Source organism: Rattus norvegicus, chromosome 18, assembly GCF_021556685.1.
Source record: "Rattus norvegicus strain SHRSP/BbbUtx chromosome 18, alternate assembly SHRSP_T2T, whole genome shotgun sequence".
Classification (NCBI taxonomy): domain Eukaryota; kingdom Metazoa; phylum Chordata; class Mammalia; order Rodentia; family Muridae; genus Rattus; species Rattus norvegicus.
Genome location: NC_141551.1, coordinates 31,670,151 through 31,742,239, shown reverse-complemented (window position 1 = coordinate 31,742,239; position 72,089 = coordinate 31,670,151).

Genomic DNA, 72,089 nt, shown 5'->3' with positions numbered 1-72,089 from the left:
GTTCCTGCACTGAATCCCTTTGATATATTAGACAGTGAAAGTGTAAGCCAAATAAACCCATTCATCACCATGTTGGCTATTTTTATGTCCACTCCACACAAGTTACAATAATTTTGGAGGACTTCAATAGACAACATGTTTGTATAGGTTGACCTTTGGGTAAGCCTGTAGTGCCTTTCCTTAACTGGTGATTGCTATGGATGGGAGGGCTCAGCTCATTGTCGTTGGTTCCACCCTTGAGCTGGTGGTTCCGGGTGTATCAGAATATAATCTTAATAAGTTATGAGGAGCAAGCCAGTACATAGGGCTCCTCCAGGCCTCTGCTTCAGTTCTTTCCTCCAGGTTTCTTCCATGCTTGAGTTCCTGGTCTAACTTCCTTTGATGATAGACTGAGATGTGGAACTATAAGCTAAAGTAAAGCTTTTCCTCCAAAGTCGCTCTTTTGGGCAGTGGTTTATTATCACAGTGATAACACCTCCAATTAGTGCAAATCTGGGAAAACAAATGCACTACTTAAAAGCCAGTGCCTTTCCCTTTTAGCTTATTTGCAAATAATATAACCGAAGAAAGTAAAAGCCACAAATGTCATGCATTTGTAGTTTATCTAGATGTAGTGCAAACAAGCATTGTAGCATTAAAGGAAAGGTGACAATAGACCAACTGACATATAAATCCTTCTGCTGCTTATTTAAGTTAGGGAAATACTAGCTGCAAGTGGACGATGTGTTAAAGATGTATGTTATGGTCCCTGCCAGGCACACAAACAAAAACAAACAAACAAAAATAGCCTTAACAATATAAAGAAACATGACTAAAAAAATAAAAACAATAGGTTTCTAAAAATAAACTCAAAGAATTTAAAAATACGTGAAGAAAAAAAGAAGTGAACAGAAATAGAAAACGAAAGAAGACAGAAGATTCAGACCATTCAAGCCTAATTTCATTAAGCATTAAAGGAAAGAAATTAAAAGGCAGAGTTCTTCAAAAGAGATTAAGGATACAACTCAATAACATTCTACCTTCAAGGGACATGCTTTAAATACGACTGGCATGGGCTGAAAGTGCACAGATATACAAGATTCAGTATACAAACAGTATGCATAATAAGGAACTACATTACAAAATGACAAAAGTTTAACTCAAAGAAAGACTAGAGGAACTCACTCAGAAATGGTGTAGAAGACCTTCATTGACGAAAACAAGAGAAAAAAACTAGGCTGGGAGGGTGATCCCCCAGCAGCAGCTCTGACCATATCAGAAGAGAGTTTTGACTCCTGTGTCTTTGTCCTCTCCTATACGAGCACTCTGCCTGTAGGCCTCCCATGTGACTGGAAACAAGAGGAGGCACCTGGACACTTGGGTGGACCAACCAAACTGACCAGCTCATCCCTCCCCATTTCTGTTATAGCCTGTGACCAAGCCCCCAAAGCTATACTATCAGCTATGTGGTTCCCTAATTCCTGGGATCCTCTGTTCTGTACAGGAGCTTTGGTTACCTCCCTGCCTCTCCCACCTATGAATCTATAAAAAAAAAACTCTTCTCTCTAAATCTCATCCTCTGTGCTCTGTAAATTTAATTCTTCGAATTGACAAGATAAGAATCCAAAAGTCACTGACTCAGAGCAGGTTTGGTGGCTATCAAGTTTCTGGCTCCCAAGAAAGGCTCCATACTAAAAGGTATACCAATGTTTCCATATTGTTGGGTTTCCCTAAGATAAGTATCATGGACTTTTCTACCCTACTAATGTCATCTATAGTATTTTATGGTATATACAAATTAGATAATATGGAAGCACACTGTAGCATTCCACATATCCTCACAAAATTCAAATCCTGGATTTACTCCATTTCTGGAAAGTGATATAGCTAGACAGAAAACAATGGATTATTACACAAACACATTAAGCCAAAAGCACTTCATGAAGTCATGTGCAGCCTTCAGTTGCCCAGTGACTCTCTTGCACTCTCTTTCCACTTCTCCATTGAATATTATGATGGCTTGTAAATGTTCAGCCAAAGAAATGGCACTATTAGAAAGCATGGCCCTGTTGGAGTAGGTGTGGCCCTGTTGGAATAGGTGTAGCACTGAAGGTGTGGGTTTTAAAACTCTCATCCTAGCTGCCTGGAAGCCAGTATTCTGCTAGCAGCCTTCAGATGAAGATGTAGAACTCTCACCTCCTCCAGACCCATGCCTGCCTGGATGCTGCCATGTTCCCACCTTGATGATACTGGACTAAACCTCTGAACCTGTAAGCCAGCCCCAACTAAATGTTGACCTTATAAGAATTGCCTTAGTCATGGTGTCTGTTAATAGCAGTAAAACCCTAAGACAAATATCTTCTATTGTTGACTGTATTATTTCTCAGGGAGGCTTCATTTAGGCACAGAGCAGATTGATCATAGAGAGGACATCAGGGGCAGAGCATATGAGAACCCTAAACTTAACTAATCATGTTTTATTTTATTTTTCAAGGGGAAAAATCCACTTGTTTTAATCCAGAGAAATAGAAAATAACCTGTAGGCTGGGCCCCTTTAAGTAGGGTATATTGCCCTTGCTATCAACGTAATGTGATGGAAGATGCCTGTGTCCACATTTAATACCATCTAGACCCATCTCTTCTTAGTGATCTTTGAGAAATCTTAAAGGGATTTTACCAAAAATTATTTTGCAGGGGTGGCAATGAATAAATCAGTCTATTTTATCTTATTCTTTATTATTTTAAACTCACATACAAAGAGGCTTAGAGAGTATTGTATAGAGCAATTCATCCCTAACATATTCAAAATAATAAAAGGCAAATCAATAACAATAGATATCATAGCTGAACTGACCACCCATTGATTTTGTAATTTGCTTTCATTTGCCTGGCTTAGGAAATGGAGATGGTTGCAATCAAGAAGGATGGATTATAGTTTTAAAAAATTATATTCAGATGTTTTCTTATCTGTCTGCAACACTTAAGATACTCAGCTCGCACACTGATAAAGAGAAGAAAAACTATAGAACCAGTATGGCTTGAGTTTTCCATTGACTGTGTGTAGAGGAGGGCATTCATGGTTCCAGGATCTGATGAGATCAGACATAAAGCCCTCAGCAGGAGCCCAGCACACCATCATCTAACTGGATATCTGCAATCACTTTCCATTCTTGGGTCCTAGGATTGACCCTTCATCTACTATATCCTGCTACATGCAAACTAAACAATGGCAAAGGACGTTTACACAGAAAAGAAGGTAGATGTGATTGGGGGATTTGGCTTGGTCTCATTTGGATACCAGATTTTTCTACTCAGGGCTTTCTGTTTATGAGCACACTAAATCCTCAAATCAGCCCAGAAAGACGGACAGGTGATTTTATGCCCATCTTACAGAGAATTCACCTTGTCTTCTCAACAGGCCGATAGGCAGTAAATGGGAAAATCAATAGGTAGATCCAGATATATCCTGATCACTCCCTCTCTCTTCCTCCTTCCCTCTCTTTCCTCTCTCCTCTCTGTCACCAGACTGGCTAGGTAACCCCAGCATTGGGTTACAACCACCTTGTTGATGTTGAATGTTTCTGGAGCATGTCAGAACTTCAGTCTAAGAGACAACATTGGATATGATTGGTGCCATATTGTGAATGTCAAGCATGTGAAGCACCCGTAATTGTAGATTGACCTCTAAGAGAGCACAGTGTATGCTTCAGATGGTCATGGTACAAGGTTTTTAAAGGCCCATTATGTCTAGAAAATGAAGAATCTGGAAGGCTCTCAAGAAATATTAGAGTAAATACAAGCTAAGCATTCTCTGATTTGTTGCCAGCTAAATTAAGTTTCCATTAAATTGAACACCTCTTAACAACCTTTTGTACCATAACATTTGTTGAAAATATTGCTGTCTCTGTTCTTACCTAGTCTTACAAGAAATGTCTTCTATCTGCACAAAAAGAAAAAATATTTTTGTCAAACTAGCAGTTAGATATTGTTTTCTGACAGTACTATTTGTCTCCATAGAAGATCCACTTTTATATACATTAGAAATTAGTAATAGTTACTTTACCATTCTATACAGAAAGTTGTATATAATATATCCAATTATCTAAAAACAAAATATCTTACATATAATATGAAAGAGACAAACATAATTCATAATAAAATAACACATGATTAGGAACTCAGGCAAAATACCCCTAGAATAGTCAATTCTTAAATTCACAGTATATTGCCATGAATATTGCTTCTACCAGCACTGATAGTGTCACAGTGGATGCCACAGACAGAGGGATAGGCATAGTATACTGGTCACTCAATAATCATCACCACCTCCAGTCCTCACACATTGAAGTGAGTGGGGATCTTTCTATCAAGAGTCTGACAATCTCCTAGTAAAGTTCCAAATTCATTTAATACAACCCCTCTGGTTTATATTGTAGTTACAACGCTAGAAATTCCAGTCTAGATTTATTCAGAGAAATAAATATGGATATAAGCCACATAAAGTCATTGATGTTCCTGTCTGGGGGTTGGGTTTTAGGCTCCAGGATGTCTATTGAGACATGTCTTTGTTCTATGATACAATCTGACCTTAATTCCCTTAATCTCCCTCACAAAATACCAATCACAGTGCCTCAATTAATACCATTAGTAAAAATGTCATTCAAATTCCCACAACTCTGATGAGGTGGTCTCTACTTCTGCAATGTATTGGGTTCTTAAAACACTATATACACATTTTACATTCTTATCTCAATCTGAAAGTTCAGATACTAAGTTTTCTTAAAATGACATTGTAGAAAAGAGACAACAGATTTTGACTCATGGACAAAGGTCTCCTTAATGTACTGTAAGCAATGCTCTTGGGTCATAGGGATGGGGCCGTCAGACACTATTCTCTGAAGTGATTCAAAGGTTAGCTTAAGTGTATACCAATGCAGAAAACCAAAGAGCAGGTATATCACAAACATGATTTACATGCACTGGAATGAGCACAGGTGGCTGTGTATTCAGCTGACTCCAGGACCAGGCAAGGCCCTTGGCTGTGTCACAGGTGGGTGATATCAACTCATGAAAAGGTGAGTTCAAGGGGAAAGGTAGGAGGCAGTAGTTGGTACGAGGCTAAGAAATCAGGAAGGGAAAAAAAAAGATGTACGTTAGGATACACTGTGAATGCTCACATGCAAACAAAGTGTTGACAGTCTTCCTACCATCATCCCAGGTACAGATGGCACCAAATCTCTGAGCACTTCCTGGTCTACATGAACTAGTTTCACATCAGGAGCTGGGGGAATTTCTGGTGGGTGGCACAAAACAAGATTTTTTTCATCCAATCCTGGAGTGGAAGCAATGCTTAGTTTATGAGTTTCTTCCCCCATATTCCCAAGATATCTTCTGCTACCTTCTATCCCTGGAAAGCCAGCTCACTCCGCTGGACTGCATACTGCAAACATCTGTTTCCTCCAAACTTTATTGGTTTGCCATCACAAGTATCTGTTTTTTCTGTCCCTTTGGGAAAAGGAACAGTGGAGTGACTTCACAAGAAGATTCTGGCAAGCCATGAAGACCACCTTCTAAGCTTCCCCAGGCTTCTGCCTTCCTCAAAGCAATGTACAGCTCAGGATTGTTGTAGCTTGTATGTCCCTTATGAGCTCTTTCCAAAGGGGTTTCCGAAATTCAGACCCTAACAGATTCCAGCACCTATCCATTTAAAGATCACTGGGCAATGTGACTGGTGTCATTTGAGTAAGCTGTTTGACAGCCATATACATATTTAATGGCATGGTTGCCTAGGCTTACAAATGCTATCATAAAATGTGTTATCCTTCACTCTTACACAAGCATGGTGTTTGTTGTTGTTGTTTCCTTTTATATTTCTATTTTAGTTTGATAGAAACAAATGCTGCAGGGAAATATTCAGGGATTGCTCTGTGAAGCCAGAGCGTGCTTGGGGGATCTACAGTTGTCACCATTCCTCCTGTCTAAGAATGCTTCATGACTGACAGTTGACAGAAGAAAGGCGGGCTCATCCCTAGGGAGCCTCTGAGATTCATCTGAAAAGCCATCAGGAAAAGGCCCACACACACACTGCCTCAAGCCACCTCCACCCTTGGTGACAAAAAGCTAGGAGGCCCCTTCCTATGTCCTGCAAGCATTCAGAACCCTGTGTCTTTGCATGTGTCTGTTATTAGAAACAGACATCAGCCAAGGCAGAGTGCTGTGCTCGCTGCTTCATATGGTTCAGTACAACTTCATAGACTGTAATATGATCTGATTCACACCGAGGGAGGAGATAGACAGGGCACTCTGTGTGTTCTAAAACAGAAGACTCCAAATTGGCTTTCAGAGAAACAGCTATGTATCTCTGTGACTAGTCTTTACTGTGCCCAGCAGTCAGGGAGCTTGTCTCTAACAAGGACATGTCCAAAGAAAACTGCAGGTGATGTCACAACATGGCACAGACATCCTATCAATAGATCACACACTAGGAGAAATAGCCTCACAAAATCTGGAAAGTTTTGTGTCTTCACAGCTCTGACTTGACATCTGGAGTGTCACCGGCAGGTTGCAGGAGTGAGTAAAGGCAAAAGGCATAGCCTGACTGCGTGTCCTCCTCCTGCCATCACCTTCTTCCAAAGCTCCCAGCTACTCCACCCCCACTTCCTCCAAAATGCTGGGACAAAGTCAGTGTAAAACGTGACTGGAACAGAAGCACTCGAGCATACTTGACTGGGGAAGAGAAGCAGTGTGTACACTCATCAAGAATATAACCTTAGAGTCAGAAGAAAAAATGTGAATATTTGTTTGATGCTTGGACAGTAGGTTAATATCTCTAAGCCTGTTTCCTCATTTAGACAGTTGTTATCACCTATCTCAAAGTTTCACTCAGATTATACAGTTCTTGCATACACAGCAAGGACTGAGGACTCTGCTCAAAAAATAGTGTTTAAGAAATGTTCACAGCTTCCATAGCTTTTCTGTTGGCTCATTAACACTGTGTAATAACGAACCATGCTAAATGGCCATGACCATACCTGTGTCTCCCTGAGAGAAAAATGCTACCTAGCCCATTCCTGAAGCAACTCAGCTCTTTAGAGTTATTCTCGACTCAGAATTACCCATTGGTTAGGTTGGTTGCTATGGTGATATTACCTAACCTTTTGGGCTTTGGTTTCTTAATAAACAAAGATGGATAGCCCTGTTTCTGCACAAAACTTATCACATGTGAAAATGATTAGGTCTGGTTTACACATAAAATGAGCTTCTGGCTTATGTTTTTCTCTGCCTATCTGATGACGTAGGCTCCATTAGGAAGTGGGATGGGTTATGAGTGATGTGGAGGCCAGTGTGGTGTGCATCTCCAGGTGTTTCTCCCTACCTCACTGACTCATAGGCATCAGTGGAGTAAAGGGCTTATGATTCATAGCCATTATGTTGAATGTTCTAGACATGTGCACATTAGTAGACACAGCCTCTTCAGAAAGATGTGGAAATCACATGGTCTCAGTTCTCATTCCAGTGATGTCTCATGACATTGTTTTCATGCTTACATAATTTTTACTCACTAAGACAGAAACAAAATGGAAACAAAGTAAAGGGAATTGTGGGTACATTCATCCTTTTCATACTGTGACTGTTTTAGCATACCACCAAAAACACTCTGTATAGACATTCTATATATTCATTTTCTCTCTCTCTGTCTCTCTCTGTCTCTCTCTGTCTCTCCCTGTCTCTCTCTCTCTCTCTGTCTCTCTCTCTCTCTCTCTCGTGTGTGTGTGTGTGTGTGTGTGTGTGTGTGTAGCTAGGAATCAAATTCTGAGTCTCATATATGTTAGGAAAGTTGTTCTATCACTGAGCTCTATCCTCAGCATAGCCTTGATTATTTACTGTACATTTTCTTTTGTTTCTTCATGACTGAGTAGAACTGGCCACCCCCTCTGCACTGAGAGAGGACAATGTAGAATAGCATTTAGAGTGCTGGATGACTCAGGCTGCTGTCAACCTCCTCTTGAACTGAAGAAAAGCCAAAGCATGAGCTTGAGTCAGAGAAACAGTTGGGTCTTGGACCTCTAACACTCACCTCCATAGCTAAGTCAGGATCACTCACTCCCTTATCTCCCATCCACTCCTACTTGCCTGTGATGATCTCTTGGGTCTTTCATCCATTCATTGGCTGTTCATTCTCTCTGCACCCTAAGACCAGCTACCCTTAGAAAACTGACACGAAGAATTAGCCAGGTAGGTGGGTGGGTAGCGTTAGGATGTGTGGAAGAGGAAAAGGTAACAAATGTAAGAACAAAGCCCAGGACCACATACACCTGCCAAAGGAGTATGACTGATCCTGGCTTAAGGTCAGGGATATGAAAGTCATCCTAGAAGACACAGAGTTTGATCTGGCTTTGAAAGAAAGATGAGGGATGACTCTTGGAAAAGGGCCATGCTCCCAAACAGATGAAGCCATCACCATGATTATCACAGTTTACCCAGTCCAGACATAGCGTAAGCTTCCATCCCTCTTTGGTATCTTGAGGGTTACCAACAACTCAACCATTATTAACTGGCACAGGGTTGAATCTCCTCCTAGCCTCACATAGCCATTTTAGTAATCCCAAAGGCAGCAACGTTAAGCCAGGTAATAGGGGAATGAGGGCAACCAGCTATATGTAAATAGCTGGCAAATTGGGCTGAGTCTTCTTAAAAGAAAGTACATGATACAAACACACACAACTATATATAGAAGTTGGGATGTAGTTTGGTGGTAGAACATTTACCTCACATGTATGAAAGCCTTGTTTTGACTAATCCCAAGCAACACACACACAGACATATAGATACACACCCAGACATATAGATATACACACAAACATATAGATACACACACACACACACACACACACACACACAAACATCCCATGGGGCTATAGAAAGCTGCACTTACAAATATTCCCTGGAGACTCTTATCTCACTTCTTCTACAACTCTAGTGATGCTGCATTTAACAGATATATTCATCTTTCATATGGCTTGGGTGTAGCCTTTTGCTGCATGCTATCTAGAGATGTGTAGGATAGCTTTTGTCCTCTGGAAACCATCAGCTGAGTAACAGGACCTATGACCAGAGATGTACAACATCCATAGCATCAAAACTACTATGCCATGTGTAATTAATGTGTCTCACTTGTGCCATTCTGAAGCTCTCCTCCTTCCCAGCTACTGTGAACTGGCTTGAGGAAAATACAAAGTCTGTACCACAAATGCAGAGTCTAGTCTAGTCTAGACTCTTTTTTGCCACAAAAAAAGGAAAAATTTTTTTAAAAAAAATTTAAACTTATTTAAACTAGCCTTTAATTTTGTTTCATTGTCTAAATAGTTTATAACTTCATTTTTTAATTGATATTTTCTTTACTTATATCCCAAAGGTTATCCCCTTTTCCAATTTCCCCTCCAGAAACCCCCTATGTTATCCTCCCACCCCCTGCTTCTATGAGGTGCTCCTCCACCCACCCACCTACCCACTGCCTCCCACATCCCTGCCCTGGCATTCCCTACACTGAGGCATCAAGCCTTGACAGAACCAAGGGTCTCTCCTCCTATTGATACAGGACAAGGCCATCCTCTGCTACATATGCAGCTGGAGCCATGGGTTTGTACATGTGTACTCTTTGGTTGGTGGTTTAGTCCCTAGGAGCTCAAAGACAGACACTACCTCAGTGTAAAAGGCTGGGAAAAATTTTTCCAAGCAAATGGTCCCAAGAAACAAACTGGAGTTGCTATTCTAATGTTGAATAAAATTAACTTTCCCAAAAGTTATCAAAAATAAATATGGAAGGACACTTCATACTCATCAAAAGAAAAAATCTACCAAGATGAAAATTCTGAACATCTATGCTCCAAATGCAAGTGCACCCACATTTATAAAAGAAACCATACTAAAGCTCAACGCACCCATTGTACCTCACAAGACAATAGTGGGAGACTTCAACAGTCAACTTTCATCGATGGGTAGATCATGGAAACAGAAACTAAACAGAGACACAGTGAAACTGGTAGAAGTGATGAGCCAAATGGATTTAACAGATATCTATAGAACATTTCATCTTAAAAGAAAAGAATATACCTTCTTCTCAGGACCTCATGGTACCTTCTCCAAAATTGACAATATAATCAACCAGGAATTTTTATTCTTAAGCTCTCTCTACTCTTTTCCTATCTATATGAGCCAGTATTCAAATTAGAGCTCAAAGATGCATTGGCCACCTCCTTTGGATCGCAGCATTCTATGTATCTCTCCCACACTGTTCAAGGGAAAACACATGCCAAGATTCTCTCTCTTGTACATCAGTGTTGGGAGCCAAGCAGAATGATTTTTTTTCTGTATTTCATTCTGTCCATGCAGAAGAAAAGTTCAGAATCTGTATTTTCAAATCATTTAAATAGAAGGTGAAATTAAAGCAGAAAAGCAGTCACCAACTAATTACCATATTGCAACATATATGTGTATGTACATATGTGTGCATTTGCCCTACTTCACTATCATAATCACAACAGCATCAGCGTGAAAACTAGCCAGTCTTTTTATAGTGGGAAAACTTCTGCTTCTAAAAGCCAAGGAGGTACTGCTCAAAATAGCTAGCTAGCACCCTCTGAGATGGCTTGTAGTCTGTTGGGGTCTAGTTAGCATATCAGTGACATACTCTTACTTTCTATTTCTTACCTTACGTTTATGAGTGTTTTGTCTGCATACTGGTATACATGATATGCATGTCTAGTACCAATGGAGACCAGAAAAAGGTATCACACCCTCTAGAAATAAAATCATGGATAGTTGGGAGCTGCCACATGGGCGCTAGGAACTACATCCAGTTCTTATGCCAAAGCCACAATTGCTCTTAACTACAGGCCATATCTCCAGTCCCTAACATACATTCTTTAACAAGATTTTTTTGTTTTGTTTTTTTTAATTTATTTATTTATTTTTTATTAACTTGAGTATTTCTTATATACATTTCAAGTGTTATTCCCTTTCACAAGATTTTAATAATGATAAAAGCAGTAATAATGAAAAGCATTTCAGTGTTTTGTCTGTATGCCAAGACATTTATAATTCTACTGTTTTTGAAGGGAAATTTACTTGGTTTTAATAATTTTTTTAAATGTGGAACCACAGATATCTGTATACAGGATTAAATGCAAACTGGAAAGCAAGAGGTGAATGAAAAAGGGCAATGGCTATCTTTTGCTCTCAAAGAACAACTTCTCAGATAAGTCACCTGACTGACAATATAGACGTTTCAGTCTAGTGTTACTAAGCTAGATTACTATTAATGTCACACACCGATTTGAAAATGCCCTTCTTTCCGTGTGCTGTGACTGCACTTACACATTTTTTGGAAGGACCTTAGAATGGTCTAAATTCATTGGAATGGCAAACATAAAGAAAAATGCCCCGACAGGAGGAAGTGTGCACTTAGCAATGAGAGCTTGCACGAGGGTAAACTCAGACAACAAGCACCCAGGTCCTTTCCATGGGCATGGAATGTGCCCTCACGGCATTCCAGGCCCCTTCCCAATCTGTAATTACTATACATCTCACGGATGGCATGAATCTAAAAACGTTCTGAGAGGTGAGGTACAAGCACCTCAGACCATGGCAGACACAGGGGCACAGGTCACCAGGAGAATGGGAGTGACCTAACAGGACTCTATCACTCCCTTCCTTGTTCAAAGAGTTCCTCCCAGCAGGCAGATACTAGAGGACATGAAGCTGCATTTTGCAGAGAAAAGAGAGCCCTATGTATATGGATGTATGATCAATGTTCGGGTAATATGTGCTCTAGTCTACTTAATTTGTTTCAGTTCTTGGGCATTTTACTGTAATTAATGTGTTCATTTTCCATTCATGTTTAGAGGCACATTGCAGTAGGCATAATTTTAAAAGTTGAAGAAATCCATTAAATAAATAATTAGTGTAAGGTGATAAAATACATTAATTTAAATGATTGAAAACATCTAGCTCTAGGTGAAATAATTCTTTAATAAAATATCATTCTGAAAGCTGCAGCTCCCGAGTGCTGCTCCTGTTAGTCTAAAAATACAGGCTTGGCGCCAAGCCCAGAAGATGGACGAGTGGAGCTTTGATAGACCAAGACATGCTGGGATTCCATAGCTGTCGGCCCCATTAGGTATATCCCATCTCCAGTTGCCTGAGGTCTAAATTGGGGATCCATTAGCACAGACCCACAGGAAGTTCAGCTGCCACAGTTTGTGTCTACAAATGCTATCTAGGAGAGCAACTTGGTATCTGTAGTGCTAACAGGTTGGGGTCTTAGATGAAGTTCAAGTTGAGAGGAGAAGTGAAATAAACATTCAGTAAACATGAATAATGCAAACATACCATAGTCATTTTTCAAGAACCCCCGAAGATCGAAAAGTTGACTTCTCATAGACCTGAGTCATCCATAGGATGTTGAAATAAACATATCATTTGTCTATGTGTAATCAAGTGAGCCGAACTTTTACCAACTAGCTTAACCACATAATGCTTTCATTTGAAAGTTTTCTTCACATTTAGGTCCTCTGTGCATCTCTACCCGCCCTTACTGGGGGGTTCTACATATGTTGTAATCTAAGCTCCTTATGAGCCTACACTTTTATTTTTAGCTATCTAGAAGTCTCTTCATGATGATGCATTAACCAGCTCCCGAAGAGTGGTGGGCAACAGAAGAGCACTATGGCTAACACACATAGCAATGCTTTGTGCAGGCAAATGTCATCTTGGTGACAACCCAAAACCTCATGCCTACAGATTAAAGCTAGGGGTTTCTGTGACTAAGTCAAGTTATGCGTGTCTGGAGTCGAATGCCCACAGTTACTTACAGCTAACTCAGTCTAAGGGAAGCAGGCATTTCCCTAGTCTCTTTCATTGGCTTGCTTCTCTCTCTGCATTGACTGCAAGATGGTAGACCCCTTTTAAAGGAAAAACTCTCTAGATGCCATTGAGCATTTAAAAGACGTGAGCCGTGAGCATAGTTGCCAAAGAGAGTTAGTGTTTAACTTGTCATGTGACCTTGGACTTATCCTTGAGATAAAAGTAGCAGTTTAGGCTTTCTTTTTATGAACAGTGTGAGATCTGGTCTTCTCTGGGTTCTGAAAACTCTCTTAATTATCCAAGAGGCTCCATCAGGTGTTGGCTGCACAATGTGAGATCTGGTCTTCTCTGGGTTCTGAAAACTCTCTCAATTATCCAAGAGGCTCCATCAGGTGTTGGCTGCCTACAACAGGGGACCACAGAGGGTAGTACTGGACATTGGTTACTGGAGAGTAGAAGGGGCCCTTGGTCCTTGGTCTTAAGTAAGAGGACCTGAGTTTTTCCATGCTGCTATTCAGAAAGGGGAAGAGAGAGAAAGAGAGAGAGAGAGAGAGAGAGAGAGAGAGAGAGAGAGAGAGAGAGAACAAAAACACAAGCAATGACTTTACCCAGCACTTAGGCATGATTGTTCTGCACCCAGCATGATTAACAAGGGTTGAAAGCTGGCAGTTATTCTAAGAGCACTACCTTCCTACCCAGGCCTTTCTTTAGAGCTTCAGCATTTCATACGGCCAGCTTCAAAGTGGCCCCAGTGGGCAGCTGTGATGACAAAGCCTGATGAATGCTGGGGATGTTACGGTGAAGTGGCTTAGGTGCTAGCATGTCTGTAAGAAGAGACCATTGTGAGTTAGAGGTAGAAACGTGGCTGCCTTCTTCCTTTCCACACTGGGGGAAGCAGGTGGATCTGTGGAGTGGGAGATCTTTATGCAGAAGGATTCATGCCTGAGCCTCCAGTGTGCCACTGTCTCCTTCCCCAGGGCCCAGATGAGAATCAGCAAGTGAGTTTGCCGGGACCCTAACATAGGTGTGAGTGTGCACATGCTCTGCTCCACACTTTATTTGAATCAAACAAAACCAGAGACAGGGAAGGTGAAATATGGGCTCCCAGAGAAAAGGAAGCAACTCAAACAAGTGAAAATTTGCTAATGTTTCACACCCAGAAACTTAAAGCAAATGAAAGCTTGGAGAAGACCTTACCAGTCCTCAGCTGGACCAAATGACAGGATTTGAAACATGTGTGGTGTACCTGGAGAGCCATGCTTCGCTTTGGTTACAAACACCAGGGGCAATGCTTTGTACCTCTGCAGAATGGGCTCCGCCTGCGAGATCCTTTCTCCTCTGTAAGCCACCCCTGAGAATCTGCTACAAATGGGAACAGTTGCCAGAAGCAGAATCTTCCTCTCAGGTGAGGGGCTAATCTTCAGAACTGAGGGAATGTGCCTTGGAACTTGCCAGTTTTATCCTTAGATCATAGAAAAGAAGAAAGGGCATGTGTAAGGTGGAGAGAGAGACATTCTTTCTCAAGAAAAGGACAGAAATAGCCTAAACGAATTGCATTAACCTAAAACATAAGAGAAGATTAACAAGAAATAAGAAGTCTGAACTCTGCAAATGGCCTCGCATCTGTGCTGTTGAAATCCTACACCCCTGAGTGGAACAAGTTGAGGCCAGGAGGTAACCCGCCAAAGTGAAATTCTAGAAATAGAGAATGCTTCGGGCGCCTTGAATGCAGCTAAGTCTTGCAGAATGTCCCCAAACTTCTGGATTCAGTAAAAGATGATTCGGATTTTTGCCTCAAGCCATTACTTTTGGAAAACCATATGTATTTTTGAACAAATTCAATTTGGATGTTTCTTATTTTCTTGCCCTTTAACTCATTAAAATGTTATTATGTGGGAGCCATTTGTTTGAGAAGCAATCTGAGCCTTTTGGAAAATCTTTGAAAGCCTTTGTTGTTGGGATCAGAAGCAAATTTCTGCTTATTCTTGAGTCTATACATTCAAAGTGAACTGGAAAATTATGAAAATGATATGGACCGGAGGCATAGACCCCAGGCTAGTACCCTTCACGCATGGATCCAGGACCCTTACACCAAGAAGGAACTCTTACTTTTAATACTATTTCCCTATTGAAAATTTTAATGATTGATTTTTGTAAGGGATATGAGAGAGATGCTGGGACACTGATGGACCTCAAGCAAGAAGGGATGTGAGCAGAGACGCCTGGCAGTATGTATCTACAACATGGCTGCACCCTTTGGAGTGAGCACAGGCCTCCAGTGGACCTGCCGGAGGAAGTTCAGTGAGAACTGAGAAGCAAAGCTTAAGGGTGAGTAGGCAAAAGCTGTGTGGGTGAGTAAACGCTGAAGAAGAGAAGGGCTAATGAGTGCTAACAGCCCAGAAAGGCCACATTTTGCATTTGCACAAGATTTTTCTTTGAAGGCAGGAAAAAAAAATGATTGGGATGTTCTGAGAACTATGAACCAAGAAAGATCATGATCTCCTTTCTGACGTGTGTATTAGCCATCTTCTTGTACTCTTGAAAGGACCGGGAATACAGGGCAACCCCAAGTTCATTGTCCCTTCAAAAACTCTTAATTCATCAGTAGAGAGACTTGAAAAGGTGCACAGCAAGAAGTGAAATTTCGGTTAGTTACTCTGGTGCACCAACTGCAGACTTTCAGGTAAGAATGGACTACATATGAATAGCTATATGTTGCTTATACGAAAGGCTATATACTGAGAAGTACATTGCTAGGTGGTTTTGTCTATGTTACATCTCAGCATTTGAACCAGCCTATCAAAGATCAATCTTTAGATTTGTCCTTGAGGCAACCAAGTATTAGGGGTCTAGTAGTAGTGCCAGCAGAGGGGTCTACTGCTGGCATAAAGCACTGTGACGTTTTAAAAAGACTTTGTTTTTTATATGTAGATAGCTGAGGAAAGCCTAAAATAATGTTGAAAAATATAATGCAGTAAATACATTAAGCTGATATAGCCACTTGTGTGAAGAATGTAATTGTATATTGTGCCTTTATAGAACCAGAAATACCAAAAGCTAACCTATAAGCATATGACAATGCAGTGCAATGTGACATGATGACTCATGTGATGTCCCAGACGGGAAAGTTTTAGCTTCATCACTAGATGGCTCTGACTGTTTTGAGAAACGACCTGTGTAATTTCAGCAACACACCCCAAAGGAGTTAATACTTTGTAAAACAAACGTTTCCTAGTTTATGCTGGATGATAAAATTCTTGTTGAGGGTTTGCTGCTTTAATTTTGTTTAGACTTAGTACATTGCATAGTACATTTAAACCACCATGACTAGTTCGGGGAGATGATGAAAACAAAGAGTTTTCTCTCAATGTCTTCTCTAAGGGCACCCTTCCCATGCTTCTTGAGTAAGAAGTCCTATGTTCCACTTTTCTCTGGGCCCCTCCAGTGAGTTGGTCCTGGTCTAGAAACTTGTCTAAATTTGAGTCATGGAAATCTGAGAACCATTGGCCTGAATCATTCCAGCCGGAAAATCCCCAATGCCTTTAGCCCTTCAGAAGCTTCAGGTCTAGGCCCCTTGTTTCTTATCTCCTCTAAAACTACACTAAGAAACTCTGGGTGACACAGCCTTCAGATCAGTGCCCACCACCTAGTGCTGGGGTGTCTCTGTTGTGTCACACATTTATGTGCAACTTCAAGCAGAACTCTCTAATCTTTCGTTTACATGGCCTTGGAATGGGGATGTTAATGCTGGCCTTGAAGAGACAGGCGACATGAATGAGCTAGCATGTATACATTGTTTAACATAATGCCTGGAATGCTATACATACCCAGGGAGAGGAGCCTTACAAATGGTTTATCAACAAATACCATCCTTCGTGGTTCCTTCATCCTAGACGGATCTCTAAGGTGCTATCTATGCTCGGCTCTCTCTGGAAGTTCCTTTTGCCTTTAAACAGGACCAAAAAACAGATAAAATTTGAAGCGTTGAACTGCGTCAGTAGTTGTGGGAACATGAATAGGCTGATTATCCTCTTGATTAGGCATTTTCTTATCCGAAAGTGCTGTGTTCTACCTCCTTAAATAAATTTTCTTTATAATCCTAAAGCACAGAAAGTTGAACCCTCTAATTTGGCTGGTTATTGTATTGTAGGCAGAGATTTCATGACCATAAAGAGCCTGGGGTTTCTAGCTGGACCTACCAAGGTCTTGATTGCCCATTATCTGCAGAAAGTAACCGATTGGCTCAAAAACAAAGACTTTATTTGTAGGTTTGAGGGAAGATGCGAACAAGCAATGTGTGTCCAGTTCTAGGAGACCAGTATAAGTACATTCTATGGATCACTGTGGTGATCATGAACCCAAGTTCAGGCCACTATCTTTCTCTCAAATACCTGGAGAAATAATCTCTAACTCCTTAACTCCCTCATCTCTATTAATGTGAAGATAATTTCTCCTGCCCACCCATGCTCTGTGCAAAACCAAGCAAGCTTCAGAGAACCTGAGGTGCTTTTATTGATAATGCTGTCCTCAAAACAAAGGTAGTGAGAAACCCCACATCCTGGGGATGGATATTTTGTTAATGTGCCTCTCTGCCTCACACATTGTAGTAGCCAAGCAGTGTATTTCTGTGTGTTTATTGCCACAGTAGAAAAAATGTGTTAGCAGCAATCTAAAAAGTTGTCTATAAAAAGGGCCAGTGTTGAGCCCTGGTTGATCTCTCTCACTGAGCTCTAGAAGGAAGGAGTGTCCCAGCTGTTACACAGATCTCACATTCAAACCCAGGACTGCCAGACTTTCCTCCTCGTGGACTGTGGCACACCTATAGTGTGTGAGGGCTTAGCTCTCAGAGGAGCTCCTAGGAGGAGACACCTGTTTTCTGCTGCGCTCATGTCTTGATTCTAACATGGATCCCAAGGTTCCTGGAGATGTCTTGTCTTAAGATAGCTTTGCTTTGCAACAGCCATTCTCAAATTTTAATGTTCCTGGATGCCTCTAGAAATCTTAATATGTGTAGGATGTGATTTGGTAGTTCTACATGGGGCTGACAATTCTAATAAGTTCCCAGTGATTCTGCGTTGTGGGTTCGACCTCACAGGCTAAAGCAGCAAGACTTGACTTTTCAGGCATCAGATCAGGATTGTAGACCCTACATACTAGAGTGTTGGTGTTTAAGGAAACCATGAGGGAAAATGAAACACCATGGAGGGTCGATGATGATTGTCACCTGTAACCAGACAGGGAATGTGGAAAGAAGTATTAGATGTGAAGCTGGGGCTCACAGTCTTCCAAGAACAAAACATTAATTTCTAAGCAGATTCTGTAGGTTGAAGATGAGAGACATTTCAGGTAAGGCTATTTCTGAGCAGTGTTTTACCTGGAAAAATATTCCAGCAGCTAGAACTCTGTGAGACATCTTTAATGACGCCATAGCCCCTGGGCTTCTTCCGCCAACATTCAGCTCCTCTAGCATAGCCTCCACTCAAGCCAGCAAAACTAACATGAGCCTCCCATTTAGCTACATTCAATAGAGAAATGTAACTGAAGCCAATGAAGAAGAAATGGACAATGTACTTTGTGATGATTGTCAGATACTACTCTCGGGTCCTGTTGTGACCATGCTGTAGGTTGACCATATATGAGCTGGAGGCAGAAGCACTTAGATTTGAATCGCACATCTGCAAACTGTGACTCCTGTAACTTTAGAAGCTCTCAAAACCTCCATGCCTCAGCTTAGCACGTAGCTCAGAGTTGTGTAGGGTTAAATAAGATGCTAATGCGTGTGAACTTTTTAGCATAACACTCAGTGTTTGATAACAATAAGTGTCAGCCATGAACCACAACTTGACAATCTCTGTCCATACAGCAGATGTTAGCAGTGTTTTCTGTAAAGAACTAGATAATAAATATCTTAACACTTTGTGAGCTACAAAAGTCTGTCAGAACAACTCAACTGCCATGAAAGTAAGTGCAGGAGCTACACTGTGAGTCTCGTAACATTTGCGTGTGTTATTAAATCTTTTTCTTTCAGCTTTTTTAACAAGCATTTACAAATGAGTCTGGAGAGGTGGCTCAGTGGTTAAGAGGACTTACTCCTCTCGCAGAGAACCAGAGTCCAATTCCAAAGAATTTACATCAGTGATTACAGCTGCTTTTAACTCCAGTCCAGGGGGTGAGGTACCCTCTTCTGGCCTCTATAAGAACCCACACAAATGTGTGTATGCACACATTCAGGCACACACAGGGAAACACAAATATTTTTAAAGAACAGCACACTTAAAAACTAAAAAGAAAATGTAAAACCCACACATTGTAAAATGAGTCATATCTGACCAGTAGGCCAGAGTTTATGGCTTTGCAGTGGGAAGTGAAAAGATACCTTATAATACAGTGTTTGTTCAAAGTGCAGGGGGAAGGTGGGATTCATTCTGCCTTACAATGAAAGGGGGGTTGCAAATGGTTCTATTGAAGATGGGACATTTGAGTTGGGTTTTTGAGGTCGAGTAGGAGTTGTCTGGATTACACTGATAAAAGACAAGGAAGCAATCATAAAAATAAGAGTAAACAAGAGGGACAATTTTGTGAATGAACATTTGGTTTACTACTTTCCGAGGCTCTTGTTTGGTTTCAGATAGATACACAGAGCCCCAGGCTAGACCTTAGATGTGTCCTCAGTTATCAAATTTCAGTTTACTTGACTTAGTCTCCAAACCCTCTCTTTGAGAGACACTAAGCTCTTTCAGAAAGATCTTCCTAAATTTCTTCAAGAAGACCTCTGTGGACAAAGGCCTTATTCTTTCTTTATGGATGAGTTGCCATTCTAGGTGAAGGAAAGATGAAAATCAACCTCTCTGTGTGTATTTGTCTATCTGTCTAGCTATTTCTATCTCTCTTCTGCATATCAGAGATGGAACCTGGGACCTCGAACATACTCAGTAAGAGCTCTACCACTGGGTTTCATCTAGAGTCATATTCTTTCTTTTAAGACAGAGTCCCATTGAGTTGATGGCTTTATACATGCTATGGCCACCAGGCTGTCCTTGAACTCATTCTTGTCATGCCTCAGCCTCCCAAATAACCAGCATCACAGACATGAATATAAAAAAATCTCAGTAAGATTGTTCTACTACCATTTATTTAGTAATGAGTTAATTAAGTTAATTAGTTATCTCTCTTAAATGCTTACCAATTTTTAAATAATTTAAAAATATTGTTCTTGATATCTCTGTCAGTCTCTGTACGAAAGAAAATCAGCCAAGCATTTTGTCAACAATAATTGTTTCTCTGGTTTCTTTTTATTCAGATGTTGAAAGGCTTAACTTAAAGGAGATAGTCTGCAATTGTTTTAAACACAACTGTCTAGAATCCAAAATATAGTTTTAAAAATATCTTAAAGAAAAATAGAATTTGCCAACGGTGATTCCATATTCAGCAGCATTTAAAATATGCAAGCATCACTTTGGTTCTGTCAAAAATTATGATTTTCTTTTCATCCCCTTTAGCATCTGAGACTACAGAAGATAATTTGTACATGTCACATTTTTCAATTCAACAAATGGACATTGAGCAACTATGCACATGGCACTCTTCAGGACACAGAGTGTGCCCAAATTCTAGGTACCATTCTTTGTCTTTATGGGGCCTTGAAGAGCATCTTACAGTGTGTTGGACAGATTCCAGTCTCACCGAAAAGAAGTTGTTTAAAAACACTCCCCATCCTCTCTTACAGATACCTGGTGTTTTCCTCTGGGGGTGTGTCTTCACTCCTCCATTCCTCCTGCTTATAGGTACCCTAACTCTCTGAGGAAAGACTAATGTAGTAGTGAAATGGGAGAAATGCACTCAAAGAAACAACCACAGAAAGATCCAAAGGCTCAGTGTGAACTGGAAGTGCTGGGGTGACCTATATCTCTCCAGATCAGTGCTTACCCTCCAATGCTGCTTCTGAATCCATTGTAAGGCAATTAGGACTAAAAGCAAGCAGGCCTTGCCTGTTCATGCCTGCTGTCATCACCAATAAGTGGTTTCCACAGATTCAATAGCAGTCTAAGACAACAGAAGTCTAGCTTTGAGCTAGGAATCAACCTTCTGAGGCAAGAGACGGGCAGCTGGCAAAGGGAGTGGGCCAACCCTGCAAAGGCCAAAACAGTCGAAGAAAGCCCTGACCATCAATAGAAGCTGTTTTCGCCTGTGCCTTTTGTTTATATGTTGACCTGGTCATCTCAGAAGCAAATAAAGGGTTTGGCTTTTCCGTGTCCCTTCCCTAAATTAAGCCACCATGAGAAAGGACAAGGAGGACAGGATGTGGGCTGAGTTGATTCTCCCTGCAGAGCACGTCTTATCTCACCTTCAGTTTTCAGGACTGTCCTTATAAACATTGAAAGATTGCCCTTATCCATGGTAGAGAGACCACAATACACCAATTCATTTCCTCGACTTAATTCTTCTGCCTATGAGTCAACGATGTGACTCCCCCATCACTTAAAGGGGGAAAATCACTTAAATTTTTGATAATTTTATCTCTGAAAATTTATATTACCATGACTCTGGACACAAGATATGAAATGAAAACAATAATTAAATACAAAGCAGTCCCATTTGTCACAGAAACATATCTGATTTCAGGGCCTGGTGAGGAGGAAAACTTATGCATACAGATGAGGGCCAGGAGGACCCATGGTCTTCAGAACCTGTGTTCTGTACAAGGATGAACTTTTGCATTCTTCATTTTCATTTGTACTTCGTGGGAAATGTTAAATAATGCAACTTTTTCTCCAAGGACATTTGAGCTGGAAGGAACACAGCACACATGTTATGAGATTTAAATGTATCTTTGCTGCTGTCTTCCCTGACCCAATTAGTCATTGTCTCTAGGGTTTGCGGAGAGGGCATCTTCCCAATCCCTATTCACACAGCTCCAGAGGACAGCTCCTAGCTCTTCTATGAAGGGTCTCCTCTCAACTATCAGGACCAGACTCAATGCCACTTCCCAGAGAAACCTCCTCTCACAGCTGCACCCGCTGCTTACTGCTGGCTCATTCAATTTATTTCCTAGTTGCTTTTATGGTGCCTAATACAATCTCCTTAATCTGGTTTATTTGCTCGAACACCATACACGATTTATTTACTGCTGTGCCCCAGCACCTAGCACGCAGCGTTTGACTAATGAATAAATTAATGAATGAGACAGCAGACCAATCACTATGCTTTAGAGTTCACATTTTTTGTAGACTTCTAAGAATTCTCTGACAAAAGAGCTACTATCCGCCCTTGGTGGACATAAAAACAAATGTCCAGGTATGGCCACACAGAAGTAGAGAGTAAGGGCTTCCATTGAGGTCCCTTTGATACACAAACCGTGTTATTCCTACCTAATCGCATTGCCTTAGAAGTGAGAGACTTTTCATAAAATAGAATTCTTTATACTATTTTTAATATCCAGAAACACTGAACCTTACAGAACTTTTTGGACTTAGATCAAAATTCTTAATTATGCTGTCTTATTGGATAGACTTTTTAGTTAAAGAATAGAATTTCCATTACTTGTTAAGTGGGTTTGACATCCTTAATCACTATATATGTATAAACTCAAAACCATAAGGAGAAATTGCTCATGGGGGTTAATGAATGCATATTGCTTAATGATTAGGATTAACATTTCATTATAATTGCTCATGAATTGGCTTCCTGTGTGTATAAATCAAGACCGTAGCCTGTATGTAAATATAATTTATAAGACTGTTTTGGTTCAGATATTTATAATCTTCAAGAGGTACATATCCAATGTAAGCCTTCTAAGTATAAATAGAATGATACATGCTCATGGTTATATTCATGAGCAAATGTATCTATGATCACATGCACATAGAAACTATGTAATTGTATAAACTATATAAAATGATATCTCACTGGAAACCGAACATGCTCAAAATATATTGGCAAGAGATATAGTGAGCGCATTTATTTGCTAAGTTCCTATTTGCTTGTCTGTTTTCTGATTTAGTTCTGGAAGCCAGGATTATCTTCAAATTTTTATATCTTAGTCAAGAATGTACTTGTCAAAATCAGATTCATTTCACTCTGTTTCTGTTTCATAGTGGAGATGGACTCGTAACAGCTTCACCCATGTGTCCCTCATTGATGACATTAAGTAGAGGAATCGCTGAAGTGTGAACCCCACACCATTGACAGCACAGGGTGAAAGTGTGAACCCCACACCATTGACAGCACAGGGTGAAAGTGTGAACCCCACACCATTGACAGCACAGGGTGATTCATGTGGGACCCTCACAGAGATGAGGTGGGAAAATGTTGTAGACTCTGTGGGTTTCCAGAGTGGATCCAGGTGCAGGGTCCAGGGACCATATTCACCGGGTATCCATTTACATTTCCTTCCATTCGTAGCAAGTGATATTAGCTTTCCATTTAAACAGTAGTAGTTTTCTTCTTGGGTGAAAATACTTAAAGAAAACGCATGTCCTATTCAAACATATTCTATAGAAACAAACAAACAAATGCAAATGTAAAACATACTATTTACAGTATACATGGGGTAAACAGAGTGACAAAATAATGCAAATCGTATGTAAATGACAGCTGGAAAAAACAGAGGTTTAGTTCCCTCCATTCTTAACCCCTGAACTCTGATTTCAAGACCTCTGTTTTCACCAGCAGCAGGCTTAAGATCTTTCAAGTGAAAAAAGAATCTTTCAGCTAGAGCATAGCACATACCCAATAAATTATTGTGATGATAACTTTTATTACTGCGAATGAAGTACCTGGCATGGAACCAGGCATAAAGCAGTTGTTTGGCGCATCTGGATGACCCCTCCCTCCCTGAGGTAGCTTCCTTCACCAGATCTGTAGGATCTATGACTGAGAAGACAGTACCGTATATGGTTAATGTAGTATGAAGAAGTAGACATGAACGGTGACCAATATCACCAGCAGGAGGAATGTATACTGAAGACACAGAATACCCTGTAGACAGCGAGCAACTTCCACCATGCACAACGCACGCCCTGCTTCTCCTGTGATGAACGAATATGGTCCTCATTGGTCAGTTTGGGCTTGGAGGAGAGTGAAACATTGGACACTCAAAGTCCTCTATACCAAATCCAACACACTTTGAGGATGCATCTTGAAAAGACAACAAATTAAGATGGGCAGCCAGGCATGGTTAGGAAAATAGACTCTGAGTATTATAAAGAAGCATCGACAAATGGTTATTGATTAAAGCCTACCTGAGGATTCCAATGAGGATAAGAAGAGATAAAAGGAATTAGAAATGTATTGGCTTCCAGAGTGGTTGTACCAGTTTGCAATCCTGCTGCATATGTAGCAGAGGATGGGCTTATTCGATACCAATGGAAGGAGGTGGGGGGAGGGCAGGAAGGGGTGGGTGGATGGGGAGGGGAATACCCTTATAGGAGAAGGGGAGGAGAATGGGATAGGGGGCTTATGTCCAAGAAACTGGGAAAGGGAATAACATTTGAAATGTGAATAAAAAATATCCAATAAAAGAAAAAAAGAAATTTATTGCCTTAAGAAAAGCTTGTGTTTCATGAAAATGGAAACTTGCGAAGTCAGAGACCATTCCTAGAGAAAAAGGTGAGAGAGGCCAGGACATGTGGACGGCTGAAACTTGGCAGAATGTGCACAGGACAGCACATGGTTCTCTGCAATTGATGGACATTGAGCCCTTCTCGTCCATCTGGCCTCAAACATGCTTTGAAGTGGAATAAAGGAAATGGCACTGTGACATTTTTAAATAGTCGGCAATGTTTTCCACAATTACATCCCATCTCTGCTTCTAAGTCAATCAGTAGAAATTCCTAAGCACTATCTAATAACCTCCTTTCTCAAGCAGTTTCAATGACATTTCTATAAAACTTGGTCTGAATCAGGATTACAGTATGGTTTATAAGGCATTCATTTTGTCTTCTCAGTCTCTCCCGTTGCATTTCTCCACACAGATCTTTTCCCATCTTATTCGCTGGACTGCTAAACCCTGTGGACTGTTGGTCTGTTGTTAGGTGAGGCTGGTCCCAGAAAGAAAGACTATTATTGGAAACTTGGGGCCTTCATCCTTGCCCTACTAATATGACCTGGAGGCAGAGGACCTGTGGATTTTGGTAAGAATTGGACATTGCCCATGTGCCAAAGCTTTCTGAACAGTCTCTGAACCCTGCTGAAGATATAATTGAGTCAATGAAGTACCCATGGTGCAAGCCTGGAGACCTGGGTTCAATGCTCAGAAAACATGTAAAAAGCAACAGTGAAAACCCAAAAAAACACAACATAGGTGTGGTAGCATGCTCTTGTAATCTCAGGCTGAAGACACAGAGAAAGGCAGATCCCTGATGCCTGCTGGCTAGTCAGCCAAGCATACTTAGTAAATTCTAGGATAGGAGAAGAATTCATCTCAAAAAAATAAAAAGAAGGTAGACTGCACTGACGAATGACATCTGAGGTTGACTTCTGATCTTTACACGCAAATTCACATGTCATATGTGCCCCCAGCATGCAATAGTACATATGCAAATGTGTCCAACATGCACCCGCATGCGCTTGCACACCTCTGAATTATAGACTTCAGAAACCTTCTTGGTTGCTAAGTTTGTGCATGTTACTGAAGGATGGTGAAACCGGGGACACCTTCCCTGTGTATCTCTTCCTTCTAGCTGCTCATCTTTGTCCTTCATAGAAAACTAAATGTGAAAGAATGTCAAACATTCTGGTCTGGACTATTGGTTTGTTGTGATGACACTGACGTTACTGCTACCACATTCACATTGGTACAAATGACAATTAGATCTAGAACTTAAACATGTGTTCACATTTTTTATGCAAGAATGCAATATGGGGGGGGCACCTTACATGCTCACTCTATCATATCCTGAGACATGTAGTATCATTTTCAAGAACTGTTCAGTAGGTCCATGTGTGGTAAAGCCCAATGGAGCCCTCTCTGAATCCTCCTTACCCTCGTTAACAATTCTGTGTCATAGCATGGCTATATACTGCCGAGGAGTGATCTCAATCTTGACTCCTTCTCTGTTAGAATTCTTCCATGTTGAACATTCTCTCATCAGCTGTGAGATTACCCTGAAATTTACCTTGTTCAAGAAAGGCAAGATCAGCTAAGTATGGTCTGTAATCCCTACACCCAAGAGGCAGAGGCAGCTGGACTGTTGCAAGTTCTAGTCCAACCTTGAGCAGGCAGAATAAATGTGTGATGTTCAGCAGTTTTCTAAGAAATGAGATGGTTTATTCTTCTTAGTGATTATACTGTGGAAGTTATATCTCCTTATGTTCATTCTTCCTGACACTCAAACTGTCCCATTTGAGCACTGGGTGCATTGTGCGGTTAGGCGTTCTATCTTTTGAAATGATTTCTCCTGGTCTTTGTGGCTCCTTTGCTCTCTGGCCAAAGCATTCCCAGGCTTATTTTAATTCATTCTCTCCCATAGGCCTGTAATCAACCACTTCTCTCAGAACTCCAGTTCCATTTACAAAGAAGCAGCATTAATAAGTGATCTGACTGCTAAGGTGAGTCTGGGCATTCATTGTTTCCAAACATTTTTAATAAGTAAAAAAAAAAAAAGGAATTCTCATGTAGCAGAGAATGGCCTTGTTGGGCACCAATGGGAAGAGAAGCCCTTGGTCCTACCAAGGCTAGACCTCCCCCTCAGTGTAGGGGAATGTCAGGGCAGGGAGGTGGGAAGGGGTGGGTAGGTACGTAGGTGGGGGAGCACCCTTAGAATGAGGATGAGGGATGGGATAGGGGGGTTATGGATGGAAAACCAGGAAAGGGGATAACATTTAAAATGTAAATTAAAAAAAATATCCAATAAAAAAGAAAAGGAATGTTTTCCTGTAAATATTTCCAAATAATACTAGAAAGATATTTAGCCTCTTTAATCCTCATATTCTCTCTCTCTCTCTCTCTCTCTCTCTCTCTCTCTCTCTCTCTCTCTCTCTCTCTCCTGAAAATAAAGCTGTTTATCATCATTGTAAATTATTTACCTTGTACTTATAACAATTTCAAACAAGAACCTACCCAATATGACCACTGGCAATAAGACTCCTAAATGTCAAAACCATGTCCTTTGTTCCCCTTTGTTAAAAAAATTCATATGTTCAAGACTGAATTTTCTATACTATATTAATGAGACTTCATCAAGTCTCAAGACTTTACTTGGTAAACTATTGAGTCCATTTTTTTGTAATTTTGTTTAATGGCTCACCTAATTTATTATTTGGGCCTCACTCCACTGCTCTCTACTCTAACTTGGTATCAGGACAATATATGTTCCATGGGTAAGGATCTTGCCTTTCATTTACCAGTAGATTGTGAGGTAAACGACCAAGTGTTGAGGTATGTGTACATACAGGCATGAGCGCTTTGAACTTCTTGTGTGTTTTATTGAGAGTTACAGAGAGGTCCAGCTTCTCTGTGGTCACAACAACTGTTGGTTAGAAGAACAGACACCAGCAAGCCAGGTACTTTACTATTTTATTAAAATCCATCTTCCAGACCCTCTCCCCCAAACCATGTGCTGTTTATGAAGAAAAAGCTAAAGAATGTTCCTAGAAACATTTTATGTCATATCCAAAATTTAGTAACTAAGAGATTGAATGATTCACCCCCCAAGTCACTCTAAAAGCACCCCAGAAGGCTAGAATCTGGACAGGAGCCCCTCTTCTGTAGCCTAGAAGAGCTTCTCTCTGTACCCTGATGTTCACAACATCCTCACTGCATTAGTACAGATGAGCCAAGCAGGTGAATGAGGTCCATCTCTTCCAAAAGAAAATGCCTTTCATGGGGTCCAGATTGCTGATAAATCTGACTCTTAACGAAAACCTTCTGAGTGTCCTAGCAAGTCCACTGATAGGATTATTTTCCATTCCAACTTCAATTTGTATTAGAGTATAAACAGTAATAAATCACATCTTTGTGTAACTCAGGGGAACATCAGTGAATTAGAAAGCAATTTGAGTATTTCTTATATACATTTCAAGTGTTATTCCCTTTCCCGGTTTCTGGGCAAACATTCCCCTCCCCCCTCCCCTTCCTTATGGGTGTTTCCCTCCCATAAGAAATACTCAAGTTAATAAAAAAAAAAAGAAAGCAATTTGAGGAATATTTACAGACTTCACATTAGCTCAATATTCCTGAGTTTATACTTCAGATAAAATGGAGGCTTGTTTCTTACTTTTTATTCTTACTTACCAATTGTCCTCTGACTTTGCAGCCTAATAGAGAACTGGCTGTTCTCCCTCCCCACCTTATTAGGTCCAACATGGTACATCGGATCATTAGTAAGAGGCCTTGTAGGCATGATGGCTCTATAGCCAGTGTGTGCCCAAAACATCCCAAAATCCCCCTGGATACTGAGATTTTGAGCAACACAGAATGTGCTTTAAGATTTAAGTTACTTATTACAAGTTCAAACAGAAAAATCTTAGGCCACTTTTTCACCAAGCCTCTAGACTCTAGACTCTAGAATCTAGAGTAAGTATATACTACTCAGGTGAGGTTATTACTTAAACAATAAGAGGGCACACAGGGTATGTAAAGCAGGAACTATTTTGGAAGTTCCATTCTACCTGTAGCACACCATAGCCGCATGCCTCTTTTTATTTCATTTCCCTGTAAAGTCTCAACATCTTCAGTGATGTACTTTGATGGGAACACCATCTTCCTATCCTACTACTGCATTCTGCCTCTACTTTAAATTTAGGTGTGTTTTTAATTTGTGAGCATCATCATCATCTCCATCACCATCATCATCATCATCCACATATGTGTGCACAGATACACACTGTATAAATCATAGCTTGTAAATGATATCGATTGAATAATATCATTTCTCTTAAACTATTACTTGAAATGTATCCAGTTTTATGTCTTTGAAGTAAGTTCTTTCACAACACCTTATATGCCAGTTTACCTCTCAAATCTATTTTTCCCAAAGACATGAGTTTGTTTTAAATGACAGAGGAGGGCTGAGAGGGTAAATCTGACATTTTTTAGCAGAGAAGCCTTTGTCCTAAACAGCACTAGAGTGTGTGTGATCCTTGAGAAGAAGCACAGTGCAGCTGCGAAGGCAGGACTACTGTCTTCATGATGACGTGTAAGTGTCAAGACCGTGATGCTAAATGATACAAAAAGATACAAAGGAATGCAAACACTGTCCTTCCACACCTCACCACTCACTGCACACCCATTTCTGAGAAAAATACTGTAGTATCTTTTAATATGTCCCTACAGAAATTGCATGTTTGTACCAAGTACATATTCAGTGTTTTAATTTTTAACAAATAGAATAATACAAATTTATTTTTTGCATCTTAAAATTAATTCACAAAGCTACAAATACATTTATTAAGCTTTCTACTGATAAATATTTTTGGTGTTTTCTATTTGGATTAGAATGTTGAAGTGAAATATAATGAATTAAATACAGCTTTCACTTCATGTATACAAATGACCATATTGATAGAATGAATTTCTAGAAATGTGTCTGCCAAGTCAAAAAATATGCACATCTAGAATTTGGCACATATGTCCCAGATTTCCTTTGGACTGTTGGCATCAGTTTAAAGTCTACCATATATGTAAGCCACTTGAGTTTCTTTTTCTACAAACTGAACATTCATGGTTTCCCCATCCCATTTTTCTTTGTGTGATTAGCTTTTGACCTTTTGGTTTACAAGAGTTCTTATATTAAGGAAGCTTGTTCTGTCTTAGTATTTGTACTAAAAATACTCTGACCATTTTGTGCTAATTTCTGACACACAAATGTCTTGATTTTGTGAATTTGAGTGTATGAATTTTTTTGTCTATCTTGGGCTCAGTGTCTGCTTAGATTGCTCTTTCCTTGAGTTCTCCTAGGACTTTCTGTTCACCACACTTTAAATGAGATGTATCTTTGAAGTGTCTAAGGAAAAATAGGATGCGGTCTTACCTTTTTCTGAAATGGTTAGTTGTTTCAAAACCATTTGTTTTAGTAATAGTGTTTTCCCTTGTAGTTTGAAAATGTTTGCTGTTTGCTACAACCCACACTATCTGAGTATGTGACCCACTTCTTGTTTCATCCATCTACGTCACCACAGAACTGTGCAGCTGCCTTGTCTTAAATCTTCCCAGCAAGTTCGCCTTATAAGAATATTAATTATTTTTTTCACACTTGTCAGAGTTTTGCCTTTATAAGTTCATTTATATTTTACTTTGTATATTTTTCTTCCATAAACAATGAATTAGTTTGGGGATAAGTACAGGATTCTTATAAATCTGTGCTCCATAGAGAGCACAGTAATAATGCCTCTGTAATATTACCTATCTCCGCCCCAGATGCTTGAATTTGTTCGTTTTTCTTTGTAGAAACAGAGTCTTATCATTTTCTATGTCTTATACTTTTTTTACTAAGCCCATTTGAGATAGGATTGAGTTATTATTACATTTATAATAACCTGTATCTAATTTGGAAGACTTTAATTAGCAAACCTATTGGTTAATAAAGTCAATTAAATATATCTTTGGCATATGTGAAAGCAAAATGTTATCTGTTCTCTCATTATTGAGTAACCACCAGAGAAGACCACTCAGATACTGGTTCAAGCCAATAGAAAGTCTTTATTAGCCAGACGGCAACTACACTGGGTGTTTGGTACCAGAGTGCAGTCCTGAACCTTTCTCTGGGTGAGATTTTAAGCACACAAACCACATTCTGGGTTGACACACCTCCGTAGCAAGAACTGTTAGCCAGAAGCGGAACTAAAGAAGCCAAAAGGCAAGCTTGGTTGATATGGGACTTTCCCAATGTGTACCACTAGTACTCTGATGTATTGGGTCTCTATACTCATTGTGGCAAGTGTTTCTGCCTATGTGCTAGATTCGAAGGCCTGAATGTTACTTCTACCATGGTGTCAATCATGCTAAGGTCTTGGGATCTCTCGCAATCTTTGACATATTATTGGGTTTAATTATATTCCAATTTTCTCCAGTTGAACCATCCTTGCATTCACTGGCCATCTACGAGTTCCCTAGGACACACTATGTTCTAACTATGTTATGTTGGTTCTGTTTGCTAATGTAGCTAAAAGAGATTCCAAGTTTTCATAATAAACAGGAGTCATGTCTGTTTGGTTCAGTCCACATCTAGCACACTGATTCTAACACTGTGCCTGACCTAGAACAAGAACTTCTCAATAAATAATTGTGAGAATCTGAGTGGCACTGTGAGTCACTTTGCTGGGTTCTCTCTAAACTCTTCTAGTCTGTTCTAGAAAGAGAAACCATGACTAAGAGAAACATAAAGGTCAAGAAATTGGTCATGTGAGGACGCATCCAGGTCCTCTGGAAAACTCTTGTTTTTGCATGCCCTGTGAAATTACTCATAAACTGTTTAGGATCTCTTCTCCCCTGTTTTGACTAGACAAATTTTTTCCTTGAGCAGTCTTCCCGCACAGACGTCTCTGAGGGATGTCTGCCCTGAACCAAGCCCACACAGAGCTTGAAGAAGAGCTAAGCTAAACTAGCAGATGCCGGAGGTTGGCCTAGTGATCATATTTTGATTGTCACAACCTAAATTACCTAGCCAGGAATCCAAACAGCCATTGTGAAGTCTACCAATGTATTTCCTATAGGGACATTTTCTTCACCTTCTTATCCACCTTCCAGCCAGTGGCAAATGAAACCTAACCCATTGGTATCATCACAAACAGCTGTAGTGACAGCCTTAAAGAACCCAGGAACGCTGAGACTCACCAGTTCCCTAATTAAGCAAGTGGGAAACAACTATTAAAAGAAACAACTGAAGGTTATTTTGTGTCAAACAGCTAGATTGATGATCTACATATAAGCACTGATTAACTTTGACCACTCTGTTCACCACTAGTTGTTACAATTCCTTGTATGCAACAGTGTTTCTGCGATCTTTACCTGTGACTCTACTGGGGTCATACATTAATTAATTAATTAATTTATTTATTTATCAAAAACCTCCATATATCTGCTTCTTTTTCTTACCATTCTATAACTTTTTCTAATTATCCTCTTTGGGGTTTTTTAACAGCAAGATGGACCTGCTATTTGACTTTAGTACATAGCCATGGGTATCTTATACTTAAGCAAGTAATATTTGAAGTGTACTAACTCTCAGATTGAAATTTTTATTTCCAAAAAAGCCCTTGTCTGCGCATAATAAGAGCTAAATCCATCACTGAATTGGTTGTTGGGATAGTTTAAGGTACAAGTGACTCTTACCAAAGGACACTGATAAATGGGTGACATTACAGGCTAACAGTAATCCAGTCTTATAAACTATGTTTTTGGACAAGAATTAGTTACTTATTTGTATAAGGAAGTCATGTTAACTGAAAACTCCTTTATTTTTCTTCAGCTTATGTTTAGAGACTTGGCCTGGGACCACTTAACATGGTTGCACCAACATCTGAAGTTTAAGCAGAAACCACAATGAGCAGATGATCCTACACACTGAATCACTCTACTTCAAAGATGAAGCCTCACAGTGCTGTGCCAACTCTCACTTTTTCCACATTACATAATCTTCTTCTCTTATCCAGCATTTCCATGCAGCCATCACGTAAGTGGAAACAGGAGTGTGGTTTAGTTAATGCTCCGTGTTGATATTGATGGGCTTCAGAATAGCAGGTCCGTTGTTGCCTAGCAACCAAGCAAAGTGCCTCAGCCCACTGACCTCAGTATGGGTACCATTTGCACAAATGCAGCTCATAATTAAATAGATTGTTGCCTGGTTCCCAATGATTCCCAGACATATTTAGTGCCTTTGGCCCACCCCGATGTAGCTTCTGATTAAATACAATGATTGTGCTATTTTTCCCTGTGGTCTAAAGTTTAATCATAAAATAACTGTCATACGCTAATCCAAATGCTCTGATTTAACAACAGTATTGTTATCGGCTCTGAGACCAGGCAGTTAGATTGGTGGAGAATGAGAGACCATTTGTCCATTGTCCTCAATAGAGGCATTAAAATGTACTTGGTACCGTTTTCCTTTCTTTCATTATCAACTTTCATCACACCCAAAGTTTTGCCAACAAGAACAGTTATTTTGCTAATACTAGGCAGTAATGTAGATTACATGTATTATAAAAATTACATAAATATATTATCCACTTTTAGAAAGATAATAATTGGATCATATTTACATTTTTATTTATGTTTGTGTACATGCATCTGACAGAGAGAGAGAGAGAGAGAGAGAGAGAGAGAGAGAGAGAGACCTGGAGATCACAAGACAACTTGTAAGAGTCGGTTTTTCCCTTCTACCTTGTGGGTACGTTTTTGCCCACAGAGCCATCATACTGCCCCTTGTCTCTCTTTGAACTATTACAATACCACAAGGAAGATACTAACAGGTTTCTCATTGTTCATGGAGAACTGAACTTGAGGGAAATGTGACAATACCACAGACCTAGTTAAGTAGCAGAGCTATGACTCAAACCCAGGTCTGTCTCAGTAAATTGTAGTCCAGTGACAAGAAAAGCTCATCCTGTACACTGATCCAGTTGTCAGTACTACTAATTCTCAAAGCAATAACAACTCACAGCCGCAAACACTGGAGCAAATCTAATTAGACTTGAGGCAGGTGTCCAAGCTTTTATGAGTTGGTTGTTCGTCTCAAGAGTCAAAGAAAAGAAGGTATCTGGAGTTCAAAATTATTTTTCAGTAAACCTTCAGTAACTTTTACTGAGTGTTTAGCATGTACTTGCTCATTAAGATGAGCCTCCTACAGGAGTTCTTTGTTGTCTCCACTGTAATGGACTAATGGAATCTTTCCTTCAAGAATGCTGAAGGTCAGAGAGCCACTCCTCCTGAGCAAACTGTCATTAAGGAATAGAGTCAATACTCAAGTACAGGATTATCAAAATCCAAAGCTCATCTGAAAAGCAAACAAAGCCTCTGGCTGCACACTTTGACATTGTTCAAGAATATTCCTATTACTCTTAGTTACCTGGGCAGCTACGAAATATTTCCAGAAATCATAGCAATTATAATAATGACCAGAAGAGCTCACAGTTATAAAGTGCTTCTCTATCTGGACCCCTCCCCGGTTGCTAAGCACATTTTATATTTCCTCTCCTCTCCTATGAGCTTCACAGCTATAGAGTCCTGTAAATACTCCCAGTTCAAAGCTGAGGAAACCTAGGATATCCACATCAGCCCAGTTAAACCCTAGTTTTCACCCTGGATAACCCCAGCAACAGAGAGATCCATGAGGACCCAGCCCCTTTGGTGAGGTGGAAGAATATTTTTGGCTCTTTCTACCACGGAAAAGCCACTGCTCTCTTGATGTCCATGTTTATCCACTTTGGATATTGGAAGACAGAGCACGCCTCTGGCTAGGAAACTCAGAAACAGACAGCCCAAATGTGTTTGCATTGTTAACCTAGGAGGATTAAAATTCACATTGGCATAGCAAGCCTTCCACAGAAGTACAGACATGAACAAGATTGAAAGAGGAAGCAAGGGAAAGAGAAAGGGAGGGGAGCAAGAGGGGAAGAAGAGGGAGAGAGATGGAAGACAGGAGAGAGAGAGAGAGAGAGAGAGAGAGAGAGAGAGAGAGAACACGGCATTGTATAGTCTACATGACCAACCAATCTGTAAAACCCAGATTGGTAGACTCCCCCAGTCCAGCTGAGAAGCACCTAATGGAATATTGAACCTTGCATCATTACCGAGCACACTCAGAGCTCTCCCAAACCATTATGGTCTGAAATGGAATGAAAATCACCCTGGGAACACTGCCTCTGTGAGGAGAAATCATTAATGCTTGACTCACCAGAGGACACTTAAAGGTCTCACAGCTACATGAACAAGATTTACATTCCAGTCTTTACATCCTAGCTGATCAGAAAGTGTAAAGGAGAATGAGGAAGTGATATTATATCCCAGGGTACAGAGGATGCCCTTGGTTTACTCTGGTTAGCTTGAGATGGGGTAACCAGATAACCAAGCCTATTAAAACTATCTGAAACAGAACCAGAACTAGTTTCTGGGTGAGATAGGAGGAACTCTTATAAAGTGCTGAGCTCTGGTGCTTACACATGGTAACGTCTGTTTTCCTGCTCAAGGGATTCCTGTGTTTACTCCTGCCTCATCCCTCTTGGTTCAAAGCCTGCGGTTTCAGGTTAACCTCAGTCCATAGGCATTCCAGAGGGATGCTCCAAGCAGCACTGCATGGGAAAAGGGGGCCCAGATGAGGCTCCAAAGCTGTTCTCTCTCTGGGCTCCACCTGCTGTTCCAGTGCCTCTCTTTAAATAAAATCCCTTCTGTTTTCTTCTAGTAACCTACCACGCCCAGCCCACGTTCCAGGCCACATAGACTCCTCTACTAGGCACAGTACGGGCAAAAATATCAAACCAAGTCAATCCTTCCAATTTCAGAAGCAGTTCAGGGAAGAGCCCTGCTGGGATGAGAGAGTGCTAGGCTTGTTCACATCTCAGTCCAGCCCCACCTACTTTGTCTGTGCTATGCCGTGAGTCTTGCTTTCCTTATCCATGAACTATGGATTGATTGTATTATGTCTTCTGAGAATGGTGCCTACTAGTAGCATATATTTCACAAAACAATAACTATAATTTATGACCTATAAATGTCAATTCATTACTCACTTTTTAGATTCTTCCTGGCTATTTTCACTTCACAATTTCCCAAATGCCCTTTATAATATTCCCTTTTCAAGTCACTCAGATCCCTACTGGCTATGGCTTTACTTTCACCTATTCTCTCTCATTCCTTATCCTTCCTTCCTGTTGCATCTTGGGTAAACTCTACTTTCCCTCGAGCACTCAGTTGGCATAAAGCTGTACCACTAAATTCTGTCTGTCTGTCTATCTGTCTGTCTACATAGAGATAGATAGATAGATAGATAGATAGATAGATAGATAGATAGATAGAGATGGATGGATAGATAGATAGATTATGCCTTTATTTTTCAAGTCTCTCCACCCTGAGGACACACTCTTGCATCTGCAATATCATTTTGTCTACATCACCGTCTTCCAGGTATGAACTTTTACTTTTTTTCTAGAATTATTTTTGAGCCACTTCAGTTTATCTTTGCTTGGCACTTTGCATGTTACTAAAATTCCACTTTTCTTCCTTTTCATTCCAAACAGCTTGCAGGCCTTCATTTCGCTGTCCTGAGCAGTGTACAGGTACCAAGAGAAGATGTGTGAAGGTGAGCACTCCTCCTTCCTTGCACAAGGAATCTCTCTGGGTAGAGCTTGAGACAAAAAGAGGAGCAACATAACCAGGTCTTGAGAATGTGATGTCAATTGGCTATGGGAGAGCCAGGACTCTGTACCCCTTGTGTCCTCTGCCCTAAGACAGTATAGGAAGAGATGAAGTTCTGAGTGAATGTGTATTGTTAACATGAGTGCAGCCACATAAATACCACAATGCCTCAGGCCTATGGGAATGGCACAGCTTTCTCCAGGACAGGCTCAGAGTAATAGCAAAATCTTCTCAGGTTCAATAATGGCAATGCCTCCCTCTGGTCCAAATGTAAATACGTAAGCAGAAAGTATGACCAAGGCTCCCTCCTTTTGCCTCTCTACAGTGGCCTCCTACCAACATTTGCTAAACCCATCTCCTGGTTCAGTTGTTTACCATAAACCTACCTCCTCAGTTCACATATATAAATTAAACATGCTAATTTTCCATGGAAGCAAACACAATCCTCCCAACCCCAGTCTTTTCCCCCTTTTTCTTCATCACTCCAAGCAGCTTTTTAGTACTGAGGGCAAGGCTGCCTCATAGCAAAGAGGAGTCAAAATTCTGGGCAATATCCAATAGCTGGATGTAGCATAGAAACACTGTAAAGTTTTAGAAGAAGCTTATGCCTGGATAACTCAGGTATTATCAGCTGCCACCATTCATTGGTGATTGAGCATGATTTTTAGCTTCCCATGTTTCCTTAAGGGGGAAAGGACCCTGCCTCACTGATCATTGTTTACCTTCTATGAGGCTAGCTGATGGGTTAAGCATTGAGAGCATGTGGCTCATCTAAACAAACCATAGCCAAAAGCTGATGCTTGCACACTGCGGGTACATCAAGACTGCTTCTTCATAAAGGAGACAACACAGCTTGCTAGGAAGCTCAGATGGGTGTGAGCACCCATCAGGGAATGGGCTCACTTCACTTTGTGAAGTTAACATTTTCTGAGGTCTTAGGCAGAGCCTTCAATATGCCTCTGGAGGTCAATAGCCAACAACCACTGAGGGTGAGTATTACTGCCTTAACCTTAGGAAATTCTCCCATTCTCATCCATCTGGAATTTTCTGAAGTCCAACCCACCCATCAATGTCAAAGTCAAAATAAGAGGAAACTTTCTGATGAAACACCCTTCCATCTTTTCATGTATGGGTGGAAAATGGCTGACTTTGTTTTCCTTCCTTCTGAAGATAAAAATAGCTCACAGCAGATCAGAACATCTAGTTTTAATATCTTCATTTCAAGATACCTTTCTAGTCCTGGATTGTCCCATCAAGCTGAGTTACAACCCCATTATAATGCCACAGTCAATATTTTTTGTCTAATCCCCTACTAATCGACTGTCAGTAGACAGTAAGGAAATTTCCCAATACAAAAAAAAATTATTTGGCTTCATCATGATTATGGATGGTCAAGGAAATAAGGACAACAGAAAGAACACAAGTGGCTGTCACTAGAGGATCTTGAACCTCATTAATTCAGGCTCTTTTCTCAGGAGCCCTTAGGGTCACTGGTATTATAGGCAGACACGTGGATGGAACCTGGTAGAGTGCCATTTTGAAGGAGAGATGTGACCAGACTGAAGGAGTAACCATCAGCCACTGAGTAGCAGAAATGGGTCTTGCTAGTCATTCCCAGCTCATAGCCCATGAGTGGGAAAGCAAGCATGGCCCTGGTGACTCAACCCAGAGGAGCTTACCCAATGACAATTACAGAATGCAAATATTTGTAAACCTCATGGCTGTTTAGCTCACTTTGGAGTACTAAACACACATGTTGTATTCTCAAACCAAGAGCAATGACTCCTACCTCTGAAATTCCCAGACCTGCAAGGACCAAAGGCAGGAATCTGTCAGATGAAGGTCCCCATTTCTCTTCTCTGTGTGTAAATTGCACCAGAGCATGCACTGTTATCTAGTGGCAGATGTCCTTTTGCTGAGGTGGGTAGCTCATCCATGGGGTATTAAGCAAAGCATGGCGGTTCCCTTGGGGAGGAATTGGAGGCAGAGTAAGAGAGAACAAGGACAAAGGATTTGAGATTTTTCCACCCATTGTCCTTGGGCCTCCTAACACTATCTTAAGTCGCTGAGACCAGAGGGCAAGTTTCAGTGCCTGGAATTCTAAAGAATGGTGCATGCCACCATGCTTTATCTACAGGAGTTGACTAGCCAACTATGGCAAAGGGCAACTGGCAAAGTTAGGATGGGAACCAGGTGGCAGTACTCTGTGGTAGAAGGCAGCTGTTTGCTGAAGGACACTGAATTTTCTCTGAGTGCAATAACGAGTTTTCCTGAAAGGAAAAATACAGGCGAGAAAAGCTCTGAATAATGAAGGGTTACTGAAAAGACAAGTCAATTTCTAATACATGGCCAGAAACTATTAGAAATAATGCACACATCTAATACCCTAGTGTTACAAGGATAGTTTCTTTTATGATAAAAGTGCAATGGGGAAGGAATTAGGAACTCAACCAGGAATTTTGTACCTAGTCAAGAATAGACAAAAGAAAAGCATACCTAAAACACCAGTCCACATGCCAAACTGGTGGCTACTGCCAAAAGTTACAGATACTAAAATCTTAAGGGCAGAAGCAAAATCTGTTTCTGGTCTCAGTGGCAAGGTTCAGAATGGGTGACTGCCAAAGTTTAGGGTCACCATAGTATTTGTGGCAATTGCATCACCCCATCTTCTCTGTGGTCTCTGACAAGCATGATACTTCCAGTTAAATCTATTGTATGGGATATCCAATCATACACTCATGATCTAGGATGTTCTATGAGCCATGTAGACATCACGTGTGGGAAGGAGAGATAATTGACAATTGGGATACAGTACAAATGAGAATGTAGCTGTGTCATACTTTTAAAAGTAATCAGGGTTGATGACCAAGCTTTCTCTATAGCAAAACCAAACAAATCCTGAGTCAGAGAGTCTGGGCTAGGGAGACACTTCATTCCTTAATCAAATCACCTTCCCTTGAGAAACTGACTGCAGGGAACATGAACAGGGCAAGTCATTTGTTAACTTGTCTCTTTATTTAGGTGGATCTTCCCCAAAAGCCAAATCGCACAGCTGGAGGCTCAGCTCCATCTCTAAATGACTTTTTGTCTGGCTTTCCAACTCAAACTGATGCTTAGAGGACAAAGGTTTCTGTGATAAAGGAGCTTGGAAAAACAAGTTCAGGGCACTTGTCTAGAGACTGTGACTTGTGACTTCTGCTGTGCTAGTCTCCTTAGGTGTATTTGTTAAATAAAGTCCATCTGGAAAAGTCTGAGAATGTGGCCCTTCTAGGCAGGGATGAGGCTCAACTACACACTAACAAAGGAGAAACATATATTCCAGGAGGCACCAGGCTGTGGGTCAGAAGACAGTTGACCCCAAGGGAATAGATACATAAAACTCCCAGGGCTGCTCCACACTTGGTTTGGATTCCGAGAGGAGTTTGGACAGTGATAGACCACAAAACAGCTGTCAGACTCTGACAGTGATTTACCCATGCAGCAAGGCAAAATGCCATGTAGAGTTGACGGAATCATTTGGGGATCTAGTATCCCAGAACTCTTCTCAGTTCCTTCTCACTATCAACTCCCATTCAGCCAGCAGTGTTTGCCATGGAAATGGAGCTTGTACACAACTTGGTTTGGGAGGCCGAGACCAGCAAAGCATCCTCATGCTTTGAGTCAGACAGGGTGATCCTAAACATAGCCAGCAACAGTCTGTCTGAGCCTGTCCAGCCTTCACACATGGTGGCATAGTCATCCTGAAAGTCCACACTCAAGAACCACGCAGTGGAGGGCTTTATTTAAGTCACTAAAGAGATGTTGTAATGGTTTAAGTAATGTATGATTTTGTGCTGGGTTGCATCCTGGGATGGGCATGGGGCAGACATGCCTGAGAGAACTTCCATGGGGGTTCCTTCTCCTGTTTCCATGACAGCCAAAAAAATCAGGAATGGGGGGGGGCGGTCTGTTCTGAATATTGACAAGAATCTTTGGCCAACTCTTTAATAATCTAAAATTTGTAACCTTCACCAAACTTTCAACTAAATACCTATGAAAAGCAATATGGTAAATTCTATATGTCTCATGGCCAAATTTTCTATTAGTAAAGTATTATTAGTAATTGTTATTCTAAATCAACTATTTAGAAAACTGTATATATATATATATATATATATATATATATATATATATTTGCTATTGTTCTGGTGCCTTAACCTAAGTACCCGAGGAAGGCTCAATAAAGACAACAAGTTCAAGTTTGCTTTGTCCGTCTGAGTGATTAGTGTAGCAGTTGGAAATACACTTTGATTGGTTAAGAACAGCCATACAGAGATGTGCTTGTCTCACATAAGAGGGTATACAGAAGCAGGCCGAGACCAGAGAGATTCCTTCAGGGATCCAGATAATCCCCTTTTTTATTCCATCCTTGGCTTGTACTTCTTGGTTTCCCAGTGGCAGGAGCTGCACCTCCCACAGGATAGCTATATCCCAGGCAAGAGAAGAGAAAGCAGTGGAGAGAGTCTTAGCCAGTCCCTGTTTACATCGTGCTGCTAGAAGCGGGTAGACTGAATGTCGGGAAAACTAGCAAGTCAGAGTTTAAGTTTGAAATGCCTAAGGGAAAGAAGGAATTAATTGATTAATATTAAATGTATGCTTAATAATTAATATTTATTAATTAATTAATATTAAGTGTATGTATAATTAGCAGACCTCCATATAGCCTGTGACATAATGTGATAGAGACTAAAGAAACACCAAGTGTGTGAGCAGAACCTTGTTTTTTCTTCTTGATAGAGGGTGAGAAGAGGATTTACAGAGCAAATAAGCATTTCTCAAGCTTTCAGAACACCTTGGCTTTTTTGTTAATGTCACTGGATCTACAGTTGGGCCAAAGTTCTTCACTTAGACCACACTCTAAGGCAATGCTACTAATGCTAGTCCAAGAAGCTCACTGTGAATACTTAGGGTTTAAGGGACACCACAGCAAGGCCCAAACCATGAAACAGACACTACCACATTGATAAACGAAGATAGGACTCCTGAAGGTACAAATGTACACATACACCTCATTTATTTGGTCCTGTGTGACACTAGCTGAAAGCTGTCTTCTCTCATATGAACACACGCATGCAGAGATGGATAAATAGGTAGACAGCTATGTAATTATGCACATTCAGTAAGCAGATGTATACAGGACAAATGACCCTATGTACTCATGATCTCTGTGTTATGTAAATTCTCACCAGTAAGGCCCCTACTGTGCTTTTCTAATATAATACATTATTCCTCTTTTCAAATGCCTTTGTTTCTACTACATTCTAAGAAACAGGAGTTACCTATATTGATTGATGAAAAATTTGATACTAGTATTGAGGTTGTTTCAGAACAGTAGGTATGAGATGCATGATGCTCCTTGGGAAGCAACATGGTCAGGAAAACAAGACATGTAGATGACCTCTTAGATATTAGGAAACCTAATAAAAACATTGCCAGAGGTTTGGGTCATAACCCCAGCAAAGCTCTGGCCACAGGGATTTGACACCAGACATTCTGAGAATAAAGATTCCCAAGAGCCCCTGTCCATGCACCAAACTGTGGATATCACAATGAAATGACAACAGATATGACTAGCTAATGTAGCATCTTTCTTTCTCCAACTCCTCCTTATACTCAGAAGTCCAATAATATGGGTTAAGAGAGAAGGGGGTTAGTGTCATAGACAAGGCTATAGAAGTAGACCGATTCAGCCAGGCTGAGCTCTACCCTTAGCCCATAGGTGAATAGGTGGAAGAGGGCAGACTTTCTTAGTTCACCAATAGAAGTGTGTATAGTCACTCTCAGGTTGTGACTCTAAAGATGACTCTTGGGCAATACAAGGTAGCAACAGGAAAACAGGGCAAGTAAAGTGAAGAGAGGTCAGATAGGAAGAAAGGGAAGGTAAAACCATGATTAAAGTGGTGGTAATGTAAAGAGAGAAAGGCCCAAGATTCAGTGGCTGAATCAAAGATTAAGCAGAGTAATCTAAGGGGTGTGGTTGAGGGGAAAAGAGAACAGGTGGCTGAATCCAAGCACAAGTCCAAGGTGCCAGTTTGGGTGTGGAAAGGACAAAGAAGGGATTTCATGCCTATGTTTGAAGGCCTCCAGTTGCTCAAGGGCTTTTCTACATCATTCGCCTTATTCTTGGTTGTTCCAAGTATCTGTGACACTTGTGAGAGCCCAAGGCCCCTGAGACTGAATACATGGGTTCTGGGTTGGCAGCATAATGTATGGCAATGCTTCTGAGTGGGAAGACAGGGAGGACCCAGTCTGCAAGAGAAGTCTAATGCAGGAAGGTGCTTTACCAAAAGGGAGGACACTAGCTTCATCCTTATTGGTCAAGGGCCAGCCTGCTCTTTGACTCACTGTTTCTGTGACTCTCATCCAGTTTCCTTGCCTTCCAGCAGCTATAAAATCTAAGAAAACACCAGCTGCCCTGTGAATAATTCCCCAAAGCATTAGCCTCACAGCATTGATCCCAGGTCTGAATTCATTCATCAGTGTCGTCTCTCCCTCCTTAGACATCTTTATGAGCCCTCATATTCCTGAATCAGCCTCCGGACTCAGATACTATCTGCTGATATCTCACTCTCCTAGTGCTTACCCAGAACTGTGCTGGCCTGTGAAATCAAAACTGAGCTGTGGGGACAGACAAATCTGGGTATATCACGTTTCCCTGGGACCTACCATCTAATTCTCAGAATGCAAGAATTTTTAGAAACAGTCCAGTGTTTATTTTCATGGTTGTACTAAAGACCTCTAGAAATACCAGAGATAACCAGGCCAGCAATAACCACTTAATCCATTGTGTTTGCACATGTGGATGGGAAGAGGGCAGGCGAAAGAAATTCAAATTATATATCCAATCATCCACTGGTAATTGGAGGAGAAAAGATCGAAACTTGGCTGAACGTCCTTCCATTTCCGTACAACTGTAAGTTTCCAAATCCTTTCAGTTTTTGTTTCTGCTGTCTGATGTCCCTTGTGTGTCACTGAGTGAGTTTTTTTTCTCTTTCTTTTCTTTATATATTCAATTTAAAAAGTCCCAGTCTTGAGCTACACATGAGGAATACCAAGGCTAATTAAGAGCCCTGCCCTAGTCAAATCATGGTTCCAAAATGGGACTTAAGTTTAAAAAGCTTCTTGTTACTCTTATTGCCTTTTAGCCCAAGCTAACCTAGTACTTGCTGAGTAGCCCAGGCTGTCCTGAAACTCATGACAATCCTTGTGCCTCAGCCTGCTATGTGTGGGATATGATAACAATCCCTTGAGAAATTTTTGAGACAAGCTCTCACTCTATATCCCAGACTAATCTGGAACTTCATATGTAGCCCAGGCTAGCCTTAGTTCATTGCAATTCAGTTTCATTTTTTTATATTTATTTATGTATTGTGAAAGGGTACACACACATCCCATAGGGCACATGTGGAAGTCAGAAGACTACTTCTGGAATTTATTCTCTCCAACCACCATATGGTCCTGAGGATTTAACTCAGATTGTCAAGTTTGAGAAGAAAAGCCTTTACCACTGAACCACCTGGCCAGCCCCACTGCAATTATCTTAGCCTCCCGAGTGCTGAGATTACCTGTGTGAGCCACCTCTTCCCAGTTTTTAAAAACTTTTCAGTGGCTAAGTGAATGAGTGTAAACTGCTTGGTGTCTTGAAACATTTTTATAAAGGAATATGATTAAATGACAGCTGAAAGTGTAAATAAATCAAGCTCTATATCTATATTCTAATATCATGTATTTTTCCCTGGTATTACAAATATCCTTTTATTTTATCAGGCCAAAGCATCTTGATGAGGTCAGATGAACTAGATATGATAATTTTCTTCCAGGAGGGACTTCTTGTTGACCCCAGCCACTGACAAGTAGTTCCCCAAAACATGTTTCAACCCATAGACTTCCATTTGGAATTAGAGGAAGGAAGTGAGTTCATTTGCATATTCCCAAGTACCCTCTCCCTAACAACAGAAAAAGGAAAAAAAATCCTGGTCTTGGTTGCTACCCACTCTCAGTTCAATGAAAGGCCACTCAGTAAGTTTGCTCACACTGCCTATCGGCCCTCTACCTCATTCTCTGTCAATAAAGTTGTCTTTGGAAAGCACAACCTAATATTACGAAAGCAGTGCTTCAGATCATCAAAGCATCCTAGGATGAGTGTAAATTCGCAGACCCAGAGACCTGCCTGTCCCCAGGATCCCTCCAACTTATCCCATGTCCTTCCTCCCACCATTCTCTGTTCACAGTACTGTACAGCTCCTTCTGAACACTTACCATGATGGTAATCTGACTTAAATTTCTTGACCCTTGTTTGATAATAACCAGAAAGAGAGCCTGAACATGGACAGTATCTACTTCTCTCAGTTGTGTCCCTAGTTTTCTATTTAGAAATGTTTCATGCATTGGACATTCGATTTATGTTCATTCATGGATGAATATATGAATGCTTGATCATTTGTGCCACTGACAAATGCTGTCTTTAATAGTCAGAAATAATATTTCCAGGCTGAAAACACTGCTGATTTTGCTTAATTTCACAATTAATACTGCTTCAAGTGATGTTAAGGCCTTGATGGCCAGTTATCAAAGTGAAAGGATGTTTACTTGTGTTTTTCAGAAGAAAGGAAACAAAGAAGAAGCTCTATAGTTATGACATCATAGCTATGACATGCACTTTCTGAAGTTCTGTCTGTGAGCATCTGCCAGATGTTGAATGAATTTCATCTGCCCTAGAAATGTAGTGTGTGCCATGCCTACAGAATGCATACATTTCATCTTTCCCAAGTTCAAGTTCCTTTTTAGAAAGGATTGCTTTCCCACCTGCCTGTTAGTGTTCGTTTCACTAATATATAGGCTAACCATTTGAATCTCAGGGTTCTAGCACTAAACCTTAAGCCAAGGAGATGGATCAATCTACCCCATGGTCTTGACTGGGGGTGGGTGGTGGTGGTGGTGACTAACTGTCTCTGAAACACAGGACAGTAAGAACTACAATGGAAATATAGAGGTCCTAAATAAGAAGGAATTGAGGTAGTGTAAGAGTCTAGAAATTTATTTTGAGGCTTATGATCTGTAACCCCTAAGAAGTTTACAGCACTTCTCCATTCTCTTAGGATACTGTTAAAAAGGACATAGTTTCTTTCATGTGTAATAGTACATTGTGTTTCCATTTAAAAATTTCCCAAGTGAAGAAACACTTAGCCTTTCATAACCAAGTCTTCCTATGTAGCTGCTATTCTGCTGAATTTGTATCATCCCACATCCTGTTGCTACCAGCTCTGGTTAAGTGATCTCCCAATGGTCCTGTTGACACCAGTAACTTTGTCTCGGAACATAGACAGAACTGGTACTTAAGCTTTTCCTCAGCCCTGGGATCCACTCCTGCCTGCAAATCATAACATGTGCTTGCATATTGTAGGGAAACCGACATTAACATGAGTAAGCAGAATGCCAGGTTACATGGGTACATGAAACCATGTAGCACTGTTTTTGAGAAAATACATTTTTAAATAAGAGTAGTGGATTCAAATTTCAGTTATAGCTCTTAGCAGTGGGTTGATATCAAGTAGGGGACTTAACATCATCAATAAAATACCAGAACCTCTCTGTCACTTAGATGAATATGAGAGCCAGATGAGGTGACTGCATGGGTTGTGTGTAATGCTGTGTAGCAAATATGATGAAAAATTGTCCCATATGCTTAATCCAGCATCCAACATATAAGGAGCGGCACAACAACAGGTAAAACAATGGGAGATGAGAAATGAAAATCATATAAGAATAACACAGAAAATCAAATCTGGAAATGGGTGACTCTGCTGAAGAGGAGGTTGACAATGGTGCTCACGACTGTGATGCTGCTCGCCCATCACACAAGCATGTAGGAGACTGAAGGAAGGGGTTTTGAGTTCAAGGCTTGCTGAACTATGCAGGCAGACCCTGTCTCAAAAATTAAAAAGAGAAGGAAGAGAAGAAATTGAATGAACTTGAGGAAGATGGGGAGAAGAAGGAGGACAAGATGTCTCATCCACATTCTGAAGGGTACAGAGAACCCAGTAGGAGACTGCAAAAGCGGCACTTCACAGAAAGCAAGCAGACTTCAAACTCAAAGGCAGATTAGAGGCTTAGGCACCTACAGAAAAATAAATGATTCATTTGCTTTGAGCCAGGGGCTTAGCTACACATAACAGTAGAAGAATGTGAGCTAAATCTTGGAGATGTTTCCTTGAATAGGCTTTGAAGTGATGACACAATTGTATTAAAGTATTTTTAGTGTGAAGTACATGCAGTTAACAGCTTTGGTTTCACAGTATGGGGCTATAATTAAAGGTTTCCCCCCTCTCCTCTTTAGACATTCATGTGAAATCCCTAAGAATTTACTACCATGTTTCACACCTCTTCCTCTTGTGGAAACCTCTTCACACCACTATGCCACTGAAAGTGCACAATTTCAGGGTCAATTGACAAGTCCAAAGGCAGGATGTGATCTCTCCCTATGTGCATTTTGGCTCTAGAGAGACTGCCCAAAGGCTTCAAAAATGGTTTTTGGTTTTTTACTTCTAGGTTAGTCAGTTTTCTGTCACTATAATGTGAACGTCAAGTTGATTAACTTAGGAAGAAAAAAAGTTGACTTACAGTTTTGGAAAGGCTAGGGCAAAATTGGACTAAAACATTGATTTGGTCCTCAGGTAGGCAAGCCACATGGCAATAGCAGAGAGGAGACAGTGGAGTAAACTGGAAACCTTGTGGTCAGAAAGCAAAAGAAAAAGACATAGGGTCCTATAATCCACTTGGAGAACATGTTCCCAGGCTCCTAAGGAGATCTTTCTTAGCTCTCTCTCCTAAGCCACCCTGGGGATCAAACCTTTAACATACAAACCTTTGAGGGTCAAGTAATATCAAGTCTTTGATGATTTTCACATGGTTATTCAAAATACTAAAACATGATTTCCTTCCATGTTTTTCTTTGTCTCCCTACTCCTGCCTCAAGAGTGAAACCCTTGTATGTGAGACTTTGAACAATACAACATTTTTCTTCTGTTTGCTTTTAGCTTCACATACTCTGTAAATCACAGTAAGTCCTACTCTATCACCATGAGCTGCTATTTGAGAATGCATTTGCTTCTTTCTTCTGCTCTCCCATTATTCATCCAGCCCCTCCAAACATATTTTTTTCATACTCAAACTCACTTCTAAAAATACACTCAGTTGAAGGTTCTGCCAAAATGCTTAGTGAGTGAGTCATTCAACTTGCCCCACACCAGAAATGTGGGGCCTTGGAGATGAAGGAGCCAATGTGTCTGGAACCTGACTTCATTAAGACATTTTAAGCATGTGACTCTATGGGATACGAAGTCACCCAGTCAGTGTGACCTTCAATGTAGACCTCATGTCAGTTTTCGGGAACTGACATCTTTCTCCAGACACCTAGGGTCAGCCAACACTCCCATTCACAGCACAAGTAAATGGTTTTGTGGTTCGGACAGTATTGCTTGGTTTATCATAGCTCTAATCTCTGCTCTAGGTGCACCATGCTCAAATGTTTACCAGCTTATCTCTGTAGATGGCAATTTCATGAAAGGGGATGGGATTTTCCCATATGTGCCCAGTACATTCATGCATATTGAATCAGCTGTTAACCACAAAGTCCGTTAAGACCAAGTGACTAACTCATTTTCTGACCTACATTACTTTTAAGAATAAGATAATCATGATGGCTATAATTAATGAGCCCAATCACATGGCTAGTACTGCTTTCAGTAAATAGCCAGACATGAGCTACACTGAGCTATGGAATCCCCATAGCTGCCCTATGTGGTCTACATAACTGTGTCTTATGAGACTGATCAACTCAGAAATTAGGCAACTTCTCTAGAGTCTCATCACCCAGAAGACCTAGGACGTAAACCAGTAACTGCTTCCCCAGGGTTTCCTAGCTTCTCACATCACTACTTGTTGCTACAACTATGATATATCTTCTTCTTCAAGTGATCATATTCCCACTGGCTTTCTATTGATTCTAGGTTTATGATGAGGAAAAAAGCTGTCTGTTGGAATGGCTTGCCACCCTGTTTCTCATGGGTCACAGAGAGTTCTTCTTAGACCTCGGGTTGCTCATGGCTCCACAGCCTTCCTTTAAAAATCAAGAGACAATTCCCCTTCCAACTTCATCTACATTTCCCAGTTAGATTTCTAAATAGATCTGGAGTCATAGGTTTTGGTTAAATTCCCACTGGTAAACCAAGAAGTATCTGTGAGCCTGTGGGGCATTCGAATTTCACAGTCCACCTGAGGAGACTAACCAACTTTAAGAGCAGCAAGGTTTCCCTTTGGCAGAAAACCAAGTCAAAAGCCACTCCCAAGATAGCCTTGCCTGCCTATCTGATGTGTGTCTTCTGTGTCCAACTCCAAGCCTCTGTCTGGAAATATTAAAGAGCTCTGCTCTCTACCCTCTGAGCCTGAATTGCAGACATCATCCATTCCAGACAAAGCAACTTCTTACACACACACACACACACACACAAGGCTCTGTCTAATGCAGTCCATTAAATTCATGTCCACTCTGTGTGTCTTATACCTTTCAATCTATACTATGTTTGTCTTCCTTTGTAAGTGGATAAAATTCTAAAGAACTTTTAAGGGGTTTGCTATTCACTGAATTTCCCTGTGTTGCTATTTTACCCTGTCACAGCATAACTCCAAATCCTTATTCAATACCCTGTAAATACAAACTATGTAGTATCTTCTCATCACCAAGGCAAAATTTACACAAGCTCTCCATAGAAACACCACAGAAATTTACATACACTGCAGTATCACTGTCACAGTGGTGAATAGCTCTTTACCTATTGTCTACTTATAGTAAACTTGAAAAGTGCTATGGTCAGGAATTAGACGACATTTATCTTCATAGTCTACAGCTGTCAGCCAATAGCTTTTAGTGGGCCCTCAATGAGAAGACCCGCTCTTAGGACATTTGTATTGCCTCAATTTTCCTGGGAAAGAATGATCAAATATCTCTTCACCCCAGATAGGGCAAGTGACAATATAAATAAACTATTCTACCAGAGTCTAACTTGTTGAATCAGTGAGTTAGCTTGGGCTAATTATAGGAACTTAAGTGACTAGAACACAGCTATGTCACCAAAAACTGACCCCAGCATGGTGACGGTTCATGAGAGATGCATCCTTCAAGCTTCATACACGACTTTTGGGAAGCTCTAATAAAGTTCATTTCTTCTTCCCAGAAATTTTTAACCATTTAAAACCATATTTTACTGGTTAGTTTTTGTCAACTTGACACAAACAAGAGTCACCTGGGAAGAGGGTACCTCCCTTGAGGAACAGTCCCCATCAGACTGTCCTGTGAACATGCCTGTAGGACATTTTCTTGATTAACAATTAATATGGGTGGAGTCCAGGGCACTCTGGGCAATGCCACCTCTGTGCAGGTGGTCTTGAGTTGTATAAGAAAGCAGGCTGATCAAGCTATGGGGAGCAAGCCACTGAGTCCTGTTTCTCCCTGTCCTCTGCTTTAGTTTCTGCCTCCAGGTTCCTGCCTTGAGTTCCTGCCCTGACTCCATGGTGGATCATCACCTGTAAAGATGAAGTAAACACTTTCCTCCCCAAGTTGCTGTGGGTCATGGTGTTTAGCACAGCAATAGAATAGCAAAGTAGGATACTTGGGGAGGAGCCTCGTGAACTTTTCTGAGCCTCCTAAATCTCAGTAGCTGTCTGAATCTTGCAGCCTCCTCCTTCTCTCTAAGAGGAACTGTTTCAATTCAGAAGAAATTGCCACTCAACTTCTAGTGATAGATCACTGTATCAAGATCCAGTCTTTTTGTTGAAATGCAGATGTAATTTTAATAAGGTCAAACTTCTTTCTTGCTTCAGGCTGAATTGTGTCTCTGACATTTGCACTTTGGATCCTGCTTTGGCACCCTGAGTTTCTCTTTGAGGACTTGGGCTAATGTACCCTACTGAGTCTTCTCTTCCACAGGCTAGACTCTTGTTCACCTCTTCTGGGGTGTTCATGTGAATTCTAACTTGTCAAACTGTGTCTTCCTACTTCCTTTCCCAAATATAGCTTCTAAGTACCAGTGCTGCTCAGAGATAGAGTCAGAGAGAGCATGATGCCGTGCCTAACACCCAGACACAGAAACAGATCCACACATGATGAGAGATATGCAGTTGGATAATATGTACCTATAAATGGTCTTTAAGGCATTTCATCTTAAACATTTTCTGTCAGTTAAGTCTTAATAGAAGTAAGATTTCTAATAAATACTGCCACAACTAATTGTATAACCTTGCAAATAAAACATTATATTTGTTAGTGTTAAAAGAAATCTTTTCAATTAGGATGTGAGGGCTGCTGTGTCTAGAAGACTGAACTATGACTGTAGGTAGACGCTTTGTAATTAATTCTCCTTGTTTATTGAGCATAAGGTAACGTATGCCTCGGGGGTCTAGATCCTTGCATCTCCTCAGTTCTGTCTGGAGTACTTCCTGGCGGCATCTCCTCCACCAGGGTCACTGGTGATGGTAGCTGAGTCAAAGGTGGAAACAACAGATAGCAACTCACAGAGAGCAATGGCAAGACAATTGGTGGTTGCTGAGAATGGGACAAAAGTGGGATGCAGATTGAAAGAGGTCATGCCAGGATGAAGATGATCTCAGCAGTGGGATGCTTGCCTAGTTTGTCAAAAACAAAAGGAAGATGAGAAAAAGAGAAAATCAATAGAACATGATAAAACTGTAAAGAATAATAGATCCTTTCTTTCCCTCTCTTGATTTCAGTGATGATTTCCTGGATATAAATGCCTGTCAGAGTTGATAGACTAATACTTTAAATATTTAAAGATTATTGAGGCTTGCTATTCCCCCATGAAGGTAGAGTCTTGGGAATCACTGGTATAATAATAACTGATATAATAATGCCTTCCATAAATTCTGATTATAATGAGCAACTGCTAATGGGCTCTATGCAAAAGGAAGAATTGAATATGGTTTACATTTGGTAAACAGAGGGGTTGGGGATTTGGCTCAGTGGTAGAGCGCTTGCCTAGCAACCGCAAGGCCCTGCGTTCGGTCCCCAGCTCCGAAAAAAAGAAAAAAAAAAAAAAAAGAAAAACAAAAAACATTTGGTAAACAGAAGTGTTTAAAGTTTTTATTTTTTTAAATTCAACACTGTTAAATTCAAAAAGCTCAAAATCTCCATAAGAAATGCAGGAAGCCACATTCTTGTGGCCTACACTGTTGATACTCTACTGGAGTTTATTCAGGTTAGGGCAAGGCAGGATTAGAAATATCACACTGAGTTTACTGCAAGCTGTGTAAGCAATGAGAAAATGTTGACCCAGACAACCCTCTCTCTACAATAGACTGAGGAAGAAATGGTCACCAACGGGCAGAACCTATCAAACAAGAACTTCTACAGAAAGCTCAAATTGTATCTATTCTGTCAATTCTTTGAAAAGAATTGAAGTGCCCAGGAGATGTGAGAAAGCAAGTATATCTTCCATTCATTCTGGAAAAGTCTAAGAAAGTATCATAAAATTTCAGACCTAGGAGTTTGATTTTAATAGTGAGTGAAGACCACAAGAGAGAACTGGGAGATGAGATCCCATGCCTCATGGTCTAGGCTTGGCAGGGTTGTTAGAGAAAGAATGGCCTGGACAAGAGCCTCCTGTCCATCTTCTTAGGAGATGAAGTATGGAAAGAAGTGATCTAGTGTTTAACCAAAATTCTGAGCTTTAAAAACTAAAGAACTCACTATCTTAAGACCAATAGATAGTTTTGCATTGATTTTAGCAGTGTCCATCCAAGGAATAAGGAAACCATTCTCCATCAACCCTGACTTATTTCAAAGGCACTTGCAAGCCCTTGAAGAAGACTTCTAAGCCATCTTAAACTTAGTCATGCTGCCATTGACAGAGTCTTTCCCCAGCACCTTTACAGCTAGGATGTGGTGCTCTGTGAGGTAGAAACTGTATATTATTCTATCACCCGCTTCACCATGCCCTTACAAAACACTCCAACCAAAGCGATGCTGTCTATGCTGGGAAATGCCTCCCTCCCCTGCTCTGGCGGGAAGTCCCCACTATTGATTTAGCTAGGAGAGTCTTGATGGCTCCTTTGACACGGGGTTGAAAAGTTACACTTTGTTCTCTGTTTCTTTTGAAGAGAGAGACTTGAGAGTTTTTATTATTATTATTAATGGCTACATTCAACAAATGTTTATTTAGGAAGCACGCAACCACGTGTTGGGTCAGAGGTCCTTCAGCAGCAGTGGGCTTTTTTTCTGGGTTGTGGAGCCAGGCGTTCCCAGCAGCTAGAACTCTGCTTATGTTCAACAGTTGGCTCCCTGCTGAAGTAGGGGACTGCACTTCCATCCACGGCTTAATTATTAAAGGTAATAGAGATACTTTTAATTCTTTTCTGACATTAAAATAAATAAAAAATCTCGTTGAAAAGTAGATTGGGACTGGAGAGGAGGCTCAGCAATCAAATTCAATTCCCAGAGCCCACAGGGCAGCTCATAACTGTCTGTAACTCTAGTTTCAGAGGATTCAACTCCATCACACAAACATACATGAAGATCAAATACCAATACACATGAAATAAAAACAAATACATTATTGTAAAAAAGAAAGTAAAGTAGATATATTCTTTTGAGGACTTGCTTCAAGCTGGTCAAATAAAAATGAAAACCCTGCTGGTCTTGAAACCTCTGATCTCAGAAGCTGCATCCCATGCTGATTTTGCCTCCTCAGATTGTGAGTTCCTAAAAATGGCAGAGATGCCAGGGTTTCTTGTTCAATGCAGCAAAAATAAAGGCATAGACTTGACTGTGGAGGTGAAGAACTGCCCTGCTGGTCACCTGAAGCTCTTCCCAGGTCTCCCTGTTTTCTCACTGAGAGATCTAGAAGAGAAGAGTTGGTAAAGTGCATTTTCTCTGGCTTCGGTGTAAACGTGGCCAAGATGTAAGAGGGCAACTTTTAGTGCCTTGGGCATTCTCGGTCTGGAATCTTTTGTAAACACAAGGGCAACCTCCCTGTGTAGTGGTACACTCTAGCAATTCCAAGCTCAGGAGTCGAAGCATAAGGATATTGGGTTTAAAGCCAACTTGGACTATACAGTGAAATAAAGCATGTTGGTACCACAAAAACCCTAAGGGCATCTTGCCTGAAATTGTGTCACTTTACTATTCCATGATAGCAAGACTGAAAACAGCAATCAGAAATTTCAGCAATGTTAGTCCCTCCTTCACTCCCCAGGCCAAGGCAAGTCTCTGTGGGTCCAAGATTTAAATATAAAAATAAAGTCATTAAAATAGCAGAAGGGGGAAGACAGTATATAGAGCCAAAAGTAATAAAGAAAAATGATGAATACATTTCTTGTCTAGAAGCATAAATGACACTGTTTATAGTACAGGTACATGTATGCCCACGCATGCACACACACACACACACACACACACACACACACACACACACAAATCCCACACCCCCATGCATAGTCTCTTTATACTCCAGACACCGAATGCTGCATTTCTCAAACAGATAATATAGAAACATGGATCAGAAAAATGTGGTTCATTTACACAATGGAATACTATTCAACTATTAAAAACAAGGACATCATGAATTTTGCAGGCAAATGGATGGAACTAGAAAATATCATCCTGAGTGAGGTAACCCAGACCCAAAAGGACATGCATGGTATGTACTCACTGATAAGTGGATATTAGCCAAAAAGTACAGAATACCCATGATATACCTCATAGATCACAAGAAGATAAACAAGAAGGAAGGCCCAAGTGAGGATGCTTCAATCCCACTTAGAAGGGGAAGGCAGAGGGAGGAGACACATGAATGGGAGAAGAGAGAAGAAGGGGAGAGGGATCAGGATCAGGTATGGGGTGGGGTGGGGAGAAGCATGAATGGAAATATGCAGCTGCCAAGGGTGGGAGTGGGAGGAACCTCTAGAAAGTCCCAGAGACCTGGGATGGGGGAGGCTCCTAGGACTCAATGTAAGTTGGGACTTAGCTAAAAGTTCCAACTGTGGAGATATGGAATCTCTAGTAATTAGACAGGGACCGCAATAGAGGGATGGAGACACCAATCTTCAAAATTATCAACCCAAAATTGTTCCTGCCTAAAAGAAATGCAGGAATGATAATGGATCAGAGACTGAAGGAATGGCTGACCCATGATCAGCACAACTTGAGATCCATCCCATGGGCGGGCACCAAATCCTGAAACTATTACTGATGCTATGTTGTGCTTGCAGAAGGAGCCTAACATGGCTGTCCTCTGAGAGCCTCTACTAGCAGCTGACTGAGAAAGATGCAGATATTCACAGCCAAGCACTGGAAGGAGGTTGGGAACCCCTATTGGAGAGTTAGGGGGAGGATTAAAGGAACTGAAGGGGATGGCAACCCCTTAGGAAAACCAACAGTGTCAACTAATCTGTACAATCTAGGAGCTCCCAGACACTAAGCCACCAACAAAGAGCATATGTGGACTGGTCTGAGGCTCCTGGCACATATGTAGCAGAGGACGGCCTTGTCTGGCCTCATTGGGAATGGTTGTGCCTAATCCTGTAGAGACTTGATACCTCAGAGAAGAAGGATGCAGGGGAGTAGGGAAATCCTCTCAGAGGCAAAGGGGACAGGGGATGGGAGATGGAGAAGTCTGGAAGGGGAGCAGGGCAACATTTCAGATGTAAATAAATAAAATAAATAATAAAAATATGGACCAGTTTCTTAAAATTTGAGTAGTTCTTACAAATCAATAAAAAACAGATTCAAAATTTAAATGAGCAAAGTACATGATCAAATGTAAATGAGTCATGAACATAAGAGAAAACATTAAATATTATCATCAAGAAAATGGAAAATTAAAATAACTTAATAACTTGGTGAGGTAATATAGGATTTAAAACTAGAAGCTACAGTCCTAATCAGAATGTGTGAAATAGATACCCCACATAAGCCATTGGGGAGCATCATTCCATATACGTGTTTAAGGGGACACTTCTTTGAAGAGGGCTTTCCAAATATGCCTTTGATTTGACAATATCACCCTTGGGAACGTACTCTGCAGTATACCCTCCAAAGTTGTTCTTCTGTACAGACAAGGGATATCTAATTCTATGTATAATAGCAAAATCTTGCAATTTAACTCAGTATCAGTAAAGAACTGCCTTTTATATTTAAAATAATTTGTAGGTGTAGACATCTGTGTCTGTGTGAGTATGTGCCACATATGTACAGGTGACACGTGAAGTGACAGATCCCCTGAAGCTGTAGTTACAGGCAGTTGTGAGCCACCTGATATGGGTGTGGGAACCTAACTCAGGTCCACTGGAAGAGTCGCAGCAAAAGGTCTTATGAACCACTTCTTTCAGCTCCAGTATTTTCTGTTTTGGAAGGACCCGTCTCATTTATAAATACCAAATTCTCTAGGCTCCTTCCCTCCTTTCTAGTTCATCTCTGGCTTATCTATTCATTTCTTTCTTGTCCATTTTACCCTCAGGAAGTGAACTTCATGACCACAGAGAGATCTCTGTCTATATTTCTCCAACTGTCCCCCAATGCCTAGCACTTAGTAGATCTCAGTGGATAGCTTTGAATGAACACAAAAAGACGTGTGTCCTTACCTGTGTGAGAATGCACAAGCCATGCATGGAGACTTTCTAGACAGATATGAAAACTTCTGGGAAAATGTCGCAAGAGAGAAGGAATTTGTTTTGTTTGATTTTTCTCTTTGATGTTTATATTTCTTATCATGAATTTGAATCATCTTCATAATTAGTGTGGTTAAAGGTAAATAACTTCTTGGATCCCTTGGAGAAATGGCTCTAGCATAAATCTAAAAAAATCCTCTTGGTTTGAAAAGTAGCCATGGAGCTCTGTCACTGAGATGTGTCAGGCCTTAGGCTCTCTGACCAAACACTAAGAGAGACTCTCTAAGGGGTAGCTCAGCATTGTGTAAATCTATGTGGTAATGAAACAAAAGAAAGAGAAGTTGGAAGTTAACCCCAAGGATTAAGACCAGACACATGAAGGCCTGAATAGGGGCCTCCTCTCTTCAATTGATAGCTAGGTGGTTGATCTTGTTGTGCCTCAGTTTCTTAGTCTGTCAAAACAACTAATAGCAATGCTTTTCTAGTGTGGCCGCTGGATGAGCAACTAATACTTGAGGACACCCACAGGGCCAGGCAACCCACTCTCACCATGCATCAACATTGTTAGAGATGTCTGGGGGGAATGAAGTTAAATAAAATCCCAGTGTGGGGCTGGAGAGATGGCTCAGAGGCTCGAAGCACTCACTGTTCTTGCAGAGAACAGTTTTCAGCACACAGGTGGCAACTTACAAGCATCTGTAACCCCCGGTCAGGTGATAAGAAGCCGTTTTGTGGCCTATGAGAGCGTCATGTGCAACAGGTGGTCTGCATACATACATGCAGGCAAATGTTCATACACAGAAACTAAAAACAAATATTTTTTAAATTACAATACATATTGATGTGACTTAACATACATTAACCCAATGGAATCCCTTGTCCTTTCCTTCTGTACATGTTAATGTGTTCTTAATTCTGACTCAGGGACAATCTCTGCTTTCAACCCACGGGTGTAACATCAGACCCGAAGGCACACAATAAAAGATGGAATGTGTGTCCTCATGGCAGCCACCAACGAAGAGCATTCTCCTGCATCTCCAAACAGGTGCCTTCAAGGAGAGGGGCAAGAAATCAAATGCAAACCCTGACTAGTCCCATAGCATAGGTGACTTTCCCTGTGCTCTGGGGACACTCCTGTTTGCTCACTAAGGACAGAAACAATAGACATTTCAAAAGAAAACTTTACTCTGAATGTGGGTGGATAAGTTGATTTCACAGCACGAAATTCAGTTTCTGCCATCTGCCTTCTTAGGGTGATTTCTGCCATGATTTTTGTCTAAGGGCTCCTCTTGCTCTGCCCTGGGCCTCAAAACAGGTTGGGATTCGTTCCCAGAAGGCCTTCCTTGAACTGCTCCTGTTAAATGAATTTCCTCTGTTTGCCACCCTAACACACACATGCGTGCACATGCGCGCACACACACACACACACACACACACACACACACACACCCTGTTGTAGACACATCATTCATTCACGCCTCCACTTACCGCCCAATTAAGAAGACAATGCAGTTTCTCCATCAATAGTAAAATAAGGAATATGCTCAGATCAGTGGGGCAGCTTCCTGCTGGTCATCTGTTTTGTCTTTCAGCCCAAGCTGTCTTCAGGGTGTTGTCTTAGAGGGAAATGTTGAGCCTCAATTGACCCTTTATACTCTATGCGCAGTGGATTTTCCTTTTTCCTAAGCTTTGGCTTTTCTCCTATAACTTCCTTTTAGTAATATGTTCTGTACTGCAATGCCTGACACTTGGCATAATTTAGGTCAGTAACACCATCTTACTGACTCTTTTTCTCTCTGCTCCATGTTCATACATAGCCACAGATTCACCTCCCCCCACCCCAAAACAAGTTGAATTTTTTCCTTTGAAGCCTGCCTCCTGCTGTACCATTGATTAGCAGCTAGCACTCCTGCAACAGCTACACCAGAAAGAAGGGGAGAGGGGGGCACCAGTGTGTGGTGTGAGGGACTCACAGAGGTGCATCATCTGCATAAAGCTTGATAAGGTCACTTGTCCCAATCAAAGCTTTGTTTCTTGCTCAAACTGTTAGCATCCTCAAAACCTTTAATCCAAACATCTCTGAGGTTGGACCTTTAGACTCGGGGCCTTGAGACTTGAGAGATCATATCCCTGGCTAATGAGTGGCTTACATGAGCTACATACTCAAAGACAGGTTGCTTAGACCTATACTCACTGCTCATTTCATGCAAGAGAGTTTTAAACACCTTGGGTATACCGTGTAGAAAATTGTTGTGCAAATTAAATATGAACTACTAATAAATCATAAAGAAATACATTTTAAAACAATTGATATGTGGTTTGGCCATTTAGGAAGCATGAAAGTAAATGTGTATACTAACGAGGCAAGCGTGCTTCCTTATTTTTATATAAAGAAATCAGTCTTGGAGTAGAAAAGTGACTCAGTGCTAAGATCACTTGTTGCTCTTGCAGAGGACTTGGTTCAGTTCCCAACACCTACCTGGGTGCTCATAACCATCTAAATGTTATGAATGTATATGGAATACATGCATGCACCCAGGAAATACACACGTACAAAATAAAAATAAATAATTTTTTTAAAGAAAAGGAGTTCACTCTTGGCCGAGGGATTGAAACTGCAGGAAGAAAACTGTCTTCAGTGTCTTTCAGAGTTCATGGATATGTTGACTTTATAATTGCCAAGGATGAGAACACCTCTTTGCATAAATGTGTAGTATAAAATGGCAGGTATACGTGTAAGGCCATTTTTGAAAATGTCAAAAATGTTGTCCTAATCCCAAGTCAAAATTCATATAATGGTATGTGTGTGCGTGCGTGTGTGTGTGTGTGTGTGTGTGTGTGTGTGTGTGTGTATCATGTGCACGTGTGTGCATGTGTGTGTGAGTGTGTTGTGTGTGTGTGTGTGTGTGTGTGTGTGTGTGTGTGAAAATCAAGTCAGTAACCAAAACTGCAAATTTTCTAAATTTAAAAAAACTTGTTTTTCCTTATTCACTTTACACCCTGCTCACTCCCGCTCCTCCCGGTTGGTCCCTCCTCCTACAACCCTTCCTCATCCCCCTCTTCTCCTCTGAGCAGGTGGGGCCCCATGGATATGCCCCTATCCTGACACTTCAAGTCTCTACATGGCAAGGAGCTTCCTCTGCCTCTAGGGCTAGACAAGGCAACTCAGCTAGAAGAACATATGGCACATACAGGCAAGTGCTTTTAGGATAGCCCTGTTCTAGTTGTTCAGGACCCACACAAAGACCAAGCTGCACATCTGTTGCATATGTGCAGGGAGACCTTGGTCCAACCCGTGTATGTCCTTTGGCTGGTGGTTCAGACTCTGAGAGCACTAAGGATCCAGGTTAGTTATTCTGTTGGTCTTCCTGTGGAGTTCCTATCCCTTTGGGCCTAAAATCCTTCCTCCTATTCTTCTGTAAGAGTCCCCATATCAATCGTGTCAGGGATTGGGGCTTGTCCTTGGGATGGGTCTCCTGTTGGGCTGGTTACTGGTTGCCCATTCCCTCAGTCTCTGCTCCATTCCCCATACCTGCATTTCTTGTAGACAGGATAAATTTGGGGTTGAAAGTTTTGTGGGTGGGTTGGTGTCTCTATTGCCCCACTGGGGTTCCTGCCTGCCTATAGGAGGTGGCCTCTTCAGGTTCCACATCCTCAAAGCAGTAAGTCACAGCTATGGTCACCCCCATTGATTCTTGGGTGCCTCTTTTATCCAAGGTCTCTGTCTGGTCCAGGAGATGCCACTCACCTCTTCACCCTGCTCAGTTGAAGATTTCCATTCATTTTCATGACCATCAAGTCATTTCTTCTGTCATTACCCACACCTGATCCTGAACCCCCCATTCTCCTCCCCATCCCCACCCCCACCCCTCCCAGTTCCCTCCCTCCATCTGCCTCTTATGACTATTTTATTGCCCCCCCTAAGTGAGATTCGAGCATCTTTGCTTGTGCCTTCCTTCTTGTTTATCTTGTTTGAGTCTGTGGAGTGTAGCATGGGTATCCTTTTTTAAGGCTAATATTCACTTATAAGTGAGTACATACCATAGGTTATCTCACTCAGGATGATATTCTCAAGTTCTATCCGTTTGCCTGCAAAATTCGTGATGTCACAGTTTTTAATAGCTGAATAGTATTCCATTGTGTAGAAGTATCACATTTTCTTTATCCATTCTTCAGGTGAGGGACATCTGGGTTGTTTCCAGTTTCTAACTATTTTGAATAAAGCTGCTGTGAACATAGTTGAGCAAGTGTCTTTGTGGGGTATTGGAGCATCTTTTGGATCTATGCCCAGGAGTGGTATAGCTGGGTACTGAGGTAGAACTGTTATTCACAGTTTTCTGAGAAAGTGCCAAATTGATTTCCAAAGTGATGGTACAAGTTTGCACTCCCACCAGCAATGGAGGGGTGTTCCCCTTTCTTCACATCCATTCCAGAATGTGCTGTCTTTTGAGGTTTTGATCTTAGCCATTCTTATGGGTGTAAGCTGGAACCTCAGAGTTGTTTTGATTTGCATTTCCCTGATGGCTAAGAACTTTAAACATCTTTTTAAGTGCTTCTTGGCCATTTGAGATTTCTCTGTTGAGAATTCTCTGTGTAGGTCCGTACCCCATTTTTAATTGGGTTATTTGCATTGCTGGTGTCTAACTCCTTGAGTTCTTTGTAAATTTTGGATATTAGCCCTCTGCAAGATATAGGGTTGATGAATATCCTTTCCCAATCTGTAGGTTGCTGATTTGTCCCATTGACAGTGTCTTTGCCTTACAGAAGCTTTGTAGTTTCATGAGGTCCCATTTATCAATTTTTGGTCTTAGAGCCTGAGGCATCGGTGTTCTGTTCAGGAAACTGTCTCCTGTACCAATACATTCAAGGGCATTTCTCACTTTCTCTTCTATGTGGCTTAGTGCATCTGGATTTAGGTTGAGGTCTTTGATTCACTAGGACTTGAGTTTTGTGCGGGTGATAAGTGTGGATCTATTCTTATTCTTCTACAAGTAGATATCCAGTAAGTCCAGCACCACTTGTTGACAATGCTTTCTTTTTTATACTGTATGGTTTTGGATTCTTTGTCAAAAATCAAGTGCCCATAGGTGTGTGGGAGTTGACTTGGGTGTAGGGGTATTTGATTTTATTCTGTTGAGCAATGTGTTGGTTTCTGTACCAATACCACACAGTTTTTATCACTATTCCTCTGTAGTACAGCTTGAGATCAGGAATGGTGATTCCTCCTGAAGTTCATTTCTTGTTCAGGATTGTTTTAGCTATCCTTGGTGGTGGTAGTGGTGGTGGTGGTGGTGGTGGTGGTGGTAATAGTAATAGTAGTAGTAGTAGTAGTAGTTGTTGTTGTTGTTGTTGTTTTTCCATATAAAACTGAGAATTGCTCTTTCAAAGTCTATAAAAAATGTGTTGAAATTTTGATGGGGATTGCATGAAATCTGTAAATTGCTTTTGGTAAGATGGACATTTTCATTATGCTATCCATGAACATGGGATATCTTTCCATCTTCTGATATCTTCGAAATTTCTTTCTTTCTTCAGGGACTTGAAGTTCTTGTCATACTGATCTTTTACTTGCTTGGTTAGAGTTACAGCAAGATGTTTTATACTATTTGTGCTATTATAAAGAGTATTGTTTCCCTAAGTTCTTTATTGGCCCATTTATCATTTGTATAAAGGGGGAAGATACTGATTTCTTTGAGTTAATTTTGTATCTAGCCACTTTATCAGCTTTAGGAGCTCTCTGGTTGAATGCTTTGTGTTGCTTACATATAGTGTCATAACATCCGAGAATAAAGATGTTTTGACTTCCTCCTCTCCAATTTATATCCCCTTGATCTCCTCCAGTTGTCTTACTGCTTGGATAGAACTTCAAGGACTATATTGAATAGAGAAAAAGAGAGTGGGCAGCCTTGTCTTGTCTCAGATTTTAGTGGAAATGCTTTAAGTTTCTCTCCATTTACAAACTGCAAATTTTAAAAATCAAGTATTTTAACATAATACAATACAAAGATAGTCTAATTGAACATAACATGGTAAAGAGTGATGGTAGAGAATTATTTAAAAGGCCTTATTTTTCATAGTTAACTGATGCTTCTATAAGAATGGAAACTTTAAGTGTACACTTAAAAAACTACCTTTCACTACATACAATACTTTTGGATCTGAATTAAGATGCTACAGGAAGGGTAAGTGACCCACTATTTATAAGAACTTTCCCCAGACTGTCTCAGTCTTCATGGTAGCCTTGTGAGATAAAAGCACCATTGCTAACTTATTTTACAGATAAGGGTGTAGACTCAGGGATACTGGCTCAGTTGCACAGCTAATAAGAAGAGGAGCCATGTAGCCCTTTCATTCTATAGACAAGAAAACTGAAACCCAAGGTACTAAGTAACCCACCCTTCTCTCCAGCAAGCAGTAGATCTGTCTGGAGTCTTTCCTGATGCCACACACTTGTTTCCAGTTACTCTAGGAAAACTGCATCCTGAACCTCACCATTCCCCCATGTAACCCCCTTTCTAGACATCCATATCTGGCCTTTCTCCTCTCTGCCTACATTGGCTCTCTTCGTAATACTCCTTGGTAGTGGGGTCCCAGTCTTACTGATTTTTTGTTCCCAGTGCCTAGGACCTCTCTAGCAGTTAATGTTATGATTTATTCCTCTGTGTGGCAAGAAAAATAGTTTCATTGCGCTCCCTTGTATTTGACTCAGGCATTCCTGTACACAGTCTAGTGAAATCTGCCTCAGAATGGCTTATTACAATCATAAGTTAAAGTTGGGCCATGCTTAAGATGCTAAAATTCAGAGTTCACATCCAATAAGTCAGTTACAGAGTGGAATGGTCAGCTCAAGATGGTGAATGATTTTCTTCTCTTATATTAATTTTGATCAGTTGGCAGTAATTCCTCCCAGGAACACCGGCTACGTTGAGGGTTATATTAGTTTGTTTTTCATTGCTGTAACAAAACATGCGAGGCTGGTTACTAGTATAAAGAAATGTGTTTAATTAGCTAGCAGTTCTGGAAATCTAAGACAAGGCAAGCACTGGTTCAGTTCTGCTGAGAACATCGCTGTGATGAAATCTTAACAGTGGGAGCATGTCTGAAAGAAAAGACTGCTTCTTAAAATAGAATTCCAGAATGGGGATTGTTCTTGTAATGACCTGCTCTCAACAGAACAGAAATCTATGAGGAACTTCCTTCCTGCCTGCTAAGGGCCCGGCCTTCAGTGATGCATAGGCACCCACCAGCCCCATCTGAAGCTCCACATCATCTTTTAACATCACCTCACTATGGATTAACCTTGTGATTTATAAACCCTGAAGAGACAAAACACAACCAAAGGATAGCAAGGGTGCTTCAGGAGAGTCTCTGCAAGTGCTGGGTAGGAGGGATGATGGGATTGATGAGACCCATGGCTGCCATGGGAGGTAAGAGCAGTGTCACACACGGCAGTCTTTTCTTTCCCCTATTTGGAAATCCTATACATGCAATGCATGGGATTCTGTGGATATACAAGTGTTTAGAGTTTGTTTTAATGCCCTATAGACCCAAAAAATGGTTCAGCCCTACACTCTAATGTTTAGGTAGCACTCTAGACTGTGGCTCCAGCTAAACTGCCTAAGGCTTGACTGTTTCTTTCAGTCCTCAGATTATAAGTCTTTGGAAATCCCACCATTCTGGAGTAGTATTCTCACAACTGTGTTAGAAAATGGCCAGGAATTAGAATAGAGATTTGAGGGACTCTGTACTTAGACACCAGGTAAGGGGGCAGTGGGAGAAAGGCAATGATCCTGTGAAAAAACATGTCAGTCAGAGATGTAGGAGGAGAGCGGAAGGGGATTAGCACCTGCCTTGTTAGCTTACTGTGCAAGTTTTGTGAAGATGGTACATAAATAGTGTTGACCCTCAAAGGTCTGCTGAGGATAAAAGCTTGGAGTTGTTTCCATGGTGACAAACTAACCATGAAAGGAAGAAATGTGTAGGAAGGATTCAGGATCCAGTGGACCAAGTCACACTTCCTGGAACTTTGACCCAAATGGATCAAGCTTGACTCAAATGGGAGGTGGGAGACAGAGCTCTAGACTAAGTGGGAGGAGTTGCTCACACTTCACCAATCATTAGCAATCTCATCATCTCTTTTATTTTCTAAGAAGTTCTAGACACTGCAGATACCATCTTGTTCATGTACCTATTATTGGACTGCTGTACCTGCACAAGTCCCACATCAGCCTCCTTCTCCCCCAAGTATAAATTCCTTGAGAACAATAATCTTGGCTGCACTATCTACCCTATATCTAAAATACCTAGGCCCCTTACTTCTGCTTAGTAGTCATTTGTTAAATTAATTACTGTATGAAAGCCTTGTCTTCTCGATCCCACTGAAGAGGGATTTGAGTTCACTGCTCAGTAGAGGGAAAGATTCCAAGAGCACGAAGAGCTGACCACACTGGAGAGCAAGACTCATCAGGAGGCTGGACAGAAAGCACAGGTGGAGGGATGAGAGTGGAGAGGCCAGAGCATAAGTCTTGTCCGAGCTATCAGATTCCATTCAGAGCTTGACTAATATCCCGCTAGCTCTCATTCCCAGACAGCTGGCTCTGATACCCATGTGATTAAGCACATGCTATAATTAATCATCTTTATAAAATAGCTCAAAGAAGATTACATCTAGGGAGCGGCTATCTGACCTTCTTATGGTCCTTACAGCCTTCATTATCATGTTGGTTTCTCCTTAAGGAAAGCAGACTTTGTCTCAACCCTAAAAGATTCATGAAAAGGGCTTTACATGAACACAAGGGGAGGTGCTGTTGCTCATCTAAATGTAATGAGCAGTTGGGTACTCATGTTCCAGATAGCATTTAAAAGAAAGGACAGTGCCCATTGGTGGGTAAGACCGTATCAGCCTAGCAGCAGAGGGAAGACAATTCTGTGACTTCTATGCTTTAATACAGTTAAGTTACCTTGACATTCAACAGTGCACTTAATAAAGGCTACATAGTTTGTTCTGTATATACACATATACAGTTTTCATCTTTCTGGGAATACCTTGCTTTATTGAGTCCTTTTTGGAAGAAAGTCTCATAGGAACAGTTGACCTCTGTGAAAACAGATACCCTAAAGCATGAAAAAGTTCTCCAAAAGTTTCCTAGCTCCATTGGTAGTATTATTGAAGGATACCTAGCATCACTTTCCCTTTTTGAATTGTAATATAAGAGTAATATATGTAACAATTATAATATATTAAACTGGTGTGATCTGCTATGTGAAAGACAATGAGAAAATTTTTACTTTCTTCCTCTATTTACCAACAAATATTTTTGTTGAATATTTTTTTTTACTTGTTGTCATATATCCCCAGCTCACTTACAAAGCTCATTTGTCATCAGAGAAAAGGAATCCAGGGTGGAAGAAAGACGGGAATTGGGGGCAGCCAGAATCTCTGGGCATCTTCATTCCCAGGATTTACAATCATTCATTCAGCCAGCTTTTACTCAACTTTCACCTGACATTAGTCACTTTATAACACCAGAGACAGAGACATGATAAAGGCTATGTCCTCCCAGAGCTAAGTTCTGTAGGAGAGATAGACGACATACACATACCTAAGTGAAGGACAGTTGGTGACCACGGAGATGGTTCAGGGAGGTGATGTTCAAGCATTGGACCTGAGTCTGCCTCTCTAACAGCCACATAAAAAGCCAACATGGCAGCGTATGCCTGCAGCCTTAGCATGGAGAGGGGAAACAGACAAGAACTCAGTGGGACTTACAGACCAGCTAGTCTAGCCAGTCAGTAACCTCCAGGTTCAGTAAGCCTTAAAAAAACAAAAAAAGTGGGCACAGACTGAGAAATACATTATCAACAAACTTGACTCTGTATGCATATCTTTACATATTACACCTGCATGCATATGTGTACACATGAACATACATACATATATACATACAGAGAGAGAGAGAGAGAGAGAGAGAGAGAGAGAAGAAAGAACCAAAAATGACCAGGCAAAGCTTAAATGAGTTGCAAGGAACCATGATACTTGACATACTGTGCTCAGCCACGGCCTCTTGAAGAAGGAGAAAGCAGTGCTTAAGCTAAATTTTAGATTGTGCATTACTTTTCTCAGTGCTATAACAAAATACCTAACAAAAGCAACTTAAGGAAAGAGGGTTTGTTTTGATTTTCCATTTCAGGATATAATCCATCATCATAGTAGTGAGCGGGTGTTGGCAAGAGTGTCTTTCACCATGATGAGGCAGCAGCTCATATCCTGCCTACACTCAGGGAGCAGGGAAAGATAAATGAATGCTGGTGCTTGGATGGCTTCTTCCCCTTTTCCTATTTATTCGGTCTATAACTCCAGGCATGGATGGTCCCACTGATCTTCAGGGTGGAGCACTTCATCCTCTGCTAATCCTGTCTGGAAACATCCCTACAGACCTACTCAGAACTGAATCTGCTAGCTGTAACACACACAATGGGGAGTAGCTATCTTACAGATATTGATTGAAGCTCCAACAATAGAGGCATCTGGAAAAAAACATTTCCAGACAGAGAGAACCAATACAAAGGCCTGAAGAAGGATCACATCTGTATAGTTCTAGAAACAAATAGAAGGCTTCTGTGCTCAGTGTGTGGCAGAAAAAAGAAGGGGGGTATGGTTCCCAACTGTAAAGCACTCACCTACCCACTCACATAGGCCACAGGGCACCTGACTCCAGGTGAGGACCTTTGGGTGCTGCTATGACACGAATTACATATTGAAACCTGATCCAACACAACTGTACAATTTTAAGAAGTATGGGTTTTAGGAGGTGACTGGGTCATAAGGGCAGAACCTAGTGAATGGGCTTCTTGCCCTTTAAAAATGAGCATGAAGAAGCCCATTCGCCCTTTCTGCAGTGTTAGGAAACAGCCAAAAGCTCCACGAGTGAAGAAGAAACCAAGTTCCCAGCAGTCACTTAGCATGAAGATGGGTGCTTGCCCCTCAAAACTGCATCTCTTGCTTAAGAGTTACCCAGCCTGAGGCATCTCATTTTAGCAGCACAAAAGTAAAGATAAATGTTAAAAGTAATAACCAGCCAGAGGAAGGCTTTTCTCCCCTTAATTTGATATGCATTTTTAAAACCCTTCTGGCAGCTATGTGGTGAATGAATCACTGAAAGAAGGAGAGGAAGTAGAAGGGATTGGAAAAGCAGAAGAGAGCTATCCATCCTTAAGACAAGAGCAGAGGGAGGGATGATTGAGACAGGCATTGGGATGTGTGTTAGAGGGGAAACCACAAGACTGGGGACTCTCTTGAGCAAGAGCCTAAGAAGAAAACAGTAGTCAAAGATGCTTCTAGGTTTTGCAATGAGCAAAGGTGGGTTTGACTCTGCTGAGATGGAGAGACAGGTTGGGGTGGTGACAGCAAAGGTCCAGTTTAGGACAAGCTGGTTTGAAATGCCTGCACACATCCAAATGGTGTTTGGGACAGAGAAACAATGCATAAAGAATGGTGATCCATAGATGTTTTTTCGCTGTCTGTAGGGCACCATGAAACCAGTGCCCCGAAGGTACCTGAGGATGGTTGGACTAAACCAACAGAGCAAGTGTAACGAGGGGAGAGAATTGCCAGACATCTGAGGTAATTTTAGGCAGCAAAGGCTTGGAAAAGGATCAGAAAAGAAAGCAAGAGGTAAAGAAGTGGGAACACTTTCTTTAGAAAACTCTTTTTAAGTGGTTTTGATATGCAGAGAACTTTAAAACAACTGCAGCCAAGAGGGGATTCAGTCCAGTATGTGGAGAGAGGAAACTGGTGTGTGTGCTCTCGCCCAGCTTCGGGTGTATGGGCATTGAAGCCTCGTGTGTCAGATTTCTAAGTTCTCGAATATAGAAGGCTATATTCTTATTTTTTTAAAAAAAATAACAATTCACATGTTGAGTCAATTTCTTTCTTCTTAAGGAGCCATTGTGCCTATCAAACCAATGTGTCTGTAAGCCAGATGGTCCCAAAGTGAGGCCTGGCTTCACAACAGGGAGGAGAGACACCTCTGTTCTCAGTTCCACCTGGCTTCTCACGCTGAGCCTTTCCACCTCTCAGGTCCACTTGGTCATGTTCTATATTCTGAAGTGGAAAACATTTCCCGTTTCTCAACTTAATTGATATGTTCTTTTGGTTCATTGGTTAAATATGTCAGTCATATGTAGAAAATAAGAAAAAAAAATTAAAATGCAATCACTCTTCATAGCAAAAAACTAAAACATCAGATACTTAAGTATAATTCTGACCCCCAAAATGGGCAAAACCTTGGGATGAAAAGCCCATAAAGCATCACTGGGAGGAAGGGAAAATGCTAATAGACAAATCAAAAGCATCCATCATATGCTAGATGATAGGAAAATCTAACATGCAACAAATGTCAGGTCCCCCCCCCCAATGCTGTTTACACATCAGCCTTAAGGGAAGCAAGATCAAACTCATGAGAATAAATAAAAACACTCTAAAATTCACTCTTTAAAAGGGTTTCGCTAATTCACAGGTGTGTGTGTGTGTGTGTGTGTATGTGTGTGCATGTGTGTGCATACATGCATCAATAGTCATGTAGCAGTTAGAGGACAACCTCATTTCTCTCCTACTGGCACATAGGTTCTGGATATCAAACTAGGCCAATCAAAGTTTCACAGCACAAACTTTTACCCCATGAATAATCTTGTTAGCCCTGTTGACTCATAAAGTTTCTAAAATTTAAACAAAAATCCTAGGTTCCTTTCTGTCACAGTGATAAGACACTTTGAACAAAAGTTAACTTTGGGACCAAAGAGTTTATCTGGCTTATACTCCTAGGTCACAGTCTATCATCAAAAGAAGTAAGGGCAGAAACTCAGCAGTAACCAGGGGAACTCTGCTCGCTGACTTGCTCACAGACTCCTACTTTGATAGCTTTCTCATACAACCCAAGACCACCCTTCTAAGGATGGTACTACCCACTCTGGTGTGGTATGAGTTCTTGTACATCAATTAGAAATCATGTAGATGTCCCACAGACATGCTCACAGGCCATTCTGATCTACATGACACCTCGGTCTATGCCTCCCAATCAGATGACTCTAGCTGACAATTAAAGCTACTAAAGCAATTGGAATAAAATGGAATGGACTATTATTATGTGAGACAGGCATGATAACACATGTCTACAATCCCAGCACTTGGAAGGCTGAGGCCAGAAATCCTTAACTTCAAAGGCAGTCTGGGCTACACAGCAGGGCCTTGTTTCAAGAATAATCATTATAAATCTACAATTTAATGGCTGTTTTAATTAACTCTGTAGTTTATTGTGTTAGCACTTGACTGAACAAATTAAACAAAGGGATAGAATTGAGAATACAAGAACATATCTATATATAAATAATGGAATTATAGCCAAAGGTAGCCTTTTCAATGATTAATGCCAGGATAATAATTATATATCCATTTAGAAATAAAAATTCTATTTTAGCTTTATGGTATCTCTAAAAAATAATGCCTATCCCAGAAGCCATGGTTTATTAAAGGAAAATTCTAATGCTAGGTGTGGGATACCTGCTCCTGAGTTGTTGGCCAGGAAGGCCTCAGGCTTCTTCAAAACAAAACAGGTTGTTGCCATTGCTCTTGGTTGCTCACCAAAGCTAGATGGTAAAACTCTATAGCTGGAAGCACTATGCATTTTGGATTTATGATATGGAGAAGTCAAGCTGGAATGAGCGAGAAACTTCCCCCCAACATTCATTTATGGTGGAAGTTGCTGTGTAAACATCTGGAGTAGAAAAAGTAGTCAGCAACCTTAGCCAGGTATGGGCCTTGAATGCTATAATTCCAACCTCTAAGCCCACATATGCTCCCTGGTGCATCAGTGGCAAGACTATTTTGCGGGTGACCAACTGCATTCTGATTGGATCAGAGGCTCACTCCACAGGAGGGAGTTCTTGGCTGTCGATTTGGGACTGGACAAAGGCCCTAAAGGCAAACCCACTTTCTGTTTTGCTAAAACTTTATGTTGCCAGACTTCCTCCTAAATACCTTCATGTTTATGCCTGTGGACTAGTGCTGCCCTCTTCTTTGGTGAGAAGAGCTTTTGTTTGCGAAGAACATCAGTTAATATAGAGATTCCTGGCTGGTCAAGTGCTGAGAAGAAGTGATTATTGAGTGTTCAAAGTGGTGCCCACACATCCTTTCCAAAGTTCAGGGAATAATTAAAGAAGCGAGAATAGAAAGAATTTAAGAGCCAGATAATGAGAAATGTTGTCTCTTGGAGATGACATGTTCATTGTGCTTATGAGCTCACAGTAGCCACAGCTGTCTGGATAGGGCCTATGTAACATTGTGTTGGTCAACGTTGAGTCATAGATTTGGAGAGGCAAGGAGGAACTCATGGGACATAACTCCTTCCCAGGGATCTTCTGACTGATAATGGCTGGGGAAAGGGGAAAGATAAATCATTGTCCTCAGTGGGGTAGTTGAGCCAGGAAATAGCTCTATACTGGTGTGCACTTGGATGGTACTGATTAAACTCATTACATTACAAAAGGCATGATAGTGGGAAGAGACCTAACAGGGAGGAGGTAAGGAGATGGTGGGAGGGAGAGGGCATAAGAAACAATGAGAAGGTTAAACGTGACAAGAATATTTATACATACATGAAATGGTCAAAGAATGAATTAATTTGAAAAGGGAAACAACATCTTCATAACCTTGAAAAAAATGAAAGTTTTTGAAACAAGACACAAAATGTGGCTACACCATAAACACAAGGCTGACCAAGCAAGTCGATTACATTAAATTTAGAAAGAATGTTTAATCTAGGCATGGTTGTGCATACCTATAATCCCAGCACACAGGAGGTGGAAGGAAGAGGATCAGAAGTTCAAGGTCAAACTCAGTTATGTAGAGAGTCCAAAGCCAAATTGAGCTAGATAAGATCCTGTCTTTAAAAGCTAAAATAGCAGAAGACTTATGTTTGTCAAAACTCACCATTCAGAGCATTGAAAAACCAAACCACATAATGTGAAAATGCATTTGCAACACCAATATATAGCATGCAGAATATATGTGCGAACCTGTAGATCAAAAAGGATAAGGACTGATAATTAAATTTAGAAAGGCCTAAAGATGTTAAAGAGAGCTTCATAGAAGAGGACATCCATATCACTGCAAACATAGAAAGAGTTGCTCATCATCATTACACAGCAGAGAGACATAAGTTAAAGCACAATGAGACACCCCTACAGATGCACCAGAATGACTACAATAAAAGACTGATAACCTCTAGTTTCTGGCAAGCAAGAAGATCTGAAACTCTTATATACTGCTGAGAGGAATGTAAATTGCAATAACCACTCAGGAAAATTGGCAGTTCCCACTAAGTAGAACGCATACTTTGGGAATTGCCTCATGATCCAACAATTCCATTTCCAGGTACATTCTCCACAGAAATTTGGACATGTGTGCACCAAAATGTGGGCTCGAGAGTGTTCATAGAAGAGGCATCTTTCAGATCCTTGAATCCAAAGGCACATTCACAGAACAAACAAAAGGTGCTACTTTTAGGGTAAAGAAATGTTAAACAGGAAGTGAGCAAGCAACCTAAAATAAATGTAAAGATGCGTGTGAGCTTCTCAAACATAATGCTAGACAAAAGCAGCCCACTGTAAGTCAGAGAGATTCCACTTATGTGAAGTCCCAAATTCTGCCAAACTAACCTGTGGTTTCAGAATTAAGGATGATGGTTGGTTAACTAAGGATACAGTTGAATGATAGTAGCCGTCAGGGAACATGAGTGTTTTCTAAGGTGTTGGTTGTAAATTATTCCTTTATATTTGTAACCATGTTCACATCTGAGAAGCCTTTTCTGTGCAAGTTTCCATAAAAACATTTAATAGCCTTGTGATGTACCAAACTCAGTATAGATCTAACAGGGTGATGAATAAGTGTATACGGCTCCTCTCCTTAGGAAACTGGGTCAATGAGGCGTTTAATGGACAGCTTTTCTAGTGTCATCCCTGTTACTATGATAAAACACTCCTGACCTAGGGAAACTCCCTAGGGAAAATAGAGTTTATTTGGCTAACTGGTCCAAGTTACAGTACACTATTGTGGAAAAATCAGTGCAGGAACTTCAAACATCACATCTGTAGTCAAGGGCCAACAGAGAATAAAGACAAGGATCCTTCCCCACTTTCTTACTTGCTCTTAGATAGCTTAAGACTCCCCCTTTAAGTCCCAGAAATG